General features: G+C 47.5%; 2 protein-coding genes across 3 annotated transcripts in view; both read right to left on the reverse strand.

Moving 5' to 3' along the window:
• Window positions 1-1,226, reverse strand: part of erfl3 (Ets2 repressor factor like 3) — a 39,130-nt gene extending 37,904 nt beyond the window's left edge. Inside the window, exon 1 of the mRNA XM_076152667.1 lies at window positions 546-1,226. Coding sequence (XP_076008782.1) covers window positions 546-567 — 22 coding nt within the window. The 5' untranslated portion in view covers window positions 568-1,226. The remainder of the gene's footprint in view (window positions 1-545) is intronic.
• Window positions 1,227-16,722: 15,496 nt separating this feature from the next.
• On the reverse strand, window positions 16,723-55,505 carry pou2f2b (POU class 2 homeobox 2b). Of its 2 annotated transcripts, XM_076152729.1 has the most exons (17): window positions 55,406-55,505; window positions 28,300-28,365; window positions 28,134-28,168; window positions 27,907-27,966; window positions 26,925-27,044; window positions 26,602-26,721; window positions 26,380-26,553; window positions 26,010-26,115; window positions 25,782-25,882; window positions 25,534-25,677; window positions 25,108-25,249; window positions 24,842-24,990; window positions 24,539-24,736; window positions 24,187-24,410; window positions 23,483-23,551; window positions 23,101-23,174; window positions 16,723-21,245 (listed from the first exon to the last, which is right to left on the reverse strand). In XM_076152729.1, exons 1-17 carry the CDS (start codon window positions 55,503-55,505, stop codon window positions 20,932-20,934), a joined length of 2,196 nt encoding a protein of 731 aa, XP_076008844.1. In that variant the 3' UTR covers window positions 16,723-20,931. The 2 variants fall into 2 exon arrangements, with proteins under 2 accessions (XP_076008844.1, XP_076008843.1); XM_076152728.1 differs by lacking the exons at window positions 23,101-23,174; window positions 26,380-26,553; window positions 26,602-26,721; window positions 55,406-55,505 and adding an exon at window positions 32,568-32,808 and having other exon boundaries at window positions 21,074-21,245.
• Window positions 55,506-60,948: the final 5,443 nt, after the last annotated feature.

Below are 60,948 nucleotides of genomic sequence, written 5' to 3' on the forward strand. Positions count from 1 at the left end.
AGGGAGCTCAGCTGACTATCGGAAAGCCCCATTGCTTTCACTTCAATATGCCAACGGGCCTGGTACTTGCAAATGTATGCTCGGTTACTAGGTTAATGTCAGGCTGCTCCCTCCATGTGTACCAGGAGAGACCCAATCCCCTCTGCACCACCACCAGGAGGAGAGGAGTCTTCAAGTATCAACACGTCCACATCTCTGTCTCACCTTCATTCACACACACACCGCTTCAAAGATTGCCTTTGAAAGTCACTGGATTGAAATTGAAATGAGGTTGTCAGGGTGACACAGACAGAGGATGTCAGTAACTTAGATACTGTACTGCACTTCACCACTTCCCCTTCCACCGGAGTACAATACGAAAGCTGCACCAGTTTTTATGATGTCAAATTTAGCTCCTGACGCCGAAGACAACTTAATCAAGTTCATCTGGTGTTTTTGCTGTGTTCTGGTTAATCGATAACGTTATTACAATTAGCTTTACCGACAACTTCTGCGACAAGTAAACAATGGTGGCTAAATGAATTACACCAGTGAAGCGAACTTACCATTATCTCCAGGTGTTTTCATCCTAGCCGCTGTAGGACACACCGAGGCTAAACTTTGCTTAAGTGGCTGAATTCCACAAAGCTGGCTGTGGAAAGAAAAGTCAGTCTCTCGGCCAGTCTCTCTTCCTCCCCCTCTGGTTCCCAATCTGGAAAACTAGGTGAAGACACACGGCAAAGTTTGGAGCAACTGCTTCAGCGTCTCTTTCTCCTCTTCAGCCTCCGCGCCTCACTCTGCCCGCTCCCCCCCGGCTCAATGCCAGCGGACCAACCGATCGATGAGCTCGCTTTCCGCCAAGCTGTACGGTCAACACCTCGGCAATGCTGCTCCCCTCTCGTCCCGTAACTGAGCGGAGGTGAATTCGGCTCAAGTTGCTGCGGAAAACTGCCAACCGTCCCGACTCGAGACAGCCGAAAACCCCTTTCTCTCTCTCGCGCTTTAACAAGTTGTTTCGCTAACTGTCCGGTCGGTGTTTACTCCGTCTCAACCGCATCTTCGTCGCTGTTTGACATGTCGCCGCGGCAAAGCTCACTTTACTCTTTGAATTTAACCACAAATTAGCGTTGGAGATGAGCGTCTCTTTCTTTTACGGACTTTTCTCAGTCCTCCGCTCACTCTCACACCACTCTGTCCTACTACTCTCTCCTCCCCCCGCTCCGCTCCGCTCTCACCGACCTCGCGGTGTCGTGTTTCGCTCGCTCTCTTCAGCGCGAGGCCCGCCCACACTGACGGCAGTAAGGGGGGGCTCGCGGGTCGAGTCACGCCCACTCACCACGAGCCGGGAACTGGGCGAGCGTCACTGCAGCACGCGGCGTTACCTCGGAGACCGCCACAGCGCCCTGGCGAGGCGACATCACATCCGAGTCCTGATGATTCGAGAGGCGCGAGAGAGGCTCGGTTCACGGTGTCCTTTACGTCAGTCCTGCTCTACGCGTCTAATGAGTCCCTTGAATGATCTAATGATAATTACATTCGGTGTTAATGAGTGATTAGCTCTGAAAACAGGACAATCACACAGTGGCCACAGCAGAAAATACGCTCCAAACTTTTATCCGAACACATTGAAGCAACAAGCATCACATTCAGTCACTGAGAGCAGCTGAAAACCACTTTAAAAAGCTTGTGAAAGGTATGAATGGAAATGTAAAGACATTCACAAGTGGGATTTTGTGAGTTCTTGGAGTAGCTGTAGTTTTTAAACTTGCAGTCTTAAGCATCAATACTTCAACAACTACTACTACAACTACAACCAAATGTTAGTAAAGACTATTCATTACATCTACACTGAGCAAACACATGCCAAATTGTGTTATGGCCTTTTTCAATTAATTTAGATGATTGTTGTTACACAGATTTTGGAAGTTCATCCAATAGGCCCCATAACCGCAGACCACGTCACATGTAACCACGGCAGGTGGTCTTCACCTGCAGGATCATCTGAGTCAACTAGGTCACCTGATGAAACTGTCGATTTACACAACCAAACCATTTCGGCCAAACTGTCATGAATCACCTCAGGGAAGCGCAACTGCATGCTCGTCGTTCTCACCGGCAGATTGATTTGTCTGCAGTTCAGCATCACAATCGATGTGATTGGGCGAGAGTTCACCTTCGATGGCCATTGGCACACTGAAGAACAGTCATCATCACTGATGTCAATGTTGTGAACAGAGTGGCCTGTATTGTTGTCAGTTGTGTTCATTTCCTGTTTTATTTTGTAATCATCTCCCTTTATTTTTCCTGTTTCCTGTTACTTTACTTCCTGCCCTTTGTGTTCCTTGTCACTCATTGGTTTCACCTGTGTCTGTTTAGTTTCCCTTTGTGCCATGTTCCATGGTTCACCTGGTCCTCATTTCCTTGTGACTCCAATTGTATTCGTGCTCCTTGTTTTTCGTTGCCCCTTGCTCGCGCGTCTGTTTCGCGTCCGTACACAATTCCTCCAAGCTGAAAAATGTCCCAGTTCTTCCATGACCTGCATACACAGACATGTCACCTATTGAGCATGTTTGGGACTCTGCGGACAGGCACATGTGACAGCGTGTTCCAGTTTCTGTACCCCCAATACGCTGATATACCTTTGAACTCAATTACATCTTTGAAATTGACAACTGTTGCGTTTACATTTATGTTCAGTACATGGTGAATTATTCACACAGTGATATATGAACTTTAAGATTTCACTAAACATGTTCTTACAATTTCTTCCATTTATTATTTATTCCATTCGGTCAGAGGGCGGTAAAAGTAAAAAAACACCTTTTTTTAATGGTAACCAATAACATTTTTAGTGTACTTGTAACATTTGTGTCATTTCTGTTTTTGCCTTAGTTTGAGTTTTTACCATCATGCAAATTACATTTTACAGCAAAATACGAGGCTTTTGGCTAATTTGACTGTGGCTGCCTGCATCCTGTTCTTGAAGTGTTATCTAATTTCACTTTCTACCAGCTGAGGTGAAGCCAACCAACTGCATCTGACCTTTTTCAACACACCCACCCACACACTAACACACACACACACACAAGCTAATACGCACACATACGCACAATGACCCCAGTGTGTGTTCCACATGTATTGGTGTACGTGTTGTTTCCTTAGAGCTTTTCAAAGGTCTAGCCAAGTCTTATTGAAACTCTCTCACCCCATCGAATGTTAGTGGAGTGTGGGCCGGTGCTATGCCCAGACTTGCATCCTGTCACTTCAAACAGCGTGACGATCTGTTCCCTCGTGTGCCGCTGATATGAAGCCGTCATGTGTTATTGATAACTGCATGTGAGTGGGTGTGTGAGTGTCATACATGGGAGATAAAGTGCATCTCCTCTATTACCCTCTTTTACATTGACACCTGGAGCTCAGGATGGAGAGCTGCTATGTGTTTTTGTGTCTGTGTGTGTGCGCTTTTGACCAAATTGTTACATCAGCTATATACACCATTGCCCTCCCTTGTCAACAGGATAAGACAGCAGTAGTAAAACAAAGTAAACAAAGTCTCCTGACAGCGGCAATGTCCCCTTGGTGTGATTTACTAACAGGATTTCTCTTCCCTTCACTGGCTATTCTCTGACAGCTCAGGAAGCTCACTCTGCTCTGCCTGATAAGAGTGGGAGCAAAGGAATAACAGCGCCTCAATTGGGATGCCCGACGTTCACATTTGCGTATGCATCCAGGAAACGGACAATGTCATCCTGTCCCGTCTCCTCTGAGCAGGAAGACCACTGGGGAGACATGCGTGGCGTTTTCTCACGGATTTGACAATAGGACAATCAGCTGGGAAACGATCAGAGCCCCTTTCCTCTGTCTTGTCTGTCGCCGTCTCTCATGTGCCATCGCGTCGTTTGACATGTGTCTAACATTCTATCTATCATTTTCTCAATCTGTTACGTCTGCATTTCTTGTGGAGATGAAGAGCTCTTCAGCTTCCCCCGGGCTCTTTGCAAAGTGCGCAAAGAGGCTGGAGAGATGAGAGAGCACGAGGAGAAGAAATCAAAAAAGGAGGATGAGGCAAAGCTCTCGAGGGAGGAGAAAAACTGACAGTCAAATAAGAGTGATTCAGCGATTAAGTATAGGGTGGACAAATGGCTTCTGCTCTTTGATTTTTTTTCTGTGTGTGTGCGTGTGCCTGTGTGAGTGTTTGTGTGTCTTTGTGTACCCGTTTGCACAACAGTGTGAGTGCACTCTATTGTAAACCAAGCAGAGGAGATGACATTTACAGACAAATCTACTGCACAGTACATTCTGAACGCTGACAAACACAGTGCTTCACTCAACACCCTCCCTCCTCTTCCACCCGTGTACTCCTCCTCCTCCTCCTCCTCTTCCTCCTCCGTTGCTCTGGCTGTTTATCCACCTCTCTCATTTTCTCTCCCCCACTCTCCTTTACTCCCACTCTGAGTGTGTGGGGCACGGTGCTGTTGTCCTCCATCCCTCCGTCCATACATCCACCCAGCACACCCTCGCTCTGTCCCTCACACCTCTCCCTTCCCTCCTCCTGCTCCATCCTCTGCTACCTCTCATGCCCGCGTCTCCTTACGTCACACTCCTGGCTCGCTGTGATTCCTCAGGTCAGTACTTTTCAGCAAGCGCGCTGACATTCTGAAAGAGAATGTAACACGTGGAGAGTCACGTGGCCGTCGTCTGCTCTGCACGATCCAGATTTTTTCTTCCCGCTCAGAACTGTCAGTAGTTGAAAGATGTTTGTCCAGGTTTGATCATAATTAGGTGCCAATCAAAGTTTGTAAACACCCTTTTTTTAGCATTTGTAGTTATAAATGTCTGTAAAAACACAACAAATGGAAATACTATCAGAGATTACTGAAGTGAGATATGCTGTTTTTTTATTTAATTGGAACTTAATTAATTTCAATTAATTATTTAAAACCATGGTCAGTGTAACTAGGCACATGTAACAGCTCACACCTGGCAGCACAGCTTATGTGTGTATTTAAGGAGGCATAATTGGTTGACCTTTGCAGCTCACAGGTGTCTTTGATTAATGCTAAATAAACCTTGATAGGATCTGAGATTTGTTAATTATGTAGATAGGTATAGTATCAGGCATATTAACACTCTATTCATTAGTGTCATGGGAAGCTTATGTCTGCGAGAATGAGATGTACAAAACAATCACTAAGAGAAAATGTGTATAACGCTAGCATCCATTGTGAGGCACGGACACAAAGCTGTGGCGTCAATAGATCTACACACCATGTCTTAAAAACACTCCAAGCATTTCCTTATAGAGCATTTACCAGCAGAGACCGCACCACAATTGGCTATAAAACGTTTAATCATTTAATTATTTACAATTACCCCATTACTTGAGTTTCAATACAAAAGTGCTCAAATATGGCCGTTTTCAAACAGCATGGCCTTGTAGGACAAAGTGCGTTTCCCACCACTGAAGGGACATTTTTATTGTTTCATTTTTTAATTGTCACATGCTGAGCCGGGTCACTGAATTGACCCGGTTGGTCCTCTGCAAGGGAAAAAGATGATTGAATTTTAGAAGCTTTTTTTGTTTTGTTTTTGCCAGCCACAGAGCCGTCCTGACCTAGTGTGTGTATCTCCCAGCCCGCCCTTTTTATGCCCTCCATGCTTGGTGTGATCCTCTCCGTTCCTAATCAGACTGACAGACAGACGCTCTGCAGAGAAAGACAGAAAGAAAAGGGAGAGAGGATATTTTGTGACTGGAGTGTATGGGCATATGTGGGTGGGTGTGCGTGGGATCATTCTAACATATCACCCCACACACACACACACACACACACACACACACACACCCCTGCACTCCATTTACGTGTCTTAAATGATGAGTCAACCCAAGTTAAGATGAACCCTGTGTTAGAAAAATACATTTCCTTAGATAAAGCAGTCACGGTTTAGAAAGCCTGATGTTCAATCTTGAAGAATCTCAGACTACTCAGATTTTCAAAAGATGTCATGTGATGTAAGTGCATATCATGGCGTCTCATCAGCACTAATACATACACCAGTGTCTTTTGGTCTTGCCTCCACGACACAGATGGCTTGAGTCAGTCTAATTACCATGGACAATGGGTGTGGTAGCCCACTAACCAGTGCCACCACAGGTGGTGCGGCACACACAGGCACACACACACAAAATGCACACACATACAAAATGCATTCACACACATAAACTGATTTTAGCAACCAGTGGAAGCCAAGCAGGATTATGAAGAATTCCTGGACGGGGCGTCAAACAACCAGCAGAGGTGTAATGTGTACATAGAGTTTGTGGTGATTCATACCACTGATGACGTGCACACAGTCACACACACACACACACACACAGGCATACACGTGTATTTCTGCACACACTCCGTCTATCCTTAACTTTTTCCTCTTTTCCTTTCATTTATTATTTCCAAGAGCTGCAATTATATTTGAATTGATTTCTCAGAATTGATGTTACGCAATCAGCTTCAGAGGGCACCGTATGAAACTGCTGCATAACACATGCTCAGCTTCAGGAAAAAAAAGGTTAAATGTCTGATGCGACAGTCAAAGGAGAAGCGAGGATGGGTTGCTCCAGGCATTAAGGCTCAGAACAGACCGGATGAAAGAAAAGGCTGGCAGCAGAGGGGACAAGTGCAGTAGGGTGGCGGTTAATGTCCCCCCGTCCTCACCCTCCAGCCCTCAGTGTGAGAGAGGAAAAGAGAGCAAAGCTGTGGAGAATAAGGAGTGGGAGAGAGAGAGGGAGAGAGAGAGAGAATAAGGGAGTCAATGGGTTCTTTGTCATCAAAGAAGTTGTTTATATTCAAGCTTGCCAGTCCAACCGTCAGGAGACACAGCCAGACATCACTCTCTGGCTTTCTCTCTGTCTCTGTCCTTACATACCTTTCACAGGGGGTCTCATTTTGAACACTTTTTTTGTGTGTCTCGCAAAATGTATTCTATTCCTCCACGAAAAACAGTTTTTCAACGTGGAAAAACAAGAACGTCCCGCCATCTACCTCTGCTCTACACAGTTATCCTCTGTCCACATTCTCTCTCTCTCTCTCTTCCCCAGCTGGTATTCGCACATGAGTAATGGGATTACCACAGTAAGTGGTGCGGTGGAGGAGGGAAGGAAGGGAGCAGGGAGGGTGATGTCGGAGGACAAGTGGGGCAGAGGAAGAGGGGGGATCAGCGGGAGGGCCGAGATTGCAGCAAGAGGTCCACCTGGAAGAAGAAGAAGAAGAAGAAGAAGAAGAAGAAGAAGAAGAAGAAGACAAATCAGCATTCTGTTTTGATGGTGATAAACTCCAAATCTCTCCCCTGTTACTGTTACATTTGAAAAGTCCATTAAACACACCACACACAAGCTTGCACACACACATTAAGAAACGATGTGTTCATGTTCTGACTCCTTCACGACAGCAGCAAATTTGCAGCAATGATTTTTCAGGTTCAGGGCCACTTACAGAACCCATCGTGACTTACTATTTTCATCCGCAAGGCCCTAGACAGAAAAACCACACTCTCTTTCTCTTGGATTACCATGGCAATGAGGGAGCTATTCAAGAACAAAAAGCTCCTTTTGCGGTGGGTAAAGTATGGAAAAACCAAGCGGCTAGTGCCCATATGAAAGAGGGGTGGTGGGAGTTGGAAAGAGAGGGTAATGTGAGAGCGGGTGGAAGGCACAGAGAATGTGTGTTATATTAAACCAATGTCTGGCAGGGTGTCAAGTCTGTAATATATACAGAGAGTGAGGGAGAGAGAGAGAGAGAGAGAGGGGAAAAGGAGAAAGAGCAAAGGAAGGGAGATCAGTTCATTTACCTCCAGGGACGTGACATTGATGGACAGGGCCGTTGGGGGGAGGGGGGAGGAGGAGGGGGAGTGAGAGGAAGGGGGAGAAGGAAGAATGTAACCTGTTGAGATGAGGAGGATTTGCTGGAAGGAGAGAGGGTGAGGAACGTGAGCGAGGCGGAGAGGGGGAGGGAGGGGGGGGAGGGGGGAGGGTGTTACGGAAGGTGCGGGTGTCGGGCTGCAGAGGAGAGAGAGAGAGAGAGAGAGAGAGAGAGAGGGAGGTATGCCTGGCCCTGTGACAGTAGCTATATTGAGCGCAGCGTGTGTGTTGACACTGTCTCCTGTATCTCACCCAGGAACAAACTCTTCCTATTGGCACAGTACAGACACAGCACTCCCCCCCCCCCCCCCCCCGCCTCACCCATCACCCTCCTCCCCAGCATCACCCTTCACTTCTCGCTGCCCCTCGGTGACCAAAGCGCTCTCTCTCTCTCACCTCCATGCTCCATCTACCTCTCCGTCCACCTCCTCCATCCCCTTCTCTTCCTGAGCCACCACCTTCAGCCACCTGCCTCCACTCAGGGCGGCGGACTTGTTGGGTGAAGACTCTTTGCTTACTATTTCCCTATCAAATGAATTCAGTTATGCTTTATTTGCCTGTGTGTGATTTAGCCGGGGGAAAGGATACAAATCCCCATCGCCCCGTCTGGGTTGATTCCACCATAATCACCAGCGGACAATACGCTGTTCCCACGTATGCTATGGCTACTTAGCACATCAAGAAATGATTTCTCACAGTCCATTCATTTTTAAATAAATGACTAATTAGAAGCTTCTGATGAGAAAGAGCCTCATTGTCATTACACTAGCCTAGCAACAGTATTGCAACGTAAACAATAGGGAGTCAAACAGCACATAATGGGAACCTGAATAAGAGGTTCCCCAGCTCTGTATCAGCTTAATATGATTATTGGCTATTGTAGGAACTCGTCAAAGAGGTTTTCTGTTCGCCAGCACTGCCGTATAATGATCGTAATTATAAGATCCTGACTATCGGGGTGGACTGGAAAATGGCATTCTTCCCCTGTAGACTGTTGAGCCGAATGATAAGCACAAACATTATTATTATTACTATTACTATTACTATTACTATTACTACTACTATTACTATTATTATTATTATATTATTATTACTATTATTATAGAGCCCTGGGAAAATGGGTCAGATCCAGCCAAAGTCCCAGCTTTTCCTCCCTCTCTCATCCCCAATTAGCTATGGTCTCACCGGGCTAAGTCAGGGTCACGTCATATCCCCCCTCTTCAGCATTACAGCGACCCGGGCCTGGATCACCCAGAGGTGCTTGGCCAGCCGCCACCTAAGCCCCTCACAACCCACCCATGCCACATTCTCATGGCATACTGAGAATAGCCCTAAGCCCCGGACAGATGCCCCCCTTAGCCACATAACACCCAGAGGCTTGTTTCGAACATGGATTCACGTTAGTCAGGGAGGCCGTGGGATGCAGGCGCAGATGACGTCCGACTGTACATTCATCCTGCTGCTTCAGTCATATCTGGGGATATTATAAGAAGTGTTTCATTCAAACCAAAAACCCTTTACACACAATTTGTGACACATTCTGAGCAAGCACACAGGCTCCAACGCACACACACACACACTTCCCTCTCTTTCACCTCGAATACAATCCGACAGAATCCCTCCCTCCTCGGCCTGTGCTCCCGGCCCCTCATTCCCACCCTCCATCATCATCATCATCAGCTAGGCATGGAGACAGCAGGCTTGTAGGTGGTTCAGCTATGTGTCATGCATTACATGCCAGTGCAGGGGTGGAGGACTGACACAGAGCATGTGTTACACTTGCTCAGTTTGATGTGCTCTGCCCTCGCACAGGCACAACTGTGGGTGGCATAGCTATGTGTCATAATCATCATCATCATCCTCATCACCATCATCATCATCATGGCCGTCCTTTGCTTTGTCAGATTTCCCTTCATACGTTTGTGCCTGTATGTGTGCACGATTGTTGTGCGTTACTATACTGTGGGCTCCGTTGTGGAGGTGCCGTGTCGTGGGCTCATTCACAGTGTGGGTGCTGCTGTTATACACAAGCGCTGATTCATTTGTTTGACCCGTATGAGCCACTGTGTATTGTGATGTTTGATGGCTTTATATTGTGCGAGTCCTCAGCATAATTGTATGTAAGCTTTCATAATAATACAAAAGCTTTATTGAAGTTGTTCGCCAATGTGCGTCAAGCGTATAAAGACGCCGTAGGAAGTAACATGCAGAGAGGATCTAACAAGTGCTTCTGTTAAATAGGCAGCCCGTTTCCTTTTTCACACTGTGCAAGAGTTGCAATAGTTTTGCATACACAGCTGTTTGGGGTGAAAGCCTTAGTGGTTACTCAGGTGAAAGCACAAAGCTCCACACACTCAGTAGATGCAACTCTCGTGTCCTAAAATGTCTGCGCCTTATCTCTTAGTGGAGTCGACTGATTAAATGAAAATGGGTCACTGAGCTAATTAATTATAGATAAATATGATATCTATACATGCACTCAAAACGTTTTAATCATGTCTACAAAACCAATATCTCCACACATATGCCACATCTGAGCATTGTTTATAAACACAGATCTTCAGAAATTCTGGAGAACCCAAAACTGCTAAAGTAATTTGAAATTTAGACATTTAGAAATCAATGCGGTGTAATGTTACATCCGTAAAAACACAGAAAAGTCAAGCATCATGTGGGAAAATGAAGAGTTTGGCATTACTGTTGCACATTTCCTTCTCTTTTCCTCTACTCCTGTCCTCAGCCATACTCCAGATTAAAAGGTGCACGATATCTCTGGATACCAAACAACTTTGTAGTCACGCCAGCCTGGACTTTGCCAAGGTGCTCTGTGTGAAATCAGTGAGGAAAATGAAAATAATCCTCCTTAAGGCTGTGGAGAACAGTGGAGAGGAGGTGTGAGTGTTATGGAGGGTTTCTCTGGGCTGTGGGAGCTCTGGGCGATGTGTCATCCAAAGGGGGCGTATGGCATCCCTGCTGTGCCCACTCTCGCTGTGTGTGTGTGTGTGTGTGCGTGCGTGCATTTGTATGTGTTTGTGTGTATTCATGTATTTCTGAGTGTCTTTCCGATCCCACGGGAGTGTTGTTGTGAGGGAACAGAGGCACTCGTACTAAATGACTGTCACATCCTTATCGCTCTGATGTTAATTCCCATTGAGTGTGTGTAGCCTTTACTCAATCGTGGCATTCTATTGACAACGTGAGTGCAGAGGGAACTAGAGGGCACTCAGAGAACACACACCTCACCAATCCAGACTCTTTACGCAGACCTTTGAAGCCAGAGTGTAAAGACATTCATCGTGCAACTTTAAACAGTCATACTGATGACATCATCGTCTTCTAGATCTATATGAAATAGTTGTTTCTAGACATGTGATCACTGTCTGAGCGTCTACTTTCTTTCAGTTAGCCGGAGGGAAAGTGAAAAACAAATCGCATCATCTAAACAAACCTTTTTTCTGTTCCAGTTCTAGATACGACGCGCAGACACACACAGATAAAACACCACATGATCAGAGTTTATGAAAGAGAAGGTAACAGTCTGACTGCGACATGTTTCTGTGATGCTGATTACATCCTTTTAAAGCACGCCACGGCTTTGGCTCACGTTGAATAGCTGACAGGAAGTCAAAAGAAGGAAATGACTAAATGAAAGCTCAGGCCTGGCTTGTTAGGTTGTAATACTTGCTTCACAAACTAGTTTCATTGTTTTTCTGTATTTAACCACACCTTGGATTAACGCACAACAATGTACCTGGCACGACAAGGCCAGATCCAGCTTCTGTTCTATGATCACTGTGAATAGAATGGAAGAACACTGATCCAGGGCCAAATCTCTTGATTGGTTGTTGACAACATTTCTGAACCTGTTGAAAAAAGGTGAAATAAGGAGTCGTGCCAACCAACACATCTTATAGAAAGACACAGATGCCATCTTTGTCTTTGCCTGAGACAAACTGTGGAGAAGTCAGAATGCTGCTTTCGTTTTGATAACACATATTTGCCTATATGAGCTAAAAGGAAGTTGAAACTGTAAAGCTCTAAATTACAGAACAAGCCGCAGTCAAACTGAAGGCACTAATGCAACGCGTCTTACAGGCATTAGAATAAGGTAATCCTCACGTCATTCAGTCATTCTGCCTCCGGCTCTCGCAGAGGGCAGCAGGTCGGCGGGTGAGGCAACAGTAGCTCTCACTGACACACATACTCTAACACAGATACACACAATGAAACACACACACACACCACTGTTCAGGGAAGGAAACCAGATCTGTCTAGTGGCACTTCACCACTGGCACTGTCTCGCACTGGCACCAATAACACACATGCATGCACGGACACACACGCACACACACAAGCACGCGCACACACACCCTGGCAGCATTCCTGGTTGAAGTGACAGCTGGCATTCTGTCTTACCGTACCACTGGCATACTGGGGCCCTGTTCCTTATCAAGTTTACCTTTACTGGTGAACTTCCAAACCCAGTAGAATTACTACTGTGTCAACTGACTCCTCACCTAACCAGATATGTGGCTCTCCAGTTACCATCTTCATCACCACGGTCTGCTTTTCCAGTCATGGAGAGTGACTTTATTGGTGTCATTTGTCATTTATTAGCTTAACAATGGCACGCTGAGGGTCACGATGCCCATCAGTGCTGCAATAACAAATGTGTTCCTTCCTATGATCCATTACATAGGGACACCATTTACAGAATGGAGACTTCAAGCAACACAATTAAGTGCATAGATAAAAAAACAGTCATAGGGATTCTGTGGTGTAATAATTATTTGCAAAGCTTCATTTAGTAAGATAAAGTGAACTTCCCTCAAAACTTCATTGCAATCAACGCAAATATGATATTTAGGAAAAGTATAAAACGATCAATAAATCTATTTCCTTTATTAATGTGACAAACAGCAACAGAGATCTACCCTGGTGATAGGATCACATGCTCACCACCGTGGTGCGTGACTCAGCTCAGAGGTGGGTGTCTGAAAGCTGTCACACTTACACACTCCAGCATCCTACCTAATCATCCACCTACTGCGCTACACAGCAGGGGGAGAAGGAGAGAGAGAGAGAGGGGGAGACAGACTGAAGGAGAGGGAGTTAACAAAGGAAGGTGAGGAGCCAAGAGAAGAGAAGGGCGAGAGAAGGAGTGAGACAAACAAAGCAACGAGACGGTCATACAGAGAGACAAACACACACGTCGAGTCAGAGACAGAGGAGTGTTGGTGGGAAAGAATGAGCAGATGCCTCGGCGAAGAGAAAGTAGATGGAAGGAGGAGAGAGAGAGAGAGAGAGAGAGAGAGAGAGAGAGAGAGAGAGAGAGAGAGAGAGAGAGAGAGAGAGAGAGAAGAGAGAGAGAGAGAGAGAGAGATGATCTGACATCCCCATCAAGTGTGTGTTGGGTGAGAACTTGAAGAACTTAAACCATTTCAGGCGCTAATCTAAACCAACAACGTGTACGTAAACACGCTGTGATGATGTGAGGAGAGCTGAATGTAGCGATATTCTAGTTTATATCGCCCTCTCCTGGCCAGAAAGCAGAATAACAAGTTGAATCACATTTCAGGGTTTGGAGCTCTTTGAGACGAGACAAACTATAAAAACAGGAAATACTTCCATTACATATAAACTTCTTTCGTTTCTTTTTGAATCACATAAAAAGTAAATAACTTTTTACAAAAACAATTATCCGGAGTAAAACTGATGCATTATTATGCTTTTGCTACATTGAAATCATTAATAATTACAAATACCTGAAATTGTAGATTTTCCTCACGTCCTGTGAACAATCAAACAGCAAATCAAACATTAGCATCGCTGCTTCCACAAAAACAAAAATAGAAGATTTATCCATGAAACTATTCTGAATATCAAACACACATACAGAGGCGTATAGTTTTCTTGAACGTACCTTTAAATGTACACAACCACTGGCAAGGGGAAACTTCTGACATTTCCCAGTCGCTCCAGTCTTCTCTGCCCAGTTTGCAGACACTCTGATCGCTCACAGAGGAGATTCATTGATTTATTTCATGGAAAACTGCACTGTGGGGAACAATGTGCCAGCTGGAGCAGCTTGTTTTGTTTCCAGGGTCACCGGTTTTATTCCTGCTTACAGGAATGGATGATCCTCTGGATGTCAAATGATCCTACGCGGCTGGATTTCCGTCTTTGTTTGGCCTGCCGTGCCAGATGCCTCTGAAGGACAGACTCACTGCCAAACGTCCCAGACTGCCAAACACCTCAGACACTAAAAATAAACCCGTAACAGGATGTAAAAACTCCCAACAACAAACAATCCAACATCAAAACAATAAATATGAAGTTGACAAATCATAAAATCTTGTCTCTTATCTTTTGAATCAACCACATTACCTGCAGGCATGCTTTGATGCAGTAAATGTTGTTACTTCTAACATTGTGCAGTTGTAAAGTACAGTTCTAGTGACTGATGTGCTTTGTGAGCGTCTGCCTCTGTCTATAGGACGGAGGACACAGTTTGACAGAAGCAGACACCAGTCGGGGCTCATCTGTACAGTTTTTGTCTCCTGTTTTATTTGGATGAATGAAACACTTTCAGTTACAAAAATGACTTAAAATGAACAACACTGTACAATGAACAAGCAGTTATTTTTCTTTTTTTCTTTTTTGGTTTTTAAGATAAATACACTAAAAGGCTAACTTGCTACCACAAGGGGGGGGGGACAGAAAGGGGGAGGGAGGGTGAAGGGATGGAGGGGTGGAGGGAGGGAGGGGGGCGGGGGGGGGGGGGCGAGACTGCTCACAGGTTGGAAGACACAAAGGGGGGAATAATGGTGAGACGACTGGACCTGCACACGCACACACACCCACACACACACTCACACCAGGCTGTCGTGACAGGGGGAATTAGCCGTGTGTACTGGAAGTTGGCAAACAATACATTACAGTTGACAGTACAGATCATGTGTGGCGGCTTGTTGTCCCAAGAACAAGGAATCTTTTTGTCTTTTTTCCACAAACTGCTGCAGCGCACCACACCCACCACTCTTCCCAGCAGCCCACACACACACACACACACACCCACAGGTAGAGATAAACGTGTGTAAATCCCTCCCTCTTCAACCGCTCACACTGAAAGAAAAACACTGCCAGAGAGAATTTATAACTTCCAGGAAAAAACGGCTTGTCAATGTTTGACTGTCTCTCTTTCACACACACACACACACACACACGCACGCACGCACGCACGCACGCACGCACGCACGCACGCACGCACGCACGCACACACACACACACACACACACACACACACACACACACACACACACACACACACACACACACACACACACAGGTGCAAGGGTCAGACAGGTAGATGGTAAGGACCAGACATTGGGGTAAACCAAATGGAGGGGAGGGGGGGGGGAGTGATGGGAGTTAAACAGTACTCTGGCAGCACGAGCAGAAAGGACAAAAACTTAAGAAGGATCAGAACAGCTACAGAGATACCAAGAGAAACTTCATTATCATCATCACCATCATCATCATCGTTGTTGTCATCATCATCATCATCATGATCATCATAATTACGAGAAGCTTAAGGTTATTTTTCCAATGACAAATACTTAAAAATATACATTTCATCATCATCTTAATTATCATTATTATTATTTCCCTTTGGATAGCTGAGGTTAATGCTTCACAGACCAGGTTGGCTAGGCGACGCGGGAGCGAGAGAGCAGACGGGCGAGGGAAAGAGAGGGAGACAGAGGAGAGAGGGGGGGGGGGGGAGGAGGTGGGTGTGCAGTGGAGGGATGGTGTTGAAGAAGAAGGTCAAGGAAGAGAGCTCTTTGGTTTTATTCTTTAACATCTGACTCGCTTTGCAGTGTTGCTCGAGAACCTGGGGATTAAAGCTGTATTGTAAAAGAGAGAGAGAGGGGTGAGAGAGGGAGGAGGGAAGGTGGATGTGTGGAGGAAAGGGAGCCGGAGGAAGAAGAAGAGGCAGCACAGTTTTGCTCCCCGCGTCATCACTTGTTGCATTTTGCTACTCTGAGTTTGTAGAAAGTCGAGAATGAAGACAAATACAGGTTAAGTCTTAAGGGTTTTAGGGAGCGTGTGCATAGTGCCAGATCCTACGGCAGGGCATTGACTTTGGTATCATTCTCTAAGGGGGTATCCCTAACCGAGGGATCTGACACTTTACACCCGATCCCTCAGACCCTGAAGCTCACTAGCAGAAGTGACGCAGAGAGCAAATCAAGAGTAAGGACAGTTTGACCGCACGCCTCCCCCCTCCAACGTCCACTTTCTCAACACTCATCGAGTCGTGAGAAGTGTTCTGGATGCGTCACCTAGCAACCTGGGTCTCAGCCGTTTCCCGGTTACCTGCCTCACAGCGCCCCCTGACAGCGCATGCGCGTCAAGCTGGTCAGCGTGTTCGCTCACAGGAAGCCCGCTGTAAGGGTCCAGGTGTGAGGAGACGGCTGTGTTCAAAGCTCAACACAGACAGCGGGGGGGTGTTTTCCAGGGGGGGACAAGGCGTGTGTGTATGTGTGTGTGTGTGACAGTGTGTGTGTAGATAGGAGCACGAACCAATAAGGCTGTCTGACCTAATATGGCACCTATTGTGTTCAAGTGTATTCTCATTTCTGGTCAGTTACTCCTTTGATCAATATTTGCTTTGACTCAGCTCCTTTTCACACACACCAAGACACACACCCTGGCCCCATACCCTGATCCCCACTTGAACCCCGCGTTTTAAAGCATTCATCTATTTGGTTTATCATCAAAGAATATGAGGTATATGATGAACTATCTCTCTTTTACATCCTACAGTGGATGAAGAAAACAGTGACACCAACTTATAGAAAAGTGGAACAGAAAGAGACGCAGAAAAGCAGGAAAGAGACAAAGCGGGAAGTCGGAGGGCGAATTACGATTCAGAATCCCAAATCGCCCTCTTTCCCTCGACTCCTTCTCTCCTTCTATCCTATCAAAAACTCAAACCTTTGCCCCAGTTGATCCTCTCACTCTTTGTGTTTTTTTGGTTGTGAGGCTGTAAAGCTTTAGGCCTGTGTGTGTGTGAGTGTGTGTTCTCCCCCCGTGGAGAAAGTTTCAGAGTGCAGGACCTGGGAGAACATTTCAGCAGGAATAAACGGCATTTACGCTGCCCCGTGTGGAAACGGAATTGCACCTTTTCTGTCTATTCTTAGTCTCGTTATCGGGAGACGCGGAACAACATCAATTTCACATTTATTCTGTTCTGTCTTGCCTGCTATAGATGTAATCAAAAGGTGTTCATCCATGCGGTGCTGCCCTGTCGCCCAGCCCAGACCCCACCCACCCACTCAGCCCCACCCTGTGAGATCAGAGACCCTGCAGTCATTTGCGTCTCCTGCAGGACTGTTTGGTTGCATTTGTGGTATTATTTGGTTTTTGAAGGCATAAAGAAACTCAGCAGGGGGGGGGCCACACAAAAAAAATTCAAAAAAAACTAAAAAAAAAAGGTAGAACAACATTATATAACATCTGAGTGAAAAAGCACCTCTAGAAATAAATAAACAAATAAATAGCAAGAAAGCTAATCAACCAAGCAACCCTGAATAAATAGAACAATCAAACTAAATCATCTCAATATGGGAAATAAAAAAGTCCAAAGAGAGATAGTTAAAATTTTTGGTCTAAAATCAAGTCATTATCATCAATGTTTTTAGGATCTTTTTCTCAAAGTATTTTTTGTAATTTTTTTCTTTTAATACATTAGCAATAAGTAAGCAGTAGAACATAGATCTTTTTTTCTACAAAAATCTATAGAAGCACTAACAGATACATTCCGTCTAAGCGTCAATGTGTCGCAGGTTTGACCTTTGAGGTTCAAACCCGCAACCTCTACGTTTGGTTTTGGTGAGCGATTCTTTCTTGTGTTCCACTGTTTTTTCCTCCCCTGGTGTGGATCAAACCAAATATTCTTTGGATACATTTGAGCCCAAACGCTCCGCCGTCAAACCTGCTCGAGGGTCGATCCGTGTGTGTCTGTGTGTGTGTGTGTACGTGTGTGATCCTGTATCTAGGAAGTGTGTGTCTCCAGGGTTCGAACCCGTGACGGGACACATCAGATCTTACTGGCTTTTCTTTTTTTTTGTAAACACTTCCGTCTACAGGAGGACGCACAGATGAACCTCAGACAGATTTGACCCCTACCCGTCCGTCCCTTTGCCCTCCTGCTGTGAGAGACATTACATCATCCCTTTACCTTCCGCTCTTACTTACTGTTTTTGGTTTTGCGTCAGTATTTGGTTTTCTGGCGTTTTTTTAAGGTTTTGCGTTTCAACTCTTGTTTTTGGCTTTTTGTGTGTCTTTGTTTTTTTTCTCACTTTCTGCCAAGACAGTCTGTTTCTTTATCTAATAAAAATCTGGAAGCTAAATTTTCACAGTATTTTTTCCAACCACCTGATAAAAATCTCTAGCACGACTACGAAAAAAATAAGGAGCTCTCGTAGTAAGTAAGCGAGTACGTTATTCCAAATGAGTATAAGCACTAAAGTACAGTACATAAAACAGCATCAAGAGACACAGCAGAGAGAAAACAATCAGAACCAAACAACAGAAAAATAAAAACAGATTTTAGAAGATTCAGTTCAGTGAGGTCATTTGCGTTTAGCTCCATCCAGGACCAGAGAGCTGAAGCCGGCGAGAGGAGCGGAGGGACTGTCTGTCTGTCTGTCTGTCCGTCCTCCTGGCTGTCTGTCTCTCCGCCTGCCCGTCTCACCATCTAGCCATGCTACAGGTTTAGGTGGCGGGCCGAATGCGAACAGACAGACAGGCAGACACACAAGACGAGACAAGACAGACGAGGCAGCGAGATAGAAGGACGCTTGTCTCCTTCCAGCACCTGCGCTTTGTCCTCCTGTCCTTCTGTCCTCCTCCCTCCAGCCATCATTTGGTTAAGATTTCTTTTTGGTTTGCTTCTGTCATTCCTTGGGTTTGTTTGTTTGTTTTTTTGGTTTGGGTTTATTTTTGGTATCCTCTTACAAAAGTGTGACGCCTGCTCCGTCCGCTTCACTACAGTGTGTCCCTCCTCTGTCCTGTCCCAGCGTATACGCCCTGTTTTGTCCCTCCCCGCGGGGGCTCGGAGTAAAGGATCAGTTCCCTTATAAAGCTTCCCCCCGTCGGGTGGGTTTGAGAAGGGCCGAGCGGAGGGAGATTACACACACAGGCGGGCGGGGGGCGGGAGGAGGAGGGGAGGGGTCATATGGAAGAGTCCAGTCCTGTTCCCCCTACACCCCTTCCCCTACCTCCACCCCCCCATACACACACACCCTGGCGTCTTTATCGTGTTCGTACGCCTTCGGCCGACTCGCAGCCTTTGAGAACGCTTTGGTTTTCCATTGAGAGTTAATGGCAGTCTGAAGGTGGGAAATGGCAGCGGGAATGTTTGATCGATGGGAGTGAGGATGGAAACAAACACGTATCAGTAAACACGTCTAGACAGACAGGTGTCGGGGCGTGGAGGCTGATTGATGAGTCGGGGGTGAGAGCCACCTGTGACTAAAGCGGCTTTATTGACTTATTTCGCCTTCAATCTCCAATCGAAGCTTTATTTCATACTTTCAAATCTATTAACGGTGTGCAGTTGTGCGGGTCGTGTTCGTTTAGCCGCGCTTTGATAACGGGGGCCATTTTAAGAGCGAGGGAAGAGTTCTGACGGCACATTTAGGGTCTTAATAACCTCACACACTCACACACACCTTGAAATTGACTGGCAGCGTCGGTGGTTAATTCAATTTTCTGCTTTTTTTGTATTCCGGCTGACATTCGCCGTTTCTGTCGAATAGTCACAAACACGAGATGTGGCTTTGTACGATGAAAATAGTGATGATGATGATGATGATGATGATGATGATGACTGTGATGATGATGATGATGATGCGAGCTAACACTGAAATAGCTGCGACAATAAATACAGGCGGGGTCGTGTGATGAATGAGCGAATAAATAATGAGAGAAAAACCGTCAAACGATACTTTTCTGTCATTTTTGTGTAAAATAAAGAAATAAAGGTACAGAATATCACAAACCTCTGAACCCAACAAGGAGAGAGAGAGAGAAGCTATTTTACACTCTTGGAACCAGAGGTAGAGATCAAACACTCATACTTTACAAAATGAAGCAAAAACATCGAGCAAGACAACATATGGGAGATGCATGAGACAGGATGGGTCAATGGCCAGATGGGTTGTGTGTTAATGTATGTGTGTGTGTGTGTGTGTGTGTGTGTGTGTATAGCAGTACAGTCCTGGTCCTGGATAGCTTCAGTATTTACACGTCCTTTGAATAAAGCTTTTCTCTCCGTATTTTTGGTTTTTGGTATTTGGGATTTTGGTATGGTTGTCGTTTTTTTTGTCATTGTGTATTCCTCCTCCTCCTCCTCCTTCCTCCTCCTCTTCCTCATCCTCCTCCTTCTCAGGTAAATTTTTGGTTTAAACTCGTCCTCTCCCCCACTCCTCTTCCTTCAGACCCGCAGCTTTTCGAGAAAATAAAAAGAGAAAAAGGAGGACAGACGTGAAGACGCTCCTCGTCTCCGCGCGTCTTCTCGTCCTTGCCATCGTTCCCTCGTCACATAGTAAAGTTATCTTTTGTCATTTTTGGTTTATGCACTTCGACATGCACCTCTGCTCTCTCTTCTATCTCCTCGTAAATGAGTCATTGGTTTGAGTGGAGAGGTGCCATGTCGACATCACGTGTTGTTGACAAAAAAAGGTCCCACGTTGCTTCTTCTCCGTCTGTTTGGATAGATAAAGATTTTTGGTTTAATCTTCCCCTCCCCCTCCCTTCTCCCCTCTTTCACGTCTTTCCCTCCCTCTCTCCTCTTTCATTCTGTGTATTTTTGGCATCGAAAGGCTCGGAGAGAGGGAGCGAGAGAGGGCCATTGCGAAAGAAAATAACGGAAGAAGAGCGCAAGAGAGAGAGAAAGAGATAGCTTTGGTGTGAAAGGCGAGGTTCTAGTTTCCTCCTCCCTCCTCCTTTCTGATTGGCCCTTGGTGTGGTCACTCAATCTTGGCCCCGCCCAGAGAGGGCGGGCTGTGTGCCATTTCGCTGGAGGAGCAGGAGGAGGCGGGGCTGGAGCAGGGGGACGGGGAGCAGGGGGTGGGGCTGATGCTGCTGGCCGAGGGGAAGGGCGAGGCTTTGGCTACGGCGGCGCTGATCAGTCCGGCGCTGGGATTCTGGCCCATGTGGAGCAGGGCCGGGTGGTTGAGGAAGAGGGAGGAGGGAAGGCCTTGGCCCCCAGAGGCCCCCAGCATCACTTTGCTGCCCCCCTCAAGACTGGAAAGAGGCAGCTGGCCACCACTGGCTGCTAGGGCTGCAGGACAAACGGAGAGAGGAGATAAACAACCAGGAAACAAATTAAAGGAACATTCCACCCTTCTTACAGTGTCAACCCTCTATTAGTGATGCTGAATGAGACTGAAGAAGCTGTTGTGTGTTCCGTCAACCCGACAAATAGGGTTTTGTGATGGAGAAGTGTTAAATAATCCAGAATCAGAGCAGCAACAGGTCAGCTGACACGAGTGCTTTGTTGTCACGGAAACAAATTGCACCATTAGCTGTTTTTTTCCTCTTTCTGCTCACACAAATGCTCGGTGCAGCACTTTTTTTTTCCCACACACAAAATGCTGCGTTTAATCTGCCATTTTGTAGGAACAGCAAAACAGCTAAAGTTCTCCCCCAGCTGAGAGAAAGTCAAAGGTCGCTGTGTTACTGAAGCACCAGTCCGTGGGGCTGTGGCCAATTAGTGCTGCTTTGGTGCTGGAACGCTTCTCTCAGCGCTTTGGGAAGATTCGAGGAATGTTGAGCATCAAATCAGACCAAAGTGGCGATATGGGGCAATATAGAGATATGTTGACCAAATGAGTTAGAAACGAGAATTAGGCTCAAGTCCAGTCATGTTAAAGTCCATTACAGCTCTAAACACAACATAAAACAAAACAAAACACTAAGATCATCACCAATAGCTGATTTCAAACTGTTTCGAAAGTATTTTAGGGTGGATTTTCCTTAAGTATTGAACATGCGTGACTAAATGATGAAATGAGGAGGCAAATGAGACACACACACACACACAAACAAACACACACACGTGCACACACAGATGGGATGGATTCATGGATCTGACTGTGATCTAGAGGCGTCGAGAGAGAAGAGATTTCATCTTATTATTCTGTGTTTCTTTGCACTGATGATGAGCAGCACGGGAGCTTATTCATCCGTGTCTCCACTCAGTGCTGCTGCCGTCTGATTCACCTGCCATGCATAACTTCATTACTCATCATCGCACTTCTCTTTTTAACCCCCCAGTCTCACGCTGCAATGTCTGATTCCATTTCCTCTGGTCAGTGTGGAACGACTTTGCATTTCCATTTTGTAATTCTTCTTCTTCTGGACTAAGGTGTAGGCAGGAGTGCAGAGTTAGAGAATGTGTGTGAGTGTGTGTACAGGGATGTGTTTACGTGAGATGTGTGCGAGGGAAGTAAAGTATATGCATATCTGTTATTTTCAAGTCATAATGATATATATAAAATATTTTATGTTCAATTTAGTTGAATTTTATGCTTTTGGGTCAGTTTAGACTATAAAGGAAGGAAAAGAAAAAAATAGGAAATAAGGAAGTAAGGAAACAAGAAAGTGCAGAAGGTAAGGGAGGATGTGAGGGAAGCAAACAATGAAGTTTATAAGGAAGGAAATACAGAAGAAAAGAAGCAAGGGGATGAAGGAAGAACTGAAGGAAAGGAAGGAAAGGGAAAAAAGAGGGAAGGAAAAATAAGGATGGAAGGAAAGAAGGATACAACATGGGGAGCAGGAAGGACGGAAGGAAGAAAGTATATCGGCATTGTACATTAGAAAAGGGCAGATAGAAGGAAGGAAGGAAGAAAATGAGGGAACAAAGAAAATGAGGAGGGGAAGAAAGGAGAGAAAGAGAAAAGCAGGAAGTATGAAAAAATGAAATATATGCCTCTGAAATGTACCTAAGTACTTCGTAAAGTACTCATGTCCAGTACCTAAGTTAGTGTTCTGCACACCTCCAGCCTGGCCTTGACCACCAGCTCATATTGTGCTCATTATGTCATCGCCTGCATCTTTACTCCCTCTCTCTATTCCCTTCATGCTTCTCTATCCTTCTATCTCTCTCTCTCTCTCTCTTCCTCTATCACACACACCTTGGATAGTGGCCAGGAGATTGTTACCGAGGAGAGCTTGGTTCATCCCTGTGTTAACTCCCATCACAGTGTTCCTGTTGTGTCACACACACGCGCACACACACACACACACACACACCCCGCCACACGTGCAGGCATAGAGCAGCGCAGACAGGCAGAGGAGAAAAGGGTGAGAGAGAAGCAGGTTTAGCAGCAAGGACGAGCAGAGGGTAAATTCATCCCTGTTTCATGTTAAAGAAGGAGGAGAGAAGCTGAGAGAGAGAAGCAGAAACATCCTGAAAATGTCAATGTTCAATATCAAAACTCTTATCTAACTCTTCCATTCTACACATTTACATGTATGACCTGGTATCACAACAACATGTCTCTGTGCCGTATTCACCTCAAGTTTGCAGCGAAATCGGTGATGTAGTTTGACACGTCACCGTTCTTTTTACCCATACGCCATAAGCTGTGAACACAAGAAACACACACACATACACACACACACACAAACACAAAGACACAGCGTTAGAATGCATTGCTGCTCTGGGAGTGGGAGCAGTGGCGCCCAATGGCATTTTGGGAAATTAGCGTCTGCGTGTGTAAACAATCTGTGTGTGTGTGTGTGTGTGTGCGTGTGTGTGTGTGTGTGTGTGTGTGTGTGTGCATTAACCACAAACTGCAGGTGAACTGAGCATAGTGCAGTGCCGAATCCTTTGTGATTATGCAAATGTGTGGCTGTGTGTGTGTCTGTGTGTGAGGTCAACGTGTTTTGCCTTTATGTCTGTATGGAATTGTGGTGAGTTAAACTACGGAATGTCACAATATCCGGCTGCTGGGTTGTAAATGTGGTTTGGATTCTTCACTATTTTAAATTCCATAAATGGGAACAAAATGAGACCTAAACAGTTAAACTATAATATTTTAGAGGTAGAACTCATAAGGGTCCACAGTGTTTTGAAGTGATTTGAATGAAAACAGTAAAATAATCCATTAAAGTTTGTAGGTCATAAAGTTTGGTCATCAAAATGGATTCATAATTATTCATATTTTCATTATGACTTTATGTTTATGTTTAAGAAGCCTCTGTGTGTGTGTTCTTACCCCGCGTTAAGGTTAAGTGTGCTGTGGCTGAGAGTGGCTGGGCTGGCCGTGCTGCGGGGAGGAGGAGGAGTCACTGGGGAGGGTGTGGAGCTGAGGGAGGGGTGGACGGAGGTGAGGGAGGGGTGGGAGGAGGCGATGCTGGAGGTCAAGGAGCAGACCGGGGACATGGTGGTCGCTGTTGTGCTGCTGAGACTGGTCACGACCTGCGACAGCTGGCTGGACATCTGTCAGAGAGGGAGAGAGACAGACAGAGAGAGAGAGAGAGAGAGAGAGAGAGAGAGAGAGAGATATTCAGGTTTGATATTAATTGTCCAATACATTTTTGGGTGGCTGTAGTCGGACCGGGTCGTACCATGTGAGGGCTGTAGCAGGGGGGTTTGTGCGTAGGTGGGGCAGTGGGGGGCTGGCTGGGCAGGGGAGGTGTGGCACTGGAGGGATTGATACGTTTCTCTTTCTGCCGGCGGTTGCAGAACCAGACCCGGATCACCTCCTTCTCCATGTTGAGCTGCTCGGCGATGAGCAGGATCTCCTCTGAGGTAGGCTTCTGGTTCTGCTGGGAGGGGGAGAGAGAGAAAGAAACCCAGACCATTTCAGTTCAGCTCTTTATCTATGAGATTCATAAATAGTTTTAAAAAATAACTTTTATCTGTCTTACCGTCATGAATGCACGCTCCAGGGCCACGCGGACATTCGTCTCGATGCTGGTTCTCTTCTTCCTGCGGCGACCAGGAATCCCCTCAAAGCCCATAGAGGAAGAGGACAGGGAGCTGGGGCTGGGCAGGGTGCTGTCTATGGACATGGTCTCTGAGGGACCAACGCACAATGACGTCAGATTAATTGCACTCGATGTACTTGTCAAAATAATTTCCTCTACTTAAAACACACAATAAATGTAGCGCATGTAGTTTGACGAGTCCCCACCTGCATCATTGAGCCACTTTTCCAGCAGTGGCTTCAGCTTGCACATGTTCTTAAAGCTCAGGTTGAGGGCCTCAAAGCGGGAGATGGTGGTCTGGCTGAAGTCATTGCCATACAGCTTCCCCATGGCCAAACCCACATCACCCTGACGGAGAGATGAAGGAGAGATGACAATGCTGTTTTAGACGAGTCAACACACAGAACTAGAGTGGCACCGGAAAGTGTAACAGCTGTTGTTATAGCGCCACCATGAGGTCGTGCTGATGTTACATATACCAGCAATAACAGAATAATTTAGTCTGTTCTGATGATTAGACAGACGGACAAACCAACACGGGCGAAATACTTGACTGGGAGCTAAATACACAAGAAACGGGTACGTGTGTGTGTGTACTCATGCATGTTTTACCCAGTAGGCCCCATATGTACCTGTGTGAAGCCCAGTTTGATGCGTCTCTGTTTGAAAGTGCGGGCGAACTGCTCCAGTTCCTCCAAGTCACTGGGCTCCTCGGGGTGAGTCGTGGAGGGCACAGTGGTCACACCTCCTCCACTCACGTCCACACTCTTATCTCGCTGCAGAGAGTAAAACAGCAGAAGGAAGAGAAAGTTTGGTTACCACAGAAGAAGAGGTGAACAGATGAACCTGAACTAACTGGGGCTTGGATGCGTCCTGATACCTGTGCTGTGAGTCCCATTCTAGTCTGAGCAGACAGCAGGCCCCCTTGGTTTTGCTGAGGTAGCGAAATAAGATTTGGTGTCGAAAGTCCTGGAAGGAGTCCTGGTGAAAAAGAAGGAAATCCAATATCCGCTATAATTATATTAAAACAGAAGAAGAAATGAAAAACATTTAAGAGAACTTTCTGTCAAACAGCATGAGAAATGATTTCAATATGAGGGCTACCCACCTTGCTGGCCCTGCTGCGCCTGTGGGAGCAGAAACTGGGCAGGAGACTGGAGTGGGTGGCCGGGAACTAACACCAACTGCTGGAGCTGCAGCAACTGCTGGATGTCCTGTTCCATGAAGAGGTAAGGGACAGATCAGAGGGTGAGAACGTACAGGAGTCAGTCACAGTAAAACACTCCGGTTTAATCTCCAGCTGACGATGTCAACAAAAGGAAGTATGAAGAAAACTTAAATTTCTAGAAAAGAAAGCAGAAAGCAAACGTGCAAGATGGAAACCTGAACCATGAAATACACAATAAACAAGCAGGAAGAAATTGTTGTTCCTCAATCAAGCCTCTCATCAGGAAGTTCCTCTGATTGGCAGTGAATACCTGGGCAGTGAGCTGGATTGGCTGGGAGAGGGTGAGCTGAGGTGGAGGGACAGGGACGCTTTGGCCTGTCTGTTCCTGTGTGCTCTGTCCCTGTCCCTGGGACTGCGACTGGGCCTGCTGGCCTGTTTGTCCTGCCTGTTGCTGCTGCTGCTGCTGCTGATGCTGCTGCTGTGCCTGCTGATTTGCTGCTGCGGCTGCCTGAGCTTGCTGATTGGCTTGGGCGGCCGCATGGGCAGCGTGAGCGGCGTGGGCTGCGTTCGACTGCTGCACAGCTGCAGCCAGGAGCTGCGCCTGAGCCTGCTGAAGCAACAACTGCTGCTGCGCTGGCAACAGAGCCGTCAACTGGCGGAGCAAACGGGAGGAGAGGAGAAGAGAGGAGAGGAGAGGAGGTAAAGTAGGCAAAAATCAAGAAAAATAAATGAAAGGGGAAGACAAAGAGGGAAGAAGAGTGTTCAACAAGCAGCTCCAGAGAGGCAAGCAAGGTGAAAGCAAAGCTCCACTACCTGGGTCCTTAACAAGAGGGTGTGTGTGTGCGTGTGTCTTACCCCAGCCAATTGGGAGCCAGTCAGCATGAGTTGCGTGTGTTGCAGGGCCGTCTGTGAGGGGGTCGGGCCGTGTGAGGGAGGAAGGGCCGGGGACATCTCACCACACTCCTCCATCTTATTCTGAGAGGAGGACAGACGAGACACAACAAGAAAAGAACACTGTTAATAAAAGCCAAATATCCAAAACAAAAGCCCACACTGAAAGCAATTTTGGGTACTTCAAATTACTTTGCAACATAGAACAGCGGCAACTTTTAAATGTGAAAAGCCTGCCAGCAGTAAAAGGACACCCACAGAGAGAGCAAATACCAATAACAAAAGACCCGGAGCCGCCTCCCCACCACTTACAATTGGCTGCAAAAAGGCCCGAAACAACCACAAACGCTTACCTGCCTATACAAGATCATAACATGCAAGACTGATCACTGAGAGAATGCGTGGGATTTCAGCCATTGCTAAAAAAAAAAAGGAGTCGGGAGAAGCAGATCTGAAACATATCAGTTTGAATATCGGTTTGATAAAAAATGGTGGGAACAGGAGTTACACTAGCCTTCTGCTTTCTGTTACAAAAGCAACGTTCTTTTCTGCCAGGATCATCAGGCATGTCCAAACTGGCAAGGGGACTCTTCCAGGACACTGATTTGCATATCTCACACAGTATGCAAATGAGGAAGATTTTTACCTGTTAGCGAAGGTGGCACTTGCATTTCACAGCTGTGCCATCGTACTCTCAGGGGATTGTTTTATGTTGGACTCTGACCCGGAAAAAGTGGAAGCATGAAATGGCGCTCAACGTCACGCAGCAGGATAATAGAGAATCCGAGCGCATAGAAACCGACACAAAGCTACCGCGGCTATCTGTCAATCCGCCTATAGTGGGACGTTAACGCACAAAGACGCACAAACACGGAGACAGACATATGCACGGACATGCACAGGCAACAATTTAGGTCAGACACACATACACACACACACTTTTCACCTTGTTGCTGTTGCTCAGGGTAGGTGAAAGGGGGAAGGGGTTAACTTTCATTGACTGAGCCTGCAGGAGGAAAACAGACACGATTTCATAAGTTTCCATCGTAAGTCACTTTAAATAATGCAGATGCGTTCTCTGTAAGTGTTGGAATGGAGCCGTTTGTTTTATTTTTGCTCTATAAAAATGTAGAAAGAGGCGAGAGAGGGAGAGAGAGAGAGGCGTACACGTACCTGGTGATTTGATTCAGGTCCATTCCGCTCTGAATCTGTGTGGGAGGGAGAGGAAAATGTGAGAAACTGATGGAGTGTGTGAATGAGCGCAGATAAGCAGACAATTATGAAAGATCATGCATATGTAAATACATATATACAGTCAATGTGGGTGTGTTCATCTCACCCGTGCTCTCCATCGGAGAGTCAGCCCCGACTTTTTCAACCTCTACTGGCTTCGACATCCTGATATCTGCAAGAAGAGACAGAAACACTGGTGAATGTCACACTCGGGGCAGGTTTATCTTCACACCTGTGGCAGAGAGCGAGAGAAAGAGAGAGAGAGAGAGAGAGAGAGAGAGAGAGAGAGAGAGAGAGAGAGAGAGAGAGAGAGACGCGGCGGCGGCGAGACGGAGATCAGACCCGAGACGGTAAAAGCGGGAAAGAGAAACGGCCATTTTTAGATGAGTGAGCCAGTTTCTTTTTTTAGGTCATAGACTGGGCCCACACACTGAACCGTACACTCAAGGCGTGTGGCTGAATCATTCACAGGTTCAACCCAGCCCACATTCATTCATTGTTTCCGAATAGTGGTTGAACTTCAAGTAGGCTGACCCAGTGTGATCGCTGGTGCTATATTTAACCTGCAATGTTTGTACGTGGGAGTAGCTTGAAAGTGCTTGATGACATGTGTGACACTCTGGGACAGCACCAGGGCCACCTACTTATATTGATCTATATTGTAAGAATCATTTAAGTGTATTTAAGTAAGGACAAATACAATTAAAGACGGTTATGTGTGTGTATAAATAGTATTGTGAGTAATACTGAGAGCTTTTACTGCTCGCCTGTATACAAACGATTCAAGGCCTTTTTGCTGTTTGTGTGTTGATGTTCCCTGCTCCGTATGGACTTGAATGGTTTTTAAAGTAGGTGTGTGTGTGTGTGTGTGCCTGTGTGTGTGTGTGTGCCTGCCTGCGTGTGTGTGTGCGTTGGTGAATGAAGGCATTATGTACATGTGCCCGAGGTGGTCTTTTCCACAGTTCTGCCTGTATAATCGTTTGCTTTTGTTCACCATCCATCGGCATTATGTCGTTGAGCCTTTATGTGTCAGAAACCACAAACGGTGAGAACATTTTTGTCATGTCCATTCTCTGTAAAACACACAAACGCACACATACATTCACACGCACAGAGAGCGATAGAGATAGAGAGAGAGAGAGGAGAGAGAGAGCACTACTTCCCTTTTGTGAAAACATGCAAATCCGCCCAACGACCAACTAATTATATCTGCCACCTGCATAATAAACGCTCTCTCTCTCTCTCTCTCTCTCTCTCTCCTCTCCTCTGTATCTTTCCTCTCTTCATCCTGTTGTTTCTCGTGTCACAGATGAGAGCACTGAGATTCTGACAAACTCGCTGATGCGTTTTTTAAAGACTTTACCACAAACAAACAAACAAACTAAGCAAAAAAGATGATTTCTGTGTCCAGCTGACGACTGAGCTGAGCGGGAGTGTTTTCCACCATTGGAGGGCAGCAGTGACACACACACACACCCACACACACACAGGGAGGAATATTGACCACTGCTGATGGGAGCAAATTGACCTTTAAATTTACATAACTGAATACTTATATACAATACAAATACAACCGGTAATAAGATGAGAATGCAGATATAAAAAGAAGAGGCGTCTTTAGAGGAAGAGGGAAGTAATGAACGCCTTAAAAAGCACACACACACACACACACACATACACACACACACAGACTGACACACTCCTCCTGGCCACTAGATAGAGATGCCAGTAAAAGATGATTTGCCACAACGGCAGCCGACACAGATGCAGAGCGATGATTGGCAAAAGGCGTCTGGTCAGTTTGTGGTTATTCCAACATTCCAACATTGTGAATGCCATAAATATCCAACGTTGCTCAATTTCCGCAACAGACAATAAGGCTTTTCTCTCAGCGAACGCACACATTTATGACCCTGTTGATAAAGTCAGACCTTTTCTAATCGGACGTGGGACGAATATGCGTCTGGTTGACCTCAGTGGAATATGTATCTGCAGCTGATCAGTATGTAAACGACATCATAAAGGGCCGTAGGAAGAAGGATTGTGTGAGTTGTAAAGCTGCGGCGGTGTAGTTCCTAAATTGCTGCGTCTTGTAGTGCGCCGTCCGCTCTTGGGACACAAGGGAAGGAGCCGTATTGATTCACGGTTCAAAATGGCCTACAGACAGTAGAATGGTGGATAATGTGGTCAGTAATACAGTGGCGGGACAGTATATCAAGATGCTGGTGTCTTTTTCTCACTTCCCCTCCCGACTTCCCCTTGTACCGGGTTGAACGCGGAGCGCTAAACCCAACACTTACTGTCAGCCAGGCTATTAATATTAGCCTGCTCTCTCACTCTCTCTTTCGTTCTCCCTCTCTCTCTCTCTCTCTCTCATACGTTCACTCCATCTTTCTCAGCCACCCCTATAAAACAGATACGGTCTGGATACACAGCAGAGCCCTGTGTGCTATGTGTTTGTGCAGTATGCAGATTCTAACAGAAGGCGTGTGTGTGTTTTGTGTGTGTGTGTGTGTCTGTGTGTGTGTGCATCAGGCCGCACGCTGTATTTACAGTGGTCCAGGCCACATTACAGCATTGTTAAAGAGGTGTGTGTTTGAGTGTGTGTGGCTGTAATGTGACAGTGAGGTCGAGCTGCCGTGTGTCTTTAACACTCCGCCTTTAATGCTGAATAATCCTGTGGCATGAATAAATGATGCAATACTAGGAAGAAGGAACACCAGCGTGCACTTTAGGCCTGACTGTTTGTGTTATTCTCCTCAGGCCCGAGATGAAACTCCACACACACACACACACACACACACACACACACTTCAAACCGGCCCAGACACCCTCACACACCCCGCATCTTACATCTCACAAACACACCCGCTTCTTGATTCAGGACACAACCTCCTGCACTGAGGGTGGGTGGACTGGACACACACAACACCACACACATACAGACGTCAGAACCAAGAAGAGTGATTCGGATTTGCAATGAAAAACAATTTATCTGATCAATAAAAGTAATTTGAGAAGGTCTTTTGCCACTGGGATGATGTCAAGATTTTGGTTTTTCAGCTTGAATTTGTTTTTTACATTTATTCAAATTCATGAGCTCATTAAATCGCTCATGAACATAAAACAATTGTACTAAGAGACAGATATCATTTATAGTGCTAAAATAAATTTTAGGAAAAGCAAAGAATATAACAACCAACCAACAATTCTCTTTAAGACCTAAATATTCATCGACTTCTCCGATATCAGCAAAAAGTTACAGCACATTCAGGACAACAGCTGATTAAAGAGGGAGGAAATTCCACTTCCAAGTCCACTTAAAAGTCCTAATTCCTTCCATTTTTTATTTGAAACTTACTTAAAATAACCCAAACTATTCTTGTCCTACATTTTCTACACACTTGACTCTGAAACCACAACTACAACACACACACAAACACATAGTAGCAGCTCATCCCTCGACAGGTCAGGTCCGTTTTCCCCACAGTGTTGACCACATCTGGGTAAGAAGTGACTCAACCTGTCAATCACTCGTTCATAACGTCTCCGCTTATTAGAAATCATATCAAACCATCCCATGAATGAAGAACGTGAGCAGTGTTACTCAGAGATCAAAGATGTTTCTGGTAAGTTGTGAGCTGTGCTGATCTGTCTGGTTGATCATCATCATGATAGGTCATCACGTCTCAGTCACGTCTTAAATGTGACTGACAGCAGATCGACACATTTCCCAGTATTTACATTTATTTATCTATTAAGTATTTTGGGGAGAATGTGTTTGTTAAAAACACAATGAATTATTGACTGAGTGCAATTTGAGTGCAAAGTGTTTTAAGCGACAGTACACACACAGTGCACACACACTCATCTGTCCTGCAGCACTACACCAGCAACACAACAGTAACTCAGCCGCACAACAGAAAAGAGTTTGTGATGAAAGACGCAAAATCACAAAAAGTTACAATCCTGACTAACTTTTCATAACAACACATCACTTTCTCAATTTTAAACATTCAATACTAATATAGGATGAACACAAACACACATTCACACACACACACACACAGAGGGTGCAAAGGGCCTGACGAGGTGTCTGACCTTTCCCTCCTCCTGTGACTGCAGTCCATCCATCATCCCTCCATCCATCTAACTCCATCTTTCTCTTTGTAGCGTCTCTTGCTCTTTGATGTTCTCTAATTAGCTCAAGCTTGTTAGACCCAGTGGCATTAATCAACAGCTTAGCCGCCACCGTTCTCACACACTCACACACGCGCACACACACACACACACACACATTGCCCCCTCCCTCACAGCAAAGCTTAATTGGTCTCATCAAATGAAGGCCAGGAGAGAGCAGAGACACTCACTCACCTGGCAACCACATAGTGGAGAAGTCCTTTGCTGCTATTGCTGCTGTCTTTGCCATATCTGTGCCGGCGTGTGTGTGAGTGAGTGAGAGGAGATTGTATGCGTACACTATGTTAAAGAAAGCTCTCCCTCTCTCTCTCTCTCTCGCTCTCTCTCTGTCTGTCTGTCTGTCTGTCTCTCACACAAACCAAAAGGAGGAGTGTGTTAAATAATGTGGTTGAGAGAATCACTCTCTTCCCTTCCCTCTCTCTCTCTCTCTCTCTCACGTACTTGACGGTCCACCCCCCCGCCCCCCCTTAAGCCACACCCCCTCCCCCACATCCTGCAACACACAGCAGGAAGTAAAGAGTAGGAACACAGAGGGGAGAAAAAGAAAAAGGGGGACACGCGAGAGGTTAGCGAGTGGGAGAGAGAGAGATAGTGTGTTTGTGTGTGAGCGCCCGAGATCGAAGAGATAGATGAAGCGACCGAGAGGGGGATGACGAGTGCAGGCGGAAACTGATGGCCTGGAAAGAGACGCTCACACTCTCTCAAACACACACACGCACACACACACACACACGCACGCGAAAAACAGCCTTGACATTCTGACCACGTGCAGAGGGAAGAGTGTGTGTGTGTGACACATTTGTACTGTGTGTGACCCGCTGCGCACTGAGAACCGATCCGAGTTCTTCTTCTTTTTCCTCGAGCTGTTTTATTCAATCAGGTTTCAGGTTCGCGCGTGAGTCACGACCGTCGTGCCGATGTCATCTCTGCGCGTGGGAGTGTGTGTGAGTGTGAGAGAGGTGGTCCCGGCCACACACCGAGGGACATGTGAGACACCAGCTCGAGCGCTCTGTTCTAAGCCACGCTGAAGGAAAAACACAGTCACACACATATACACATACACACACAAACGCGAATCGCTGACCAACCTGCTTTGCCGCCACACAAACCCACGCTGAGTGACAGGTGGAAGTGGCACGGGAGTGGAACACTGCGAACGCGATCTGTGACCCACTATCTGTGCCGCCCGCCCACACACACACGCACACACACACACACGCTCACACACACAGGGAGAAAGTGAACTTCAAGAATGGAGTCAAGGTGGAGGAACAGTGTGTTACACCACCAACACCGACAAGAGCCTCAGAGGAGAGCGAGCGCCGCCCTGACACCGCTCTGACCACCAGGTGGCACTGTTGATTCTCTAATCCTGATGTCAGTGGCAGCAAAGAAAAAGCAGACCCTAACACACACACACACACACACACACATACACACACACATTCTCTCTTGGTCCGACTCCACTAATTCAAAATCTAACAAAAGCCAAGTTTAACCTTATAAATCCTTTTTTAGTGGTGATCTACTGCAGACCAACGTACCTCTGGATGGACACTCACACCCTGAGAAGTGTGTACGGCACCGTGATGACAGGGACGTTGTCTCTACGAGGTCAAACGCGTGATCATACACACGCTTGGTGCTGCGACACACGGACGGCAGTGACATGTGTCTCTATAAAATGGAGAGTAAAACTAAACTGAACTCAGATTTGTGGCACACAGACGTTACTCAGTGACCGTCGTGTGTTTGAGATGAGGCCTCCATCAGAGTAGATCTGTTTGATTACCTGTGACTAATCAGTGGGTGTGTGTGGGTGTGTGTGATAACCTTATAGACCGTGTGTGGGGACTGCGTGCTTCTCTAGCGTCAGAGGGCGTCTGGGGCACGCTGGCTTTGGCCGTGACCTTTATTCAAACCCCAGTCTGCCCACATAGTGTGTGTGTGTGTGTGTGTGTGTGTGCATGTTTGAAGGGCTCCAGTAGGTGGAGGGGAAACAGCGCGCTTAAGGGGCGTGTGTGTGTGTGTTTGTGGTACAGTTCATGGCCATGGGTGGGGAGGGGGTGAGGCTTCCTGCCCCAAGGAGTCCTGAGCCATGGTTACCATGGAGACCAGACTTAGCAACACTCCACTTAAAGGAGGTTTCCCTGTAGTTAATGTATTAACACACACTGCACAAGGGCAGGGGCGTTATAACCTGAAAATAATAATCTGGAAGTAAAACCGTATGATTAACAGAATGAGGATAATTTTGGGGACTTTGTAAGTGTCAAATGTTAATGCAGCACTGAAAGTTAAGTTCATAAGATAACACGCAGGCATAAACACAAAGACACACTCACGCACGCACACACACAATCTGATAGTGTGACCCCAGGGAGGAGGATGGGGGAGGCTGCGGCCTCATGAGCGCCATCAATCACTCCACTGTCAGAGGAGCCGAGCGAGTGAGGGAGAGGGAGAGAGGGAGATTGGGCTATCGGAAGGGTGTGGTGGGGGCTACTTAGACGGAACGAGAGGGAAAAGGAAAAGAAAGAATGCAGGGAATGAAAGGGGGGAGAGAGAGAGAGAGAAATGAGTATGAAGGTGAGAGAGACAGGAATAAAAACAGTGGTCAAGGAGTGTGAGCCGGCGGAGAGATGCAAGAAGGGAGATGGAGGGATAGAGGGAGCGTGTGTGTGTGTGTGTGTGTGTGTGTATAATGGGTCATTGCAGGGACAATTTGGAGGTCTACAAACCCGTTCAGCATCCCTCTATGGCTCGGCCCTCCTATATCTGCTGCAGCCCGGGGCCTGGAGCACACTGGCTCTAATTCATATAATCCATCATATTCCTCTTCTTATAGGGGGGAAAGAGCGGCTCAGTGATGGACCTACCAAGTCCTATACACACTCCAGCTGCAAGACTATTCTAAAGGTGAGAGATTTAAGAGCCGCTCTGTGTATATATATGTGTGTGTGTGTGTGTGTGTGTGTGTGTGTAGACCCATGGTGAGGTGCAGGATTATAAACAGTGGGCCTTGCAGTGTGGAGACTACAGAGGCTGAGGTTTTGTATGAGAAACAGCAGGGGGCTAAAACACACACACACTGTTGGCTTTCATGGGACCTATGCCATCTTACACACACACACACACGCCCACACGAGCGGGGCGCTGTCTACACCTTTACAACACCTATCGCTCTCCTTTCCTAATACCTCTCAATTGCTCCTTTCCCCCTGCCCCCCCATCCCTCTCTCACACTCTCCCCTCCTCTCTCCATCATCTGGGCCGCCCATAGGGAGCCGGGCTTGTCTAGACAGACGCTGCTCTCTCCCATGGCGCTTCCAAGGTTGAATCTCCAATCTCTCTCTCTCTCTCTCTCTCTCTTGCTCCTCTCCCACCCCGCGCCTCCTCTCGGCGGAGGAGTGGAGGAGTCTATACCAGGAGGGAGCGTCGGCCTTCATCCCCAACATAAGAGGCCGCTTCTGACCCAAACGCTCACGTGGGCAGATAAAGCCGCCTGTGCTGTGACATCAGGCCCCTCGTGCTCCACAGATGGACGGATCGCAGCTCTTTGATTGTGCCGGCTCCTCTGCCTCAGCCCGCTCTCGCCCTTCCCGCTATATTTCCCTTCATCACTCCACTCTTGTGACCTTCCCTCCTCTGTCTCTTATTCAAACTTTCTCGCCTCCTTTTCACTCGCTGTCTCTCTCTTTCTCTCTCCCTCAGACCTGCTGGTCAGCAGCAGCTGTGACATCACCGGCCACTGTTCTCCGCTCGGATTGGACACTCGGCCACGTTGCCAGGCAACAGCAGTGAAAGGTCTCAATGTGAGTGTGTGAGTGTATGTGTGTGTGTTGCGTGCGTGTGTGTATGTGTGTGTTTATGTCTGTTTATAGATACGTGAGTGAAAGGTGTGTGAGCGATTCTCCTCGCCTTGCCCTTTATCTGTGCATGAAGAATGATCAGTACAGATCTACTCCTATGCTTTATCTCAGATCAAAGCATGTAGATGATTAGGCTGCCTCGCACTTTCTCCTACTACAGAAGAAGAGAAATGTGTGCGCACTGCCTTAATGAAAAAGAAAGATGGTATGAGTGTGCGTGCGTGTGTGTCAGTGTCTGCGCTCGCGTCGAGCCAAATAAATGTGTATGTTCGCGTCAATGTTCAAATATCGCTGTGTGTCTGTATGTTGCGTGTGTATGTGTGTGTGTGTATGTATGTGTGTAAGCCCCCGGGAGCGGGTGGTTATTGTATCTGACACAGCGGCTCTTTCTCGCGCCTCATATTTCTGGGCCGATCGATTCCTCTGACTCCCGACAAGACAATAATCGCACCTCCCTCTCTCACTCCATCACTACCATTATTACTGACCTCCCCAGGGAACGAACAGGGCGGAGGGAGGGAGGGAGGGAGGGAGAGAGGGAGAGAGGGAGGGAGGGAGGGAGGGAGGGAGGGAGGGAGGGAGGGAGGGAGGGAGAGAGGGATGAGAAAGGAAGGGTGGAAGGAGGAAGAAGGAGGGAGGGAGGGGAGGACAAAGGGGTGAGGGGAGGGGGGGTGAGGCAAGAGAGAAAAACTTGACTAAATAAGCCGGCGATGATGATGAAGAAGAAAGGAAGAGGAGTTGGCCGTGAAAAGTGGGAAAGGAAGAGAGACGGAAAGAGACAGAGCGGCAGGAAGAGAAGCAGGTGAGGTGAGGTGAGGGACGGATGAGGTCCAGGAGAGACAGGGATGTGACATTCTTGTGTGGTGATGAAGTGAAAAGGAAGAAGGAGAGAAAGCAAAAGGCACAGCGGCGGAGGACAGGAAGGAGGGAAGGATGGAAGGAAGGAAGAATGGAAGGAAGGCCGGGGCGCGGTTTAAAAAAAGGCAGCGGCATAGATCATGGAGAGGAGGAGAGGAAGAGAGGACAGCGGCGGAGGAGCGCAGGGAGACTGAGGGGACGAACAAGGGGACAATAACGGAGAGAATTAGCGAACGAGAGATGAGGGATTCACACTATCTTCTTCTAATAAAGGAGAGAAGGAGAGATGGGGAGGGGGAGGGGGGGATGGGGGTTAGGCTGAGGTGAAAGAGAGAGAGAAATGTTGTATGTGTTTGAGAGAGAGAGAGAGAGAGAGAGAGAGAGAGAGAGAGACACACACACACGCTGATGTGCTGTGGAGGTCAACACACAGAAATATTATTAAATTGACAAGAGTACAATAGTTGATTGGCAGGCTGACTCCTGCACTGCCATTCAGTGGGAAAGAATGGAGACACACGCACACAAACAGACACACACACACACACACACACCCACACACACACACACATTACATACACATCTGCAGTTGCACAAAACAACTCACCTCAGCATGTAGAGATGTAGAGACAAACATGCTCTCTCTCTCTTTCTCTCTCTCTCACACACACCTTATCTTTTGTCTGAGCTTTGTGTTTCGTGCACACGCATGCCTGCGTGCGTGTGTGTGTGTGAGAGAGAGAGCCTGTCACTGCTGTGTCTCTATGCTTTGAATCCAGATTACAATTACAGTAATTGCCTCTCAATTCAAAGGATTGCTGTTTGACCCCCTCACCCTCTCCCTCTTTTTCTCTCTCTCTCTCCCTCCTTCTCTCTCTCTCTCTCTCTCTCCCCTTCTCCCTCTCTCTCTCTCTCTCTCCCTCGCCTCTCCCTGTCTACCCTTCCTCCCTCCCCCTCATCAATATTCCTCCACCTCCTTTCTACCTGTATCGCTACATCCATCTTTCTCTGGGTGCAATCCCTCCCTCCCTTTCTCCCTCCCTTCCTCTACCTTATCCCCATGCTCCCCCTGCACCCCCACAATCCACACACATACACACACGCTCCCTTTATCCCATGTTGTAACTATCATTCCTTTCCTCTCTGTTTTCTCTCTCCATCCATCCTACTCTCTAGGTGTTTGGCTTCATTCCTCTCGTCCGACCCTTTCTGGCCACTTCCCTCCTTTCTCTCTCTCTCTCCCTCTCTCTCTCTCTCTCTTTTCCTCCCATAGTTGTGGTGGGCGAGAGGAGCGGATGCATTGTGTACTTTATTCACGCTGTATTCATAATGGAGAGATAGCTGCGCGGCGATACAGTCGGGCCACAGAGCGGATATATTGTGCGTTTGGGAAAGAGGTGAAGGAAGGATAGATAGATAAAAAGACAGAGGTAAGGAAAGGGGGTGATAGAGGTGGTGGTGATGGTGTGTCGGGGTGGTGGTGGTGGTGAACCGAGGAGGGTGGGGGGGTGGGGGGGGGGGGGGGTTAGGAAATTGGTCTGGCTAGCGGAACAGCTTTTCACCTCTCCCTCTCTCTCTCTCTCTCCCTCCCTCTCTCTCTCTCTCTCTCTATTCTGCTTTGTATTCTGCAGAGATGACAGGGGGAAAGCTTTATTGCTCCGAGTTTGTATCGATCGGGGCCCGTCTGAGGGGGGAGGCCGGGGGACGCGCTGAGCGGGCCCTTTCTCAACGACCGCGGCTCACACAACCACCACCCCCCACCCTCACCCCTCCCTCTACCCTTCCCCCCATTCCTCTCTCTCCTTCTTCTCTCCTTCTCTCTCCAAGCCTTCTCCTCTCGCACTGAAATTCAAATTCAAGTCTCTTATTCTCAAAGGTTAGGAGAGGGAGAGAGAGGGAGAAGGAGAGAGAGAGAGAGAGAGAGAGATAGAGAGAGAGAGAGAGAGAGAGAGAGAGAGAGAGAGAGAGAGAGAGAGATGGAGGGAATGAATGGAGGGGGAGACAGAGGCGTCGGGATTCTTCCCTCCCTGGACCGGAGCTCTGAATGGTGCTGGGAATCTGATAAGCGGAGTCCACAAACACAAACAAGGGGAGGGAGAGAAATAGAGGAATATATAATAAAAGGAGCATAAATGGCCGAGAGGAATAGCTCAACCCCCGTCCTCCGTCTTTCTCTCACATCTATCCATCTCCTTTTCTCTCTCACTAACTGGCCCCCACCACCTCCTCCTCCTCCTCCTTCTCCTCCTCCTTCTCCTACTGTCCTTGTCCATATCTCCATTTTTTCCCCATAGTGAGAATGATTTTGTTGACAGGTGAAGAATGAGCATAAAGCTTCCTGCCTCTGTGTCCCAGGCAGTCCTTGTTAAGAGAGACACCAGGAGAGCCGGGAGTCCACAGAGACGTACAGAGAGGATTCATCTCTGAAGTCACCCTGGATCACACTGCATACTAAAACTTAAACAAAACCTACAACATTAAACCTCTTAAATAGTCCTGCAAAGTAAAAATCTCCACGGAGCTTCTCGCCTTTTTTCCGCAGCTTTCATGCGACAAACAAAGGAGCCGTGACCCCCGAGTCAAAGCCAACTGACCAAGCACTTGACTCATACACGCACAAACACACACACACACACACACACACACACACACACACACACACACACACACACACACACACACACGCGTAGCATCTTTATCCGTTAACGGCATGCGCGGGGCTGCAGTGAGGTTGGGGAGAGGAACAGCTTGTCCATCAGGGGGGTTAGAGGGTTCAAGTCCATGACCAGAGAGCTAGAAGAGGGTACGGGGGTTGTAGGTTCAACTCCCAAGGGGGAGAGGAGGATCCCGTTGTCTCCCCGTCTGACCCCAACGCCTCCCCCTAAACCTCCTCCAGGACAATACCCCCCTCTACACACACACACACACCCTTTCTCTGGCCCCTCTAAGCCCTGCTTAGTCTGATCACACACGTGTAAACCTGAACCTCCAGACTCTCCCTGTTACACATTGACCTGCTCACAAACAAACACACACACACACATAACACAGATAACATATTCCATAAAACACATATACAATATACTCCTACCATTCAAATACAAATGATTGGCTTCTGCTATCTGCTGTTTGCTCGTATTACTGAAAATCATTTTATTTCAACCAAAAGATGATTGAAATTGTGTCTACCTGTTTCCAACTTCGACTTACTCCTCCAGTGGAAAAGACCAAACACACACACAGCATCACCTCAGCTATCAGCTGCAGCAGAGGTGAGTGGATATGAGATATTTGTGTAAACATTGGATACATATAGCATATATATATATATACACACTGTATATTTTGTCATTGATATTGGCTGTGTGGTTTATGTGCAGCTCTAGATTGAGTTCAATGATATAGAATACATCGGAGACTGGAGGTGGATGCTACATGTTTGATTCGAGGAACACGAGCGCGCACACACACACACACACACACACACACACACACACAGACAGACAGACAGACAGACAGACACACACACACACGCGTCTGTATGTGGACAGGCATGGGCGCGTGTGTGCATACAGTCCTGTAACCTCCAGGCCTGTAACCTGCCTGCCTGGCTGGCTGGATGGATGGATGGGTGGATGCATTATTAAACACACAGGATTTCATATGTAGAAACAGCATATGAACGCTGTGCTGCCTCCAGATGTGAACTGCTCATCATTTATTGGTTTTATTCTCTCTAATATTCCATTTCTTTGGGTTATCATATCGATTTTTCTGTTTTTTAATCCAAATGTGATGCCAAAAGGTATTATTATCAAGCAGCAGCACGTTCAAATCAACACGTTAAACCTGGATGGAGACAATGGATCAGTCAGACTATGGACGGCAACCTTCTAAAGAGCCAGGATGCTGAATGGGAGAGATGTGTGGTCATGTTTGTAGATGTTTAATGAATGCAAAGCGTGTTCTTATTGATGACCTCGTGTCTGAGTCGTGATCAAAAGCCGCCGTAACTGGATGAAATCTTCTGAATCTCACTGATTAACCAGCAGGGCCGCACACGGGGAGCAGTCGAACGGCTACTAAACCACAAAACCAGCGCTGTGTGTGTTTACATCTGCAGGGCGGGCGGGCCGGGCCCCGACTCTCACGGTAATCGATGAACGAGGGAGGAAAGGGAGGGAGCGGGTGAGGCAGGGGTGTGGGGGGAGAGGGGAGAAAATCGGTAAAGAAAGCAGGTTATCTCTCGTCATTAGGGGAGGGGGAATCCCCGTCTGGTGGGGGAGGGCGGGGCGGGTGAGGAGGGGTGAGGGAAGACCGGGGTTCATTGATAAAAAGGGAGGGAGGGAGAGGGGGAGACTATGTTTGGCATCGAGAGAGAGCAGACAATTATCTGTATTGATTAGAGCGGCCCAGTACTGTGAAGACTGAGAAAACTATGACTGGATCAATAGAGAGAGAGAGGGGGAGAGGGAGAGAGAGAGAGAGAGAGAGAGAGAGAGAGGGAGAGGGAGAGAGAGAGGGAGAAACAAATGACAGAGATAAAAGATACATAGAACAACAAACAAAGAAAGAGAGAAACATAATTTATGGTGCAAAGTGAAGTCAAAGGCTGAAGGTGAAATAAAGTGTAAGAAGTGATGTGGAGAGAGGGAGAGGGGGTGGGGGCGGGGGGTTGGGGGGGGGGGAGAGAGAGAGGGAGAGAGTCAATGAAAGCCCAAGGAGATACATTACATTCTTGATGTCATTACTCTTTATCATTGATTTGTCAGGGCAACCACAGAGTTCATTCAACAAGCCCACCAGTGCCCTCCGATTGCCACAACGCACAGATACACACAGAGAAGGGAATGGTATGTGTGTGTGTGTTGGGATGGGGGTAGTGCTCAGGTAGGGGGGCTTGTTGTGGGCTATCTTTTTGTTTGACAAAAACCAAAATGGAGGAATAAGGGTGGCACCAAAGGGATCCAGAGGGAAACAGGAGAGACAACCTGTGCTGAGTAAAAGCATCCTGCTGGCAGACACACACACACACACACACACACTCTCACACACACACACACACACACACACACACACACACACACACACACACTCTCACACACACACACACACACACACACACACACTAATCCCTAATCAGACCCCATTGAGTTTGCACAAGTACCCACTCGCCATATTTCCGGTTGCAAGTTACATTTCTTGGGATCCTCAGCCCCATTACCCTGGCAACCCAGACCCACAGACCCACACACACACATGCACACACAATGCACACACATGCACTCACGCAAATAGGAGGTCACATCTGTCATTCCCTAAGTTTATTGAACATAACAAGATGATAGAATTCATCCTCATACTCTCTATACCTTTTGACACTGAAGAGGAACCTATTGTCAGAAAAGGTTTATACAAACACAAACAAATAGATGGAAAAGCGTGCAGGCTGAATGGGGAGCCGGGCTGGATACTGAGGAAACCTGGTAAGGGCAGAAAATGTCAGGTTTGACAAATGACCTTTTAAACATGGAGCAGATGTAGAGAGTCATGTACACTGTGGACAGAGGGCAGCTCAACTGTCTCTCCCTTAACAGCGAGTGAAAAGATAAGAGACGCTGCTGCTCGACGGCCAAACAAAACCACCTGAACGACGCGCAAGTATGAGTTTGAAAAGCTGCATTTCTTTCGAGGACAAAGTCAGTCAAAGTAGTGGAAAAATGTGTGTGTGTGTGTGTTGGGAGGGGGAGGGGTGCTGGGGGGGAAGACAAAAATGGACAAGTTTGAAAAGAGAGAGAGAGAGAGAAAGAGAGCACTGGACACAAATTACAGGTGTAGAGTTATGCATGCATGACATCACTAGAGCCCTCCTCCAGCCCTTGGGAATAGGAACCTTGGAAACGGTCGCTAAGGGAACAGAGTACTGAGAGGGAGAGAGAACGAGAGAGAGAGAGAGAACGAGACAGACAGACAGACAGACAGACAGGGAGAGAGAGAGAGAGAGGTGGACAAGACAGGATGCTGGAAAAAAGGAGGTGGAGGAAAAACAGCCAATGAAACACCAAACCAGCTCTCCCTCTCTCTTTCTCTCTCTCTCTCCCGAGAGAAGTTCAATTGCCCTCTTACCTTTTACCCCGACATCCCGTATGGCGAAACGAGCCGCCCACGCGCTCATAAAAGGGGTGAAAAAGCGAGCGCCATCACGGCTAAAGCCCGCATTGTCCTCCTCCCCCATACACACGCTGACCTCTCATCCACTCCAGTCATTTAGACAGAGAGAGAGGGAGAGAGAGGGAGAGGGGGGAGATTTAGTGCGCCGCCATGATGGTAAAAACCAGCAGATGATAAAGAGGCATAGCTTGGCCTCAGGTCTCCGCTTTAACACATGGAGAAATATTGATGGAAAAACATTTTGACGGACAAAAGGGGGACGCTGGAGTGGTGGAATGTCGGGTTGTTAATGTATATTGGAGCTTGGAGGTCATTTCCACTGAGAAGCTGGAAGTGCTTTGAGAACGCACACTTTTGAGGCAGAGGAGCAAAGAACACCAGGCCCACACCCACAAGACAGAACCAGCTGCTGCACCTTCCTGAACCTGGCACACACACACACACACACACACACACACACTGAATGGATACACTTTCACTGCCTCCGTCTTCTCCTGTGACCATCAGTTCTCAGCTCCTCACCCCCGCGACTGGCCGACATCACCGCACACCATCAACACATCAAATATCCAGACAAACACAAATATATTTCTGCATTAGTGAGGCGTTTGGGGGGATATATGCACATAACAAACAGACACATTCTGCATGCGGCAATATCATACACACACACACACACACACACACACACATCAAAAGGCTTGGAATTCCGTATGCAATATAGATTTTATATGTATGCGTAATATGTGATCAATATCTGGTGCTGAATAAATCATGGTGCTGGATTCTGACGGGGCGATTTGAAATGGAGATGCTATGCTAATACAAAAGGCTTTGGTTGAGATTGGCCCTGAACCCTCCACATACCAGCAGTTCACATTTAGACGCTCTCACCTGCTCGCTCCATAATGCATGAGACGACTGAATATATATCACCCCCTGTGCATGGCTCACTAACACACAGACACACACACATGAACACATAGACACACACGACAATGCACAAACACACCAGTATGTGCACTGTGGCAGGAGCGTCTATACGGTGGATATACAGACAAAGCAGCACAAACAAACAGATTTATGGTGAGAATCTGATAAGAATCTGCTTATGAGACGGAATTAGGGGCCGAAAAAAAGAGATTTTTCAAGAATATAGATGTGATATTTGGAGGGGAAAAAGTGGCAATTTGTCGAGATCAGCCGGATTACTTTAAGTGCTACAGGAAATGAAATTCTCCCTACATTTCAACTTAATTCTTGCAGCACGTTGACCTATTTTCTCGAGACATTACTACTTAATTATCAAAATGCTTCCTTTATAAAAACATTATTGCCCCAACGTAGGTGCCACATGTGAAGAAAAGCTCATTTATTCTGCTAAAGAACAAAAAAAAAAAAGGAAAACACAACTCTCCTATAGATTAGAGATGTGGTCAAACTTTAAATGATCCGTTTTCAACTCGCTGCCAGACGTTTAGTTGACAGAAAAGGACATCAATGTTTTTTTCTTAAAGCTTTGATTTGTACGAAACACGTCACCGACACAACCAGTAGATAAATAATGAAATAAACAGGGAGAGAAACATAGTTATTTCCTCTTTGATAGAGTGGTGCCACACACACACACACACACACACTCATACACACGCGTACACGCACACACACACACACACAGACCGAGCTTAATCAAAACACTGCTAAGCCATCCTGAACTTCCAGGCTTTCAACAGCAGGAAACAGGGTCAGAGTTGCTCAACAGCTCAGAGTGAACTGCACGGGAGTGAGTGTGAGTGTGTGCGTGTGTGCGTGTGTGCGTGTGTGCCTGTATGTGTTTGCTTGTCTGATAACATGTCTGTGGTGTTTCTGGGCTGCCAATTAACGCACACACACACACACACACACACACACACACACACACACACACACACACACACACATACACACATACACACATACACATGCAGACACACACATCCAGTAAAGCACAGAATGGGGGATACAGAAGTCAGAAAAGTCTCTCTCTCTCTCTCTCTAACCCCCCCCCCTTCTCTCGGCCCCTACTCGTCTTTAACCTTGGCCCTCTGGTGCTTCTGCCTATCCCAGTAAAGTCACCCTTCCTCCTCCTCCTCCTCCTCCTCCTCCTGCTCCTGCTCCTCTCCTCTCAATCCCCCTCTCTCTCTCCTCCTCCTCTGTCAGCCCCCCCCCCCCCCCCCCCCCTCTCTCTCACACCGTCCCCCTGGCACCGCCACCGTCCGTTGTCCACTGTTCCACTCATTCATAGTAAACACTATTGATTTTCAGCAGAAGGGGGGAAAAAAAAAAGAAGCCATGAATTTTAATGCCGCTATCTGTCCCCTTCTCCATCTCTTCCTCCCCCCCTCCCTCCCTTCACCCCTCACACCCCCACCCCGTCTTTCCTGAGGGGAGGATAAAGAGATGGGGATCGTGTGTGTGTGTGTGAGTGTAAGGTGGTGATACAGAGAGAGGGGGGGGGGGGGGGGGTTGCATTTCTCATTTCCCAGCTGTGCCTCTCACACACACACACAACTGCTCCCCCAACACCTCTACTTCTCCTCGTCCCACCTTCCCTCTCCCTCTCCTACACTTCCCTCTCCTCTTCGCACCGGGGCTCCGCTCTGGGGAGTGGGGAAGGAGACGAAGCGAGCTCATACACACGAGCACCAACACACACACACACACACACACACACAGGAGACACAGATAGTGCCGCCGTCCTGTTCTACTGGTGTACACACACACACACACGTACAGTCACACACACACACATATAGACTGTCACACTTAAACAATCACATGCACACACACACACCACAAGTGATACCAGCTCCCCTTGGTCAAGGCCGCGCACAGGCAAGACAAACACATGCGTATTAGCATGATTTACACTCAGGCAGAAACAAAGAGTGACAGCAGCCATTCATTCTCGCTTCATTTCAGCTGCCGAGTCAAGTATTAAATTTTCCTCCAGTTCTCCGGTTCCTCCTCATCCCGTCTCCCTCTCCCTCCTCTGTCTCATTGCATTTATCTACCTTTTAACACTCCCTCCCCGCTTCCCCTCGGCCTCTCTCTCCCTCTCCCTCTCCCTCCCTCTCTCTCCCACTCTGCGTATTGATTTTGCTATAAGCGGTGTCCCGGTTGCGACAGGGCAGCGCCGACAGACAAAGGCAGACTTCATCAACCCGTGTTAAACACAGGAGCCATCTCCTCAATAATCACTCCATCACACAAAAGACGAGGAGCGGGGAGAGAGAGAGGGAGCGAGAGAGGGAGCGAGAGAGAGAGAGAGAGAGAGAGAGAGAGAGGGAGAGAGAGAGAGTATTGACGCACCCAGAGGTATAGAACCCAAAGAGAGAGAGAGAGAGAGAGAGAGAGAGAGAGAGAGAGAGAGAGCAAAAGTGGGATCAGAGTTATTTCAAGGTTGTGTTTTTATTTTGCTTATTTGTAGTAAATGCTGATAAACACCACAGCCTGAGCTCAGATATTGAGAGATTTGTGCACGTAAAAGAGATGTGTGTGTGTATGTGTGTGTGTCTCTCTCTCTCCCTCTCTCCCTCTCGCTCCCTCTCTCCTCCTCTTTGTGTCTATGTGCGTCTTTTATTCTGACCGGCACACTCAGAAGTCTGTTTCATTAAAACTGCCTTTTGAACTAAATTCTGTCGATATTCTTGTTTGCTTGATGCACTTGATATTCTCTGCACATGCATAAATGTGAAGGATGCGTTGCTTTGCTTTGCTTTGCTTTGCTGTGTGTGCAGTGAAGGCCCAGAGTTCATGTGTGACACCACTTCACCACGCTTCTAAACTCTTTACAAAAGTATAAGCATGTTTCTCTTTGACGCAGCCTTCATTTATACGTGTGTGTGTGTGTGTGTGTGTGTGTGTGTGTGTGTGTGTGTGTGTGTGTGTGTGTGACAGTTTTCATCCCCACTTAATCTCCGGCTCCTAATTCAGTGTGTACATTGAGCCGCCTAATAGGATGTGACTGGAGCGCCTGCTGCAGCGCTAGCTAGCTAGCCGCTAATGAGCGAGCCGCTGCAGCCGGAGAATCAAAGCGCTTCATCAGCACTCCTAATTACCGCAAAACCTCGTTAGCCAAGCCGGACGGCCAACATCTGCTACCGCTAACAAAGCACGGCCAGATATAACAGGCGGGCCGTGGCCTGTACTGCTGCTAACACACACACACACAGACGCCCAGAGCCTCATTGTGCCGCTCTGGGCTGTGGCAAAGTTTCACCTTTGATCTGATTTACACTTGATCATCAATCGACTCAAAATCAAATCGAAAAGTGCGTGTGTGGGTGTGTGTGAATGTTTGTGTTTGGACCCGTGGGTGTGTGAGCGAGCTGATGTTGTCCCTCTATGAAGCAGCAGGTGTGTGGACAGCAGGTTTCCATGTAGCTCTATCTGTTTGCCCGCTCGCCCCCTCTCTATCTCTGATCAAAGCACTTCCTTTCAACCCCTTCTCACCCCCCACCCCCCAACACACACACACACACACACACACACACACACACACACACACACACCTCTCCTTCTCCTACCCCCATCATAATTTGACTGATGATTACACTTGTCACTCAAGGCAGCATGTGGCCAATTAGGAAGCGGGTTGACCGGGATGGGCGGGGGTGGTGGTAGTGTGTGTGTGTGTGTGTGTGTGTGTGTGTGGGGTGGGGGGGGGGGGGATATTTGGGCTCCAACTTTTCTCATCTGTTCCAATCAGGTAGCTTTGTTAGCTCTTTCCTCCTCTGATAGAAACAAATCTTTGTCTCTGTTCAATTTCTCCCATAAGAGGCTGAAGATGCGGCGGGGAGGCGTTCTTCCTCTCCCTCTTTGTGCCACCAAGGCCTCGTCTCGCACTCTCTTGGCCACTTCAGTGTCTCTCCATGTACCGGGGTAATCACGGACTCATTTAAAGTCACTTTTGTACACACTACCTCTGACTGGTGGTTAAGAGTGCGACCGCAGACCAGGCTTTTATGGGCCTTAATGTGTCCTGCAGACACTTTGGCAACCAGGCTGCTGCTGCCAAAGACGCGGCCAGACAAGGAGAGGGAGAGGAGAGCGAGAGAGAGAGAGAGGGGGAGAGAGAGAGCAGGACATATGAGGCCAACAGCCATGGCGACTTAACCAGGCTGAAAAAGGGGGAACGAAAGAGGATGAAAGCGGAGGGAGGGAGAGGGACGTGCAGGACAAAATGGACAGAACATGGAAGCGTCAAAAGAAAGGGGAGAGAGGGGTCACTTAGTCACTCCTCCCGCACACACGCACACACGCACACACACACACACACACACACACACACACACACACACACACACACTCTCTGCGCCTCCTCCCTCATCCCCCCTTTTACAAGCAGACAAAGGGACAGAGGGGTGCAGCCCATGTACAGAGGAAGGAGGGGCGTCCCTTCCTACCCCTCTGCCCCCCCACACACACACCCGCCATCCTAATCTTTCCAAACGCTAGGTATGGATAGATGCGGCGAAAGAGGAGAGCAGAGCCCAACTAGAGTAATTAGGAACTGGCTGAAGCCGTCTCAACTACTTCTTTGATCAATAATGCATGTTCCCCGCCTGAAAAAGAAGCCCGGCAGAATATATTTGAGAAGTTTAATATCAATAATTGCCGGCGCTCCGGTTGTTCCGTACCTCTTACTTTCCTTTCACCCTGGAGTCTTTCTAATATCCCCGGCGATGAGAAAAAGAGAGGGACTCCGCACTTACAAAAGAGAAGGCAGAGTGAGAGAGAGAGAGAGAGAGAGAGATTGCACGAGGGAGCAAGAAGAGGGAGAAGAGGTGGCGGAGTACAACAGATTAATTTCAGAACAGAGCGCTCCTGCCGAGAGAGCGACAGAGAGCAGGAAGGATAGAGGGGATAAAGGAAAAGGGGAAAGAGCCGCGGAGGAGAAAGAGAGGAGGGAGATTAAACATGCATTCAACTCTCTCAAAAGGGGGCTGAACTGCTTTTGGAGAGCCTGTGTGTCTACGTGTGTGTGTGTGTGTGTGTGTGTGTGTGTGTCTGTGTGTCTGTGTGTGTGTGTGTGTGTGTGTGTGTGTGTGTGTGGGTGTGTGTTCTCTACCACCAGTAAAAAATGTGACAGCGCTCAAGCCAGATGTGTTCGCTCTCATCCGACCCTCAAGTCTTACTGGAGAAGGGTGTGTGTGTGTGTGTGTGTGTTGGGGTCTGAAGGACAGCGGAGGAACCCCAAAGGTTAATAGGAGCCCTTCATTATCATAAATCTTATCAGCTAAATGAAATGGAGAGAAGGACCCCTGATTTAGGGCGGCCGCTCTGTCGGGCTAAGGGGAGACACCCAATCAAACCCCCCGGATTTTATTGGTCTTTTTTATTATCTAAATGTACCGGCACATGAGCAGGGTGCCAGGGGTGACAGCTGCCGGCAATCAACAACACAAAAAAAAAGGGACAGCGGTCGGAGAAAACACATTGTTCCGTTTATGAGAGCGCTGTCATGGCCGCCCGATAGACTGTTCGGGCTTGCATCTTTCACTATGAAGAAATGTACTATGAGAGGCGTCGGGAGGGGGCATGTGTCCTCCTTTAGACGGCAGGAATGTGTCGAGGTTTAGAGAAGTCGTTTGTATAAATCAGGAATCTGGAATCAGGTTCATCAAGTGTGGGAGAGGGACGGCGGGAGTTGGGGAAAGCTTGTTTTGACAGCCTGGTGTGATCCGGGGGGTGATTGGTGGCATACGGCGTCGGGCCACTCCACTCCTGATCACACACACAAGGTAAGTCCAGGGGCTGAGTGCGACATGATGTTCGCCACTCAGAGGTCAAGCGTACACCGGCTGCCTGCGCCCGCGTTTTCTGTACGTTGACGAAAGGAGAGCGAGAGAGGCAACCAGCGACGGAGCGAGAGGGATAAATCAATAACCAGGAGGGAGTCAGGTGGTTTGAATGTGTTTATTCCTGCTGATGTGTTGATTAACTGCTACCCCCCTCCTCTCTCACACACACACACACGCGCTTCCTCGATCTTTCCCTCTCTGCGTGTGTTCTCTAGGTGATAGGTCTGATTAAGTGGCCTGCTCACACAGCCTCTGATTAGGACTAATGCCCTGCTGGATTTCACTGGACACACACTGACCAACTGCAGCAAATTATTCCTCCGTGTCAGTGTGTGTGTGAGTGTGTGTGTGTATCTGCGCGTTTCTGTTCTCCAGATCTGTTTGTAACATTATTATTGTGTCTAAAGCTATAGGAGCTCCACTTCCAGCTCTTTACATGAATATGTTTGCATGAATTTTGATGCCGGCCTGTTGTGTCCATGTTGGAGCGTGTGTGTGTGTGTGTGTGTGTGTGTGTGTGTGCCAAAAAACTGAAGGTCATTGTTTGGTTGAGAGTGCGAGTGTGTGTGTGTGTGTGCGTGCATGCGTTTATATAATTTGAGTGTGGTAATTGTTATTAATACGCTAATGGTCGATGAGGGCAGGCTGCATAGTGTGTGTGTGCGCGTGCGTGCGAGTGAGTGTGTGTGTGTGTCGTGTTCCCTGGGAGAAACTCAATACCACTCACTGCTAACGAGCTCTGGGACCTCATCAGCATTAATACTACATTAGTCTCAACCAGCACACACACACACACACACACACACACACACACACACACACACACACACACACACACACACACACACACAGGCCTAATATAAATACATACAGCATCCACCTACACAGAGGCATGAATAGGTGGGGGAGAGATAATGGGATTAAAATGAATTTTCAACCCTGCACTGCTGTACTAACGTTGATATCACACACTTACCATAATCCATACCGCCTCATTTATTAAACACACTTTTATTCTATAGATTTGTGATGCATATTTGTACCTGCGGCGCCTCAGGAGCAGGTACTATTACACGCTACATTACTGTGAACAAACGGCCGGAGTTAGTGTAACGCACTGTATCCTCCTTTCAATCAGTCTTACAGCGGTCAGGTCTGTGGAGCGGGTTTCAAATACTGGGGGATGTGTGTGTGAGAGTGTGTGTCTACATATATACAATCTGTACACACACAAGATGTCACTGCTCTGGCTCCTGTGGGCCTCATCACACTGTCAAACTGTGACAAAGGTATCTGTGTGATTCAATATAAATAGCCAAACCCCATCGCCCATTAGCTCCTGAAGCATTCTGCCGTCAGCCTGCTGCATTCAGAGCCCAGCGGCTGGCTCATATGCTGCAATCTAATTCTACTACCACAGGGAGCGAGAGAGGGGAGAGAGAGAGGGAGGGAGGGAGGAAGGGAGGGAGAGAGAGAGTGAGAGAGGGAGAGAGAGAGAGGGTATGAATTCTGCTGTGACAGAGAGCGGGAGGGAGTGGGAGGGAAAAGGGGAAAGAAGAGGAGAGAAAGAGAGAGAGAGAGAGAGAGAGTGAGAGAGAGAGAGAGAGAGAGAGAGAGAGAGAGAGAGAGAGAGAGAGAGAGGGCTGCAGAGAAGGAGAGAGGTAGCTTAATGCAATAAAGCATGTAGTATTGACATCTTTCTCGTGTCTATTGATTCCCCATTATGTTGCTAACAAACCCAGGTTGACATTTTGTCATTTGCAATCATGTTAACACTGCGACTTGCACGCTCCCCTCCACACACCGATCTATACCTACACACACACACACACACACACACACACACACACACACTGCTTTGCACATGCTCCCATGCTTGTGAACATAGACTCTCTCTCTCTCTCTGTCTCACACACACACACACGTGCCGCGCACAGAAAGCAAATGGGGAAGAACATGCGTGGTCTCAAATAATATAGCAATCAAAGACACGTGGCAGCAACACACACATACAAACAGACGCGCACGTCTTGACAATAAGCAGGTAGCTTTGATGAAAGACTCCAGGCGTGGTGATCAATGCAAAGACTGAATACCTTACTGCAACACTTAATCACACTTTGTTTCAAATGCAAACACTCGGGCAACGTCTTAAAAACACATGTGAACTATTAGTCTGGAAGTGTGAATGTAGGTGTGTGTGTGCGTGTGTGTGTGTGAGAGCGAGAGCGAGAGCTTGTGAGAGACAGAGAGATTGTACTGTATATGTTAGGCGATGGTGTTTAATGGTGTGTGACAGAAGGTGCATAGTCCAGATGAACTGACCCTAGGTGTGTGTGAGAAAGCGAGGAAGAGGAGGAAAGCGAGAGAGAGAGAGAGGGAGACAGACGGAGGGAGAGAGGGAGAGAGAGGGAGAGAGAGACAAGTAGTCTCAAGTATCCTCATGTCCCATCATATCATATCATCTCACACCCTGTGCTGTGTGGGAAACCTGTGGTTTCTCCTGTATGTCCCATTAAAGTTTTATACACCAGTTAATGCTGATGGCTTCACAAACCACTTTACTATACTACACTACACACACACACACACACACACACACACACACACACACAGTTCAAATAACAGCGGCCCTGACCTGTACCTTCACAGACACAATGCCATTAAAAATAGAACAAAACCTGGATGTGTTAGAGCTGCTCACCATCCAGGCAGAAAACGGCCCAACATGCTTGTTTTATGTTATATGATGGTCTGTATCTCATGACAATGTGCCTGTACACGTGTGTGTGTGTGTGTGTGTGTGTGTGTGTGTGTGCCTACCAGCCCCACAGGGGTTGTGTGAGTGCTGGAGGCCTGTTGTTACATGAAAGAGAATGAACACACTGGGGGCACAGGAGGGTCAGGTGGGGCTGAGTCAAACACCCCTGCCGTGACCTCTGACCCTGCGGAGAGCTCCTACTCAAAGGAGTCATGGAGCCGCTGCCAGTCAAAGAGACAAGTTAACTGAGAGCTTCAGTCAAGAGCCCTACAAGGCAACATATGAGCAAGTGTGTGTGTGTGTGTGTGTGTGTGTGTGTGTGTGTGTGTGAGTGGCTTGGGAATACGTTGATGCTCTGGTGTCCCTGGACTGCTGAGACTGACCCGCGTCCTCACCGCAACAACACCTGTGAGTGTGTGAAGAGGACATCACCAGTGCCGTTATCACGCAGGACTAAAATCAGCATAGCCTTGTGAATCACCGTTATCTCTCTGCATCTCAGGTAGCCAGCAGCCCGCTCACACACACACACACACCTCCCATCACTTTGCCTGCTTATTCAGATGCTGGCCCCGGCCTGGGACACAGAAACATAATGGCTCATCTGTGGTTTACTCTCACCTCTCAAGCTCAAACTGGGTTTTCCTCTCCCTCCTCGTTTTTCACACTGTCATCTACTCTTACTTTCACCCGCTTCCCTCTCTCTCTCTCTCTCTCTCTCTCTGGCTCTCTTTCCACATTTTTTTTTTTATCTCATTCTGACATTCGCCATTTTTCAACGAGCGCCGCACCAAACTCCTCCTCCTGGTCCCCGCTCCCTCTCCTCGGCCTCTCTCCAACCAACCCAACCCCCCTTCCTTCCTTCCTACCTACCTCTCCCCTCTCTTCTGTGTGTATATCTCCAGAGATATGGCAGTTAACAGGTCCTCCTCATCCCTCTACCCTCTTTTCCTCTCTTCCCTGCTATCACCTGTCCCTCCTCTGTCACATGGTGCGACCTGTTGACTGACTATGTGGAGTAAAGGTGCGTGTCTGGCATCTCTGGGTATCAAATGGACTTGAACTCATCTGGATATGAAGAGGGGGAGCTGTGCACTAAAGAGGGTGCCTGGCCCTTTAAGAACCCAGCCACTGAGCAAGGTGCACACCAGCTACATTTACGCACCATTACGCACTCATACGCAAGTTATACACGCATACCTCCAAGACTTTCATACATATTCCACATAAAATAACAAGCCGTTTATCTCAGATTCTCCGTGTCAGGCCCTCTGCTGCAGCACTTCAGCTGCAAGCACCGCATCCTTCCCCCTCCGAACGACGTGGAGAGAGGAAAGGGGTCGAGCAGCTGTTGCATGTCTGAGTAAAACAGTCCAACCTGGACGGGGGCCGGAGCTTTTCTCCCTCACTCACACACACACACACACATACACCGACAGTGAGTGACACACGGAAGCCGGCCTGACTGCTCCCACCATGCGTCCTTTTATTCCGCTTCAGCGGGGATGAAACAGCAGCCGGCGCCCCAGCAGCAGCAGCAGCAGCCGGCCGACCGGCACCCTCCCTCCTCCTTCCTCCCCTCCCTCCGTCTCTGCCTCCACACACACACACACACACTACTCCCCTCTGCCCATCCGCTCTCAGCTCTAACATGCAGTAACGGGACAGAGGAGATGTGTACTGGCACTGGAAGTCTCTTTCCAGGGATGTTTACGAGGATGAGAGCCCAGCGGTTCTCAACCGGTTTACACGTCAGAGCTAAGCAGTCCAAACGGCCAAGGAGCTGCTCAGGGAGCTCCGTGCCGTTAAGACAATAACACCAAATAAAGCACATTAAACAAACAATACGAAATGATCCTAGAGAATAAGGTTGTTTCTCCTCTCTCCCCTCGTACGTCCGTCCTCCTCCGTGCACCTTCTCTCCCCTTCTATCTCCCCCTCTCCCTGCTTCCACCGGCCCAGGAATCGATCTCCGCAGGATCGATAAGTTGGCATGAATATTCCCAGCCTGCCGAGAGTCTAGTTGGGGAGAGACGGGGGCTGAGGCTCAGGCGCAGGGAGCGGAGGAGAGTGGAAGGACGGGGACGGAGACGGAGGAAAATATACACGGAGAAAGGAACGTATAGGGCGGCGTGGAAACCGAAGCAACCGCGCCGGCTGGAGCCCGAGACGCGCCGCTTCACAAAGGGACATTTAACGACAAATATTTTCAATCGTTGTGGACATCTTTGATTTTTTTTAAAGAGTAAAAGGAGCCTTGCTTGAGCTTTCCAAAAGGAAGCCGATGGAGTGTGTGTGAATGCGTGTACGCGTGTGAGTGGGTGTGTGTGCGCGCCGACCGACCGACCGACCGCTCTCGGTGGCTGCAAGTGCCCCGGCACCGAGCGAGGTGGGGCGGGTCTGCTCGGCACAGTCCGGGCCGACACGGAGGAGGTGTACCGGGGGGGAGAGAAGAAGAGGAAGGAGAAGGAGGAAGAGGAGAGGGAGAAGAAAGATGAGCCTTACCGGAGTTGGAGCGGAGAGCCAGGGGGGACTTGAGACGCCAGGCGTTGAGGTCAGCGGCGGTTCTCTGAAACACGAACGGCACCGGCAAGGGGACAAACATGATCTTCCTCCGGCTTCTTGTTCTGATGCAAATAATTCGACAGAAGTGCCGAAACAAGCAGCTCTCTCCTCTCCTGAACCTTCCGCAGCTTCGCCCGTGTGTGTGTCACACAGCTCGGGGGGAGTGTTTGGCGTGGAGAGCTCACAACCTTCGCCGTGTGGTGTGTACACATGTAGACACACTTTTATTTACATCTGTGGACTTGTGGACTCGGCGTTACTTTTGTTGTAAATATGCATAGAACATTAATGGTGCGATGGTTCCCTTGAGTGCAGCGGTGTGTTTTGTTGTTTTTTTTGGCTTTGCTACAATCCAGACTAACACACACACATACACACACACACACAGACGGATAGAGCGGAGATCAGGCGTCACTTCTATGAAAAGTTAGGTTACAATTACAGGCCTATTGAAGTAGCGTTGTAATAATAATACTACTAAGAATAAAAAATAGGCTGCGAGTCACCAGCTTGTGTGTATGAGAGAGAGTGTGTGTGCACCTGCTTCTAGCGTTCTCCTTGAGTAAACATAGAGGCCCTCAGTAATGTTTAAAGTGGAGACGGCGTGTGAACAGTCGCTAGCCTGTCCTGCAGCATCACCGGCCGAGGAAGAAGAAGAAGAAGAAGAAGAAGAAGAAGAAGCTTTGGTATCCTGCTTTGCTATTTTAAAACACCACAATAAAACGATGACGCATATATATATACACAGAGATATAGATATATATATATACGTGTAGAAACGAGACGAGACAGTGTAGTTCTAAAGTCTTATTTGGACTCTTCTTCTTCTTCTGTGGTAGTATTTGGTTTGATCTATTGTATTTGGTCTCTAGCTGCACGCGCTCCCCCGTCCTCGGCTCTTTGCATGGAGGCTACGTAGACGTTCATCCGCCGGTAACAAAGCAGCGGCACGCGTTTAAAACAGCTTCATTACTCTCTCGCCCCCCCCTCCCCTTAAAGGAAAAAAAGGCTATAATCAGCAAATAAATAAACAACGCGCGCACACGCAAACGCACGCACACACGCACGCGCACGCCAAAACGCACGCACGCACACACACACACACACACAACGCGCGCGCTCCGGCTGGCCCCTTCGACGCTCCTCCTCCTCCTCCTCCTCCTCCTCCTTACTCGCTGTCACAAGGCAGTAATTAAAACGCAATCAATCGATAGATAGATAAATAAACAAACAAATAAATAAAACACAGCGGGTCGATCAATAAATAAATAAATAAATAAATAACCCCGGCCCCCCCTCAAAAAAAAAATCCCAACTAGAAACACAACAACAACGGGAATATAAAAGAAAAGCGTCTGTATATAGAATCCGTGCTGCGCTGTCACGTTTTGTCGGAACACTTGCCTATCTGTCCGTCCATCCGTCTGTGTGTCTTTGTGTGTCTGTCTGTGTTGTCCCCGTGTTTATTTGGGAACCCCAATAGCTCACTCGACCCGGCTCCCTCCAGGATTGTAGCGATCTGCCACTAGGCTGGCCGCAACATTGAGGCGAGAGAGGACCCGCTACTACTCACACATCACCACCCCACCCCCGCACCTCCCTCCCCTCCCTCCCTCCATCCCTACCCTCCCTCCCTCCTTCCTACCACCCACCCACCCTACCTCTCCTCCTCCTCCTCCTTCTCCCTCGTTTTCACTACCGCTGCAAAAGGTATCCTGTATTGATTTCTGGATTTTTTTTCCACCCTCTTAATAATGCCGGCTATAATGATGCCAATGGTGATCAGTGCATTACTGCCGGGCTGTTTAGGAAGAGAGAGAGAGAGCCGATAAGAGGATCCATGGATACCTAAAGGGGCTTCACACTACCGGGATACCACAGCATGCATATAAGTGAACTGTATGCTGGGTTAATAAGGTGTAACATTATACGCTATTCAGGCAAGAGACCATTGTTGTTCCAGGATATAATCAGACTGAAAACTCTTTTTTGGAGGGATTTCATTATGAAAAGGTGTAAATGTGTGAACCAGAGCGACACAAGCGTTCAGTTATTGCAAAAAGGTGAGATTCAAGTCTTCCTGTAAGGGTGCCAAGGTGTCAGATGCGCATTGGTGATGAGCTCCATCCATGACAGAGGTGATCAACGGTACTGCGCCCTCCCTCCTCCTCCTCCTCCTCCTTCTCTTCCTCCTTCCTCCTCCTCTCTCCTACCCCTGGTCCCCATCTCTTGTCCCGGCCTCCCCAGCACCCCCCTGCCCCCCCTGCCCTCTCTGCCTCCTCTGTCCCACCAGCACGTTACACGATGTCAATTACAGAACAGCATCAGTCAACGCCCGCCGCTTACACACTAGATTATTGTCAATATAGATTTTTAAATAGAAAAATCTATACCTTAAACATTGCAGTCGATACGGCAAATCAATAGGACTGAGCGAGGCCTTTGCTGCTGTTGGGCCAGAAATCTTCATCCCCTGCTTTAGACTGAAAGGGGATTTGGCCTATTTCAAGAAAAAACTACATAAACTATATATTTTTGTGATTGTTTTTATCACCACACGTCTCTTTTCTCAATCATTGTTCTCTAAAATCTCCACACACTAAACTGCCATAGTCCTAATTATGAAAAATGCCTCCTCCCCTGTACTTGACAACCAGGTTTTATTGTCCTTCTCCCTCCGCTTCACGTATGACAGATGACATCCGAAAGTCCAACAACAGAGAGAGGAGGGGAATGGAAGGGAGCAAGGAGATAGGACGGAAGATATAGGTGAAGAGGGGAGGACGGACCGGAGAGATGGATTGTAAGGAGTAGAGGAGAGGAGAGGAGAGGAGAGGAGAGGAGGAAGCGAGTGAGGAGGAACGGAGGGAAGGAAGGGAAGGAGGACAGCAAGGGGTGAGAGTGAGGGAGGGAAAGGGGAGGCGAGTGAGAAGGAAGAGAGAGGGGAAATAAGGAGGGGAGGGAAGGGAGGGAGGAGAAGTGACTAGTTGTCCTTCAAAGACCCCCTTCTCTCCACAGAGGGAGCCATGCGCGCCCCCTTTCCCTCCTCCCTACACTCCTTCCAGACAAAAGCAATTATTTCTTGTAGAATGTAGTGTGGTTGTGCGCGTCTGTGGAAGAGAAGGATGGAGGGAGGGTGTGCGAGATTGAAGGAGGGGAAAATAAGATGGTGTTGGAGGGGTGGAGGAGGACGGGGAGGAGGAGGAGGAGGGATGCTAACACCTACAGCATCCAACCCCTTCGTCCTCCTCTCAGTCTTTTGGACCAACTCTTCTTTTTCCTCTACCTGACACGTATAGACCTCAAAACACACAAAGGTATTCACACAAACACGCCAGCAGGAGTTTCAGCTGCTATTCTCCAGTATGCAGATTATGATTGTGTCAGATGTCAGAGTCAAAACTTTTGAGATGGAGACCAACTTGATTATTGATGAGAAAAACTAAAATGAAAAAGCGCTGAATTTAGATGTTTTTGTGCCCAATTAAGACACATTTTCCTCTCATCGTGCTCCACAAAGGCTCACATAGCGTTGAACAATGTAAACATTGGGAGGCAGAATACAAAGGCGGCTGTGATGCTTACAGACTTTGTTTATGTCTGTTTGGCTTGCTTCTCTCTGTGATTGCATCTGTCTAAATTTGGACACCTGACCCTCTCAGTGTGTTCCTGCCTTGGTGCCTATAGGGCCCCCTGCAGCGAATCCGTCTCTGCAGCTTCACTCCCCAGGGACCCCGGTGAGACCCACGGGACACACAGAGAGCGAGAGAGAGAGAGAGTGTAGAGGAGAGAGAGAGAGCTCCCCTGGGGGGTCGCTCTAGCCAATAACCCCTGCTGGACCGCTCTCATCGGGGGCCCACACGGTCCTGATTGCCCACCTCCCTCCCCATCAAGCCTCCCAATCCATACAGAGATATATAGCTGGCTCCATTGTTTTCCAGCCTGCTTCTTCCCCCTGCTGTATTGAAAAATGCTCCTCCAAAATTGTCTCTCTCTCTTTCTTTGCCGCTGTTTTTTCCAGATATAGAAATACTATATTGGATGTAATATTGGATACTGCAAACTACCACTAAAGTTGAGGGATTATAGGTGATTATTGTACAGAAGGTGAACATTATCGTTGCAATTTGAAGATTGTATTGCTGTGTGAGTGCCCTCTATAAAACCAGCTCTTTGCTACATCACACTTTAAGGTTAATTGAAATAAAATGAAAACATACTGAAATTAAATGGAACATTGTAAAATTGTTCAAAATTGTGACTCGAAAATTGACTTTACTTTGCTCTCATTTATGTTTATATTTTAAATTCTGATGTACATAACAAAATTCAACATGTATCTAATGCAAACATATTAAAACTATCAGATCTATGACATTACTGTGAAATTAATGAAATTATTTATTGATAATTTATGGAAATCCAGTTTGATTCCAGGTGGAATGGAATTCTGCTGCATGAAATACACATTTATCAGAAACCTGTAGTTGGTACATATTTCTTCCATGTAGAAAATACAAATTTTGCAAATATGGGGAACAGCCTAATATTAGACCCATAAACATATGAATCTGTGTCTTTAATTTGATGTAAATGGCACATTTGTTGCCTTTGGGGGTAAAAAGTGATTTTCTGAGGTTATTTGGTCAACTTGTTTTCTGGTGTGTGTGAACCTCTTATCTACTCAGCACAAACAAAATATTCATAGAAAGCAGTTTGCTCAATTCCTGGCTGGCAATAATTGCAGGATAAATGGAGGCGCGGCGTGTTTCCCATGTCGTGTGCTGCAGGTCAGGACGGGGAATGAAATATTTATCCAATCAGAAGGGGCCGCTTGTATCCTTGGGCTATACATTAGTCAAACATGGGTCATGCATTAGTCATATAGTTTATTGCACTCTTGGTAATTGCCTGTTATTCATTTTAATGATTGATTAGGCTGAATAAAAACATTATGTGTGGTTATTGAATAAAATGGTTGTTTTTACTGTAAATGATACAGAAGAAATCAAAGGGATGAATGATTCTCTTGCCTTTATGAAACTCAGCACGTGTGTGTATGTTGTTTGAACACGCAGGTTTTTCTTTTCTCGCTGTGTGTGTGTGTGTGTGTGTGTGTGTGTGTGTATGTGCCCTGGCTCACCCATGTGTGTTTGCACCCATGTCATGGTCGTAGTTAAATGGTGATGTCATGTTGACAAACGAGCTAGTTGAATTAAATTCTCACTCATCAATAACGGCGTCGGTCGGGAATCAATAGCAGCCAACAGTGGTGTTGCCGGCTCTGTCAGCGGCCTAACAAGGCCCTATTAGAATGGACAACGCTCTCTCACTGTCACCCCATCCCGTCTCAACCCACCACCACCAACCACCAACGCAGTCCTCTCATATCCTCTCTGCACACACACACCAATAACACACAGCAAGATGTAATATTCACATAAAGCCATGCTCTGACATGATGTATAGATTTGTCAAGATAA

The sequence above is a fragment of the Genypterus blacodes genome, unplaced genomic scaffold (assembly GCF_046128005.1).
Source record: "Genypterus blacodes isolate CSIRO-AG114 ecotype Tasmania unplaced genomic scaffold, CSIRO-AGI_Gbla_v1 ptg000057l_1, whole genome shotgun sequence".
NCBI lineage: Eukaryota > Metazoa > Chordata > Actinopteri > Ophidiiformes > Ophidiidae > Genypterus > Genypterus blacodes.

Coding starts and splice junctions, on each gene's coding strand:
- pou2f2b (XM_076152729.1), bottom strand. CDS start 55,505: ATGTTTGTCCCCTTGCCGGTGCCGTTCGTGTTTCAGAGAACCGCCGCT. Junction 28,366..55,405: donor GGCTCTCCGCTCCAACTCCG/GTAAGGCTCATC, acceptor CTCTTCTTGCAG/ATATCAGGATGTCGAAGCCA. Junction 26,116..26,379: donor CAATCCAGCTCACTGCCCAG/GTATTCACTGCC, acceptor TTCATGGAACAG/GACATCCAGCAGTTGCTGCA.